The sequence below is a fragment of the Pinus tabuliformis genome, chromosome 3_2 (assembly GCF_031772625.1).
Source record: "Pinus tabuliformis cultivar Carrire ecotype Pingquan chromosome 3_2, CPIR1, whole genome shotgun sequence".
Taxonomy (NCBI): Eukaryota; Viridiplantae; Streptophyta; class Pinopsida; order Pinales; family Pinaceae; genus Pinus; species Pinus tabuliformis.
Window position 1 is genome coordinate 660,519,311 of NC_142302.1, and position 72,089 is coordinate 660,591,399.

Sequence of the window (72,089 nt, forward strand, 5' to 3'; positions counted from 1 at the left end):
GCTTTCCTCTCTTTCTTCCTCAACCTCCCTAGGTGGAGGTAGAGGTTGGTTGTCTGGGAGTACTCTCCCAGATCTCAGGTTGATTTCCTAAATTTCCACAACATAAGCTAGATAGGATGTCTCTCCACTGTATACTGGTTGTGCCTATCTATTGTTCGGGTTTGGATTTGGTTGGGTAGGCATCTGGGGTTGTTTAGGTGGAGCAGAGTGTAAAATTTGTGGTTGAGCAGGTGGTGAAGGCAATAAATCTGGAGCATTGTTGTATTGGGAACTCCACCCTTGGGGCAGTATATTCCATTGAGGTTGTGGTAGAGCATATGGTTTAAATGATTGGCTGGTTGGCTAGGAATGATACTGAGGTGCAAAGGACCAAGGATGAGGTGTAGACTAGGAAGGATGAGCAGGGGGGCCAAGAGGGAATGGATGTGGTATAGTTGGGGTTGTAATATGCATGGGATGACCTTTGCATGCCCTGCTGGTATGGCCTAGGCCCATGGGGTCTCCTTTGATTTATGTATCAGAGTTGTTCAGTCACCCCTTCATCTCCTTGATATACATCTTTTAGTCTAGGTATAGAAGGGAACTTGTCTATGGAGTGGTTTTCTTCATAGATTGAGTAGATTTTAATTGAATTCAATGGAAATTCATTCATAGGGTGCATCTTGTTGCATCTAGGGCAGAAAATGGCTAAGGCTCTCTCTGCTTCCTCCTGTTTTCTCTTAATGTGCATAGTCTCCATCTGTAGGGCAAGGGTTTGTAGCATCTCACTCTTGAAATCCTCCAACATGTTTCTTTCACCCTTGATGGATCCATTGGAAGAGGATGGACTGACCATCGGTTGACTACCCCTACCCTTTTTCCTAGCTGCCCTAGAATGGTTTCTAAAGACAGTCTTGATATCCTCATAGGGTAACTAGCAGATTTCCCCTCCTGCTAACAAGTTTATGGTATCCAGAACATCTTCCCTTAATCCTATAAGTAGGACTAGCTTCAGTGACTCAGGGTCAAGTGTGCACTTGGCCCTTTTGTAGCTAAGATGGAATATTTCTTCATAATCTTCTAGGGATTCATCATGCCCTAAGGTCATCCTAAAAATTTCCTCTTTAATGTCTTTAGACCTATAGTAGTCCCGATAGTTGTTGTTGAAGGCTTGTTGCAGCTGAGCCCAAGTTGTGATGCTATCCCTAGGTAAACCCATGAACCAATGCAAAGTTTCATCCTTGGAGTGGATGGGAATAGTTTCAACTTATGCTCATCATTGGTGTAGTCATAGGTTTGGCATATGGAAACAAATTCAAATAAGAAAGTGTCTGGATCTTCTGAGGTCAGGCCATGGAAACGAGGAAGGGAAGAGGGGCTTATATTCTTCAAATTAGTATCCCCATTGGTTTCCCTGATGGGGAAGGTACCCTCAATTCTTTCTATATTCCCTCTGTCATTTCTATTTTCAGCCATTGGATCAGTAGGAATGGGTTCTTCTTCTTCTTCTTCTTCTTCCCCTGTAGGTTCTTCAAATATTTCTGGTTGCTCACCTAAGGGTTCTTCCAATTCATGGCCACCGAAGAAGAGGGAAGGTTGGATATTTGAAGCAGTGGGGGTATTTTGAAAAAAATTCCCTAAGTTATCTCTATTCCTACAAGGCATGAAAAAAATGTTTTTGTTTTGTTTTGAGTTTTTTCTTTTTTTCAACATTTGAAAGTGATTGCAGAATTGAAATTGCAGACTGAATGAAAACTAACTGCTTGAATGAAATCTTACTTGTAGAATGGAAAGGAAAGCAAAGAATGTCGAATGGAAAAGAAAGCAACTAAATTACTCTTGCAGAAATGAAACTAATAGCAGAATTCCAGAAACAAGAAATGGAAGAAAGAAAGAAGTGATCACATATTACTTAGACACCTCCCCAGCAACGATGCCAAAAAGTGATGAGAAGCAGTATACAACAAGAATGTTGCAACTCCTGGGGCTACCAGCTTTACTTTATCAACCCGGGGTTCATACAAACTTGGAGGTGACAATGATGTATACACAAGTAAAAGTGATGGTTCTTCCCTTTGTCACTATTCAGCTGGTGAGAGACCACTAAGGTTTTTCAAGCCATACTTCTATGGATTTAGAAGAAGCTTGATTTCTGATTAGGGAAAGAGAAATCTACTCTAAGAGAAAGCTTGTCTACTACAATAAGGAAAAAAACTGAAATCCAATGCTAAAATCACACCATTTTCTAACTATCTGCTAAGAGATTATGCTTCAGAAATAATTCTAGGTTAACATGTATGAAATTCTACTATCATAAGCATGTAAATTCAAAACATCAAACATGCTACTGATGTGCATGTAAATGACTTAAAATAAATCTGTTTTTCATTTTGTCTTTTTTTATGGAAAAGTGTGAAAACTAATCTCTTTTGGTGATGTGGCAGGTGGCTTAGGAAAGCTGGTGGATGGTTGGAAGGTTTGGGAGACCCTTAGGTGACCTTTTCTGGCTTCCTATGGGCTTTTCCATCAATTCAGCTTCAAAACAGGCCACTACAAGAAAACCTACAGGATATCCTAAAAACCTATAAGATTCCCTGTATTTCTACAGGATACAGCCGAGAGAAAAACGATGGGTGTTGAAGGTGATGGAAGGCTTAGGGAAGGTGGTTGGTAGATGGAATGAAGCAATAAAATGCCTAGGATCACTCATAACTCAAAACCAAGGTTGGGAGATGGTTGGATTTTCTCAACATGCTTGGAGAAGTTTCCTTGTAAAATGATGAAATTAGTGAGGGTCTTAGTGAAAGAAAGGAATGATCATGGATGGATGAAGTTTGAAGGAGATTGCTAGATATGAGATCTCTCTTTACTTCTAAAAAACCTTCACTACATCAAACATTGATATTTGCCCAAAAATCATGTAAACAAGGAGAATTTCAATAAGCTAGGAAAAAAAAGTTTAATGAGCTATTTGTCTACTTCATGCATGAGGAAAACTTGCAAAATAAGATGGAATCGTTGATGATATCTAATGTAGGACTAAAGATGGAAGAAATGATAACTAGATCCTACTTTTGCAAACTGATCAAACACTAGCTTAAGTACAAAAAACTCTAAATTCTATGAGAAAGTAGAATTCTATCTTTTTGGGGCTGCATAGCAGTCCTTTCCTCAAATCGTGATCCCTGAAGGAAGAAGTGTGGCCAAAACACCTATTTACAGCTTTTTGATGTTCCTTTATCTCTTCTAAACTACCACTAAATTAAAGCACAAATGGAAGCAAAATAATAAACAAACTAATCAAATCTACACCACTTGCAATGAAATAATTCTAAGGACAATTTAACCATGAATCTATGAAATCAATCTAAGCATACAAATATAAGAAGACGAATGTTTGATGCTAGGGTTGGGCCCTAACCCAAGAGCTTCAGCCCTCTGAGTTAACTCGGTGCTGGATCAAGAAAAATCTCATTCTCATTATCAAAATAGAAACTTACATAGCAATGTCTTCCACAAGTCTTGAGCTCGAAAATAACTAGTGTTTTTACAGCAAAAATTCGAATCCTAATGAGGCTATAGGCCTCTTTATTTATGCAACTGAAGTCTCCAACAAATTCCTTAAATCTAGGGAGGCTCGGATCCCAAAATCAAGATAAAATAACTCTTTGACTGTCTCTTGCTCGGCTGCCTTTTGATCTTCATGACTTGGCCGCTTGTACTCCAAGATAGTGTGATTAATGGAGGAATATTCAAATGAGGGAGGAGTAAATGGGGAGGATTTACCTCCTACAATCTCTCTTCCTTGTCCCATTCAATTTTTAGCCTTTAATCTTGCCAAAATCCATGATTTTCTCTCACAAACCTGCATTCAATGCACATTAGTCCACTAGGCATAATATCTCACTTTGACTCATCTCATTAAACAAAATATAATCAAAACATGTAATAAATTGTGAGAAGAGTTGATTTGAATAAGCTAGGAGGTGAATTAAGGTCAATATAGTTACCTAATGAGTAGGCTCATCACAGAGCATCATGGAGATCATGATGCCACACGATGCATCGTGGGATGATCATCACCATCGTTCCTCCCTAGCACATTTCATTGATTGGGCCTTCGACATGGATGAGGTCATTAATCTTAAGAAACACAGGATGACATTTGAGAGGAAAGAACTCTGAGTAATTGTTCCCTTAGATCCAACTGAAGGCACGCGATACACGGAACGAGTCCACGATTATGAATAATAGGATGATCTAGATCAGATATATAAAATCATTGTGCGTGATGAGGACTGGATCAATCCTACCACAGATGGACAAATTACATCGGATAGAGATAGCTCTTACACCTTAGATTTCGATGAAGAGCTTGAGCATTGGTAGAAAAGTTTACATGAAGTCTCCTTGCTATGGTACAATATGTTGACTAAATCACGTCATCGCATATCCACGAAGGTACAAAATCTACCTCACTATGATGGTTTAGATAATGTTAATGTGTTTTCATATAATTTCAAAAGGGAGGTTTCAGAAGAGCATTAGTTCCAGGCACTAGATCTGGTGCTACATGATACGCCTGCATGCTGGTGAAGTACGCATAAGGATAGATTCGTTGATTGGAAAGAATATAGGTCAATGATGAAGCTAAGGTTCAGTTACACCAATACCTGTATGATGGAAAAATACATTTGAAAAGACGACCTGCGCAGGCATATGGAACAATGGACTAAAGCATGGGGAGAAAATCCTCACCCTGAATGGGTGCACATCTTTTTTCATACTTTGTATACCATTCCGATGAATTGGTACTTGGAAACGAAGCTATGCCATGGAACAACCGAGTGGGATATCCTCAAGGAAATTTTCCTGTTAACCTTTAGCTTTGAGGATGGATTTGAATGTATTGATGAAGTGCTTCAAGAAATTAAGGTTGTGATCTTTAGAATTCCTGAGGACCTGGTAGAATGGGTTCAACCAGACTGGAATACGCAGTTGTGCCACGCGCTGGAATGTTATAAAGTGACCGTAGAAGAAGAAGAAGATGATCCTAGAAATATCAACATTCTGAAGTCTAAGGGACATTGCGAAGTTGAAGGAACCAAAGCAGTAATCTCTAACATCACATAATCCTTAAAGACTAGACAAGTAAACATTGGATCAGATGCACAACTGAATTTTACGAAAATATTTCACTATTGGGATGAGGATACAGTTAATAAGGTTGTAGAACTGCTATGCGAATACCAGAACTTGTTTCCCACCAAGTTCTCAGATCTAGGGGGTATAGTAGGGGACCTGGGCATGATGAAGATTACTTTGAAGTGAGAGGCAAAGCCTCTAAAATAGCGACCCTACCATTTGAGTTCCAAATATAAGGAAAAGGTGCATAAGGAGTTGGACAAAATGCTAGAGGCTGGGATCATTGAGCCAGTGGAGGAATCAGACTAGGTAAGTCCTATGATAATCTAGGAGAAGAAGCAACATGATGAAATCTGGATACGCATGGATCTGAGGAAGCTTAATGATGCGTGTTTCCATGAACCATTTACAAAGCCATTTACAGATGAATTCCTAGAGAATGCTGGAGGGAAGGAAGCCTATTCATTCACTAATTGGTTCTCGGGGTACCATCAGATCAAGATTGCATCGGAGGATCATAGCAAGGCCACCTTCATGATGGAATGGGGATGTTTTCAATATATTGTAATGCCATTTGGATTGAAAATACACTTGCGATCTTCTCATGGCTAGTAATTGCAGATTTTAAGGAATTCATCCATAAGTTCTTAGAAGTTTATTTTGATGATTGGACTATATTTGGGTTGGTAAAGTGCCACGTTGCAATTCTATGCCTTATGCTGGATACCTATCGCAAGCATCAGATCGTCTTGAATTTGAAAAAATGTATCTTCTATGTTCCTTATGAAATATTGCTAGGTCATGTGGTTTGAAAGCAGGGATTGATGGTAGACCCTACAAACATAATTGTTATTTTAAATTTGGAGGTCCTGAAAAAGCATAAAACAATTGCTCGCGACATTGGGCTATACGGGGTATTATATAAATCTTATCAATGCATATGCGCAAATCATTGCACCAATGGAGAAATTATTGAATAAAGACGCGACATTCTATTGGGATGAAGAGTGTTAGAATAATTTAGATATTTTGAAGAACAAAATGGTCACTGCACCCATTCTCATATTCTTGGATTGGAAAAAGGAGTTTCATGTTCATGTGAACACCTCTTGTATTGTGCTAGGTGCAGTGCTGATCCAAATAGGTGAAGGCGATATTGATCATCCTATAGAATTTGTGAGTAGGAAGTTATCTAAGGTGGAGAAGAACTACTCGACTATAGAGCACAAAGGACTATATATGGTGTACACAGTATAGAAATTCTGTCATTATCTGTTAGGTACACACTTCAAGATGTATACAGACCATTCTACTCTAAAATACCTAGTAAATAAGCGTGTGTTGGGGGGGGGAGATCTGCAAATGGTTTTTGCTCTTTCATGAGTACGATTTTGAGGTAATTGTTAAGACAATTGAATGTTGGTCATGATCATCTCTCCCAGATTAAGACTGGTGATGAGCTTACTAGTTTGGAAGAAGTGTTTTCTAAAGCATAGCTCTTTGTTGTTCGTGTCGCATACAATCACTTTGCTGATATAATCCAGTTTTCAACAACTGCACAACACTAGAGGGATATTATACGCAGCAAAATAAGGAGTTGGTGGTTCGCGCAACTGATTTTTTGGTGATCACTGGATGCCTATATAAAATGGGTTGCGATGAGATATTGCACTGATATGTCCCAAAGTTCAAACGATGAAGCATATTTGCAGAAGCACATGGAGGAATAGTAGGAGGCCACTATGCAGGAAGAGCGACCGTGGAGAAGATCTTACACGTAGGACTTTGGTGGTCAATGGTACATAAGGATGAAAAAGTGTGTTGTAGAGGATGCTATGTTTGCGAAAGGATGGGGAAACCATCGCAGAGGGACGAATTACCCTTAAATCCCCAGATACTTTGCAGGTGTTTGATAAATGGGTGATTGATTTTGTGGGTCCAATCCAGCCACCAGGGAAAAAGACTAGAGCGTGATATATTATTACAGCCACTGAATACTTGACATGATGGGTGGAAGCACAACCAGTAAAGGACTGTAGCACAACTAACGCTCCAAATTTTATCTTTGAGTATATCCTGTCCTGATTCATCTATCCTAAGATATTAATGAGCGATAGGGGCACGCACTTCTTAAATAGAAAGATTGTCGCAATGCTTGAATAAGTTTAGGTTTATCATCAGAAAAGCATGCCCTATCATCCTCAAGCTAATGGTATGGTTGAAGCCTTCAACAAAATTCTAGAGAGCACTCTAACGAAGTTTTGCAAGGCGAAGTGAAATGATTGGGATGTGGGCATACCAACAATCCTGTGGCATATAGAACTACTTGTAAAAAGTTGACATGCCAAGCCCCTTTCAGGTTGGTCTATGGGCAGGAGACTGTGATGCCCATGGAATGTATTTTGCCAAGACTGTGGATTGTAGCATTGACTGATATGGCTGATCGTGAGACTATGGCAGAGTGCCTCACGCAACTGATGGAATTGGAGGACGGTCAGTTTTTAGTAGGATTTCACCAATAGGTGCAAAAGGAGTGCGAGAAGGCATGGCACGATTGACATATAAAGTAGCGCACCTTCTAGGTTAATGATTTGGTATTATTATATGACAAAAAATTTACAAAATTTTCTGGAAAATTTCAAATGCATTGGCTTGGGCCCTATGTGGTAAAGGAAATTACAAATGGTGGCACAGTTTAGCTCGCGAAGCGAATTGGAGAATTATTTCTAGCTAAAGTTAATGGCAGTCAATTGAAGTTGTACAAGGGTGATCCCACCCCTACGTAATGACTATATGATGGCAGGATAGTCTTAGTACTCTAGGCAGCTGCAAGGAAGTACAGGGCTATAAACTACACTGCCCAAAAATTGGAAAGACGAACTAAGAGGGTTGTGTAATGGAAGAAAGTAGGCCGCTGAGGGGAACTACACCAAGGTAGTTGTGCCATAGAGGTTGGTACCATGCAACATAGCTAAAAAGTAGTCATTGGGTGCACTGTAGATGATTGGATGGAAAACATTTTGTTTGAAGGAGCAGGGAGGGTGCATTTATGGAGAAAACCTTTGGAAATATACAGCCAAATATGCATTAACAATAGAAATTTTTAAGGAATGTTTGGATTAGAATTAAAATTCACCTATAAATATGGCATGTCACCCCACATTAGAACAATTTGCATTCTGAGAATTGATTCTAAGTTTTTTTCCTTGTGTTGCGTCAAGAGCTGAATTGTATGTCCGAACGAGATTGGGAATAACTCTTCCCAAGACCAGGATTTACTAACGTCCCTGAATATTTCCATAAGTAATTTATAGAAAACATGACTGCAACTCCCCTTGCAACAGAAGTCGTGCCCTTTGAAGTCGCACCCTCCACTCAAGCACTGCCCTCTGTTCCTATGAGAGTTCTGACTACATTTCCTAGGCCTCCTAGACCTAAAACCTCTGCAGCTGATAAAAAGAAGAAAAAGCCACAATAAGTTCCGGTGAGGCAAACACCGCAAAAAGTTCCCACATAAATCTGCCAGAAGGGAAAAATGGACAAATTGAAGTAGCCACATGAGGCCCTTGATTTAGATGAAGAATAACTTCGCGAAGGCATCGAGGAGATGGATGCCGAAGAGGGTGAGCCTATGACTCGACTCCCGAACTACATCCGACCACACAAGGGCACAACCAAGGTGCCTAAAGACCTAAACAATACCAAATCCATGATCTCTACACCATTGTGGCCAGAGAAGGTGGTGTTTGAGGGCGCGATGTTGGGCTACATTCTGTCACTCAAGCTGTAGGATTGTGACTTGGGAGATCACGAGAAGTTCCCTCAACTTGTGCCGAATTTTTTTTGGCAAAAAATATCTTATGAGGAAACCGAGGTTACGTGCTTAGAACCTATGAAGTGGGTCACGAGAGTTGAGAAAACGAGCCTTCTGAACATGCTTTGGGTGCTGCAGTTCAGCCGTACAAACATTAACACTGTATGTGTTAGAAAATTACTCACCCTGGTACATGATGGGTGTCTCTGGCTGGGATAACCCATCCCTATTACTGATATGTTGATCCGCCAGATCAAATTACTACCCTATCAAGGTGTGGATCCAACAAAAGCATTTGGAGGTAAAAAAAAAGGAGAAGCAACATGCATATCAAATGAAGTGTGAGTTCGGGCTGGTTAAGAAGTCGGGTGAATATTCCATCCGCACCATTTCAGATCCCGTGGTGCAGTTCTTCGCATAGATTTTGGCATGAAATATCATGCGGAAGTGTCATGCATATGAGGTTCTAACACCAGTTATCTCCTTGGTTGCTCAATTTGCCAAAGGAGTCCAGTACAACTGGGCTCAGTACCTGTGCAAGGAGTTATTGGAAAATTGTCGCGAGGCCCAGGATGAGGGCACAAAATTTCATTATGCATGGTTATTACTGTTGATCGTATTAGTAGCATGGAGGATACCGGAGGATAGTCAGTTTCCTCCTCAAGACCCAAACCTTCCAGAGGCAGTGAAGTTCACTTCACTCTGGGCAACAAAAGACACAACGTGAGTCAAAGAGACCAAGATGTTTTGGGCACTAGTGGAAATGGATCTACAAATAGTGATCAGCTAAAGGCCGAGGTTGTCACATACCTTATAAGATCAACTTGCACCCTACACATATTTGAAGGTAGACTTCCATAATGTATCCATTTGCACACGTGGGGATCAAAAGAAGATATGACATAAGTTGCCTTATCTTGTTGTCAAGGTGGATGTCCAAGAAATTATCGGTAAATGTCCAGGGGAGTGGCTTTACCCATCAAATACAGGCATGGGAACAAGCAAGGTAGTGGAAGGTACCACCACGCAGACCTCAATAGCAAAAAAACAAAAGGATGCCCAACAGGCTGTAGCTCAACAGGCTGTAGCTCAAGAAAATGCTACGTAGCAGAAGGAAGCTTTTGACAAGGAAGTTGTTTCTAAGGCAGTTGCTGGCAAAGAGTGGGCGGCCTAGGAAATTGTGATACAGGTTGAGGAGTTTGAATCTCATCACACTTAAGACTAGGAAGAGTCAAATGTCGATGGAAGCAGGGGCGCGAAGTAGGGAACCCCCTTTGTGGTCAAGAAAATATCGAAGCAAACAACCAAAGGGCCGCGAAAGAATCAAAACTTGATGATAGTCTCCCAGGTGGATCGATTAGTCCTCACTGAGGGTGACTTAGACAGAATTGGAAACAAGGTCTGAGAAAATATGATTGAGTTATGGACCCAGTTTGAGTAGCAGTACCAGTAGGCGCTAGGAAATGTGTAGAAGTATTTGCGTGATCTGCATATCCAGACAAGTTGATTGCAAACGAGCGTAGGTCAAGCCTGTGGGATTCAAGCGAGCCTGCATCAAGCGAGTGTGACTGTACTAGACACAGATCAAAATTTTGATCTCTGAGTGATTCAGTTGCTGGATGGGGCCCTGCGCACCCACTTAGAAGAAACCAATGCTCAGCTTTCATAGATCAAGGATATAGACACTAACCTTAATGAAAAACAACAATAATTTGATGAGATCAAGTCGACTATGCACACATTCATGCAAGTACAATGGTCATGCAATTGTAGGAAGGGAAGTAGATATAGACTTAAATTGAAGAGCTGCGTCGAAAATAGGCCATTCTCAGGGCCCAAACATAGCCTTGGACAGAGAAGCCATCCAGCTCACTATGTTAGTGCAAAACAAGCTAAAGGGCATACAACAAATGCAAAGGACAATGGGCCTCACGGTGGAAGGCCCCACTATAGAAGTTAGTCGAGGAAGTGCAGTAGGAAGCCATGTAGGGAACAACAGATCTGTAGGTTCTGAATTTGGAGTTTTGTGAACTCCCAACAAAGATTAAAGCACCAGCTGAGTGACTCGAGGACGAGTCACCAAATTGTGTTAGGGGCCTGTTGGGATGGACTCCCTGGAGTTAAATTTTTTCAATTTTGCAATTCCTCTTTGTAAATATATAAAGTCTTTGTGATTTGTGGAAGTGGAGTGCGAAGAGAGTAAGAGTCAAAGGGGCTTTAGTCCCTTAGGTGGTTAGGTGATAGGAAGGTTTTGAACCCCGCCCATGGTTTGGAGACCATGGTATTGTAAAAGAAAAGGATATAAATAGAAGAGTCATAGCAATTCTAGAAGGTAACTAATGGATAGAATTCATTGTATGGGACAGTAAGCTAAGATAAGAAAGGTTCGTTTCTTGTACTTAGGCAAAGGGGAAGGCTCCTGCGGTTGAGTGCATGGAGACCTTGGTAAGTCTGCAAGCTGAGTGCGCGGGCCCCTGCAGCTGAATGTGCAGGGAAAAAGAGTCTGTACTTGAATGATTACATTTAATAAAGACTGTTTTGATCCAGTACTTGTGCATCTGTGTATTTATTCTTACTTCTGTAGTTTTCTATATTTTCACTTTGTATTGCAATTTCAATGAATGAATTCTTATCGTGTACGCAAAAGTGGTAGATCAAAAAAATTTATACATGTTATGAATGTTGCATTACCTTCGCAAATTTATAGATGTTGTTTAAGTGAATTACCGTAATTATCTGTTTTGGAAGGGTTAGGATTCAGGAAGACATAACTAAACCCTAGGAACCACAGGAACCTATCACACAGGCCTTTGGATGCAGAAACCTAGTTATGTTGTCCCCCAATACTGCTTCGGGTGAGACTAGAGCCTACACTACATGGGTTGTTGCTGAAAGGGCCAGCAGTTTAGGGTTTTTTTGGTTGGCGCAGTTAACTTTGAACTCGGGTCAAGTGCCATCAAGACAACACCCTGAGTCATCCAATGTAGACCTTGGTCTACCATGTTTTCAACTTTGTACTTATCCTCTTTTAAAGAATCTGAATAATATTCTATGAGACTACCTAACCCATGGAAAGTGTCATTTGAGAGCACAACGATGTCCCCATCCCCCCCCATAATAGATGGAATCTTCTTTATATTTTATGTGTTATCAACCAATTCTGCTAACTCTTTGAGGGTAGTGAAATTCAAATATTCCACTGTAGAAACCACTATCCCGGTAGGATTTGTTTACTTCTTCTTAATAAAATAAGGAATAATGTGCTCCATGAATTAATCCAATAACCTTTGCAAAATGACGGATTATAGGCTAAATTTCTTAGATGTGCTCGTAAGAAACTTCACAACGTTTTTTAGGTTTGGGCTGAGAAGATCCACCTACTTTAGGAATATGAATACTGGAGATGGGGAGGTTACTACCTTGTCCAGAGGAAGTATGATGTGGGTGAGTGGAGTTATCACCCATAGAAATTTGGTGGCCCTCCTTCTAGCACCAGAAATGTTGACAACAATGGACCTGCCAACATTTAAGGGGGTCTCCCCAATATGTGATCCCAATTAGACCTCACACAATTTGGGATAGGATCCTCATCTATAATATGACCCAGATGCCATATACTTAAATATCTTCCTTGGATTTAGCTATTAGCAAGAGAGAGAGAATTGCATATGTGCCTTCGAAAAGAAAGCAAGTGTTCCTAGTGAATTTTCAGTTGCAAGTGCATCAAGGGTCTTCTACTGCAGAGGGGAGAAAATTGATCCTCTAAGAGAGAGGTAATAGTACCACCCTAATAAATACAAACTTAAACCATAATATCTTGTCTAAAATTTATCAAAATAGTCCACAACAACGCGATGATCATTATAATCATTACAACACATTCTCAATAAGATAAACACTAAAATAACCAAAATAGTTCAACTACCTTAGTACTTGTGAAAGAAAACATGAATCATAAGCATTCACAAAATATTCTTACAAACATTCAGAATCCATGTATGAAATGTGCTGTCCATTAGGCTTCAAATATTAATTAAAAGTCCCAAGATGCATGAATACAATGAACATCACTTTCTCCAATAGTGGAGCATTGGAGCCACTACTTGATCTCAAAAATTACTAATTTATCTCTCTTATACCTTATGGGAGAATCCAAGGCTAAAATTCCTTTACATGAGAAATGAGGATCTATTTATAACTTGAGGAGTGACCTTTCATATCCCCATGACTCTTGAATTTCCAACTTCTATTGACCTTTACACTTCTATAACCTTTGAAGTTCCAAATGACTTTTGGAATTACATATGACTTTTGGTATTACATGTCCTTTGGACTTCCATGACTCTTGGACTTTTAATTGATTTTCCTTTACAATGATTACAATATTACATCTTGACTTCTACATCATCATATGATGAAACTACACATGTCACTATCTTGAGTGACCAGGATTAACAGCAACTGATGACATGGATCTACTACAGTGGTGACATAGCTTCCATTGTGTTTGTTCTTTGTTCATCTTCTTGATAATAGTGCTTTCACACATCAAAGGGTCTTGAATCTTGGAGTCTTTAGGGTGCTTCAACCATCACGTTTTAGTGGTTTTATTGGTTATTTTAGTGCTTCCTTTGTTTATCCTCTTTACATGATCTTCCTTTTGTATGCTTTCGATGAGGTCCCTAGAATACTTGTTTCTGCAATAAATTATGATGAGCAACTAACAATTTGAAAATATCCTACTCTAGCATGTTTTATGTATATTTTCTTGTTTTTGCCTTGTTTGTGCACTTAAATCAGTCAAAGAATCTTTAGGGTGCAAGGGTGCACTTTGAAAGGCTGAAGGACTGATGAGAAGGAGCTTTGAGGCTTTGACATACACTCATGCACCCTAGGGAAAAATAAAGTCAAGGCAAGGCACATGTTTCTTGTTTGAAGGATGAAGGGGAATAATTCAAGCTTCCTAAGTGCACTATGTGCTCAAGGGAGACAGGACGGTTCAGGGTGCACTCTTGAAGGCTAAAGGTTGAGGCTTTGTGCCTTCGAGGTGTTCTCATGTGCTCTAGAGGCCTCAGGAAGGGCACAAGACGCACTCCTAAAGGATAAAGGTTGGGGCTTCATGCCTTCAGGGTGCGTGAGTGCACCTAAGAAATTCAGGAGGGTGCATGGCGGATAGGGGAAGGTTGTAGAATTGAGCTTTAGGTCTTCGGGGTGGGCCGGTGAGCTCAAGGAGGGAGCAATTCTTCGAGTTGAAGGAGTGTGCTCAAGGAAGACTTAGTTATTTTCAAGGGTGCAGTTTAGAACAAGGAAGGGGCTTCATGCTTTTGGAGTGTGTCCAACTCTCAAGGATGGTGCAGGGTGTACTTTTAAATAACGAAGGGTCTCCCATCAAGGATTCAAAGTGTGCTCATGCACTCTTGGCCTTTATGGGCTCATTTTGCAACCAAAATTTGTCTAAATCTAGATGATTGGTCAAGGGGTGAGCAAGAAGATTTATGGACATAAAACCAAGCGTGACACATACTAACTCATTGAGAAAACTTAGACAAGTTTAATCAACAATGAATATACATCAAAACACCACTTTATGAATGTTCCCCAAGTATAAATAGTGAAGTGTGTGCGACTGCAACCCCGAAAGTGTCATTTTACAACAACAAAGTTGTTATGATCATTAAATGCATATAGACGTTGGAAATACTTAGGGGGCGTGAGTTAGTATTTATTTTCAATTGTTATTTTTACCAATTAAGATCACTTATAATTATAACGCAGAATGAACATTGATAGAATAATAATTTTATTAATCAATGACAAGGACTCCAATATTGTTTACAATCAATCAAGTACAATAATAATTAGGGCTCCTACCCTAGATGAAGACACCAATCTCCAATCCACCAGGCTCCAACCTGTATTTTTCCAAGCACCAACTTGGACTTCATGAGGCTCCAATATCTAAGGCTCCAACCTTGCCACTTTGAGGCACCAACCTCTAGGGATCCAACCCTCTCACTGGTATAAGCTCCAACGTAGTCTTCCTGAGGAATCTTATCCTCTAGGGCTCCAACCCACAACTTCAATTCATCAAGATAAGTTTCATGATTCTTCACATCTCCTAATATCCTCTACAATGATTCCTGACAATATCTTCACCTACAACACTACTCTCAACCGATCTCCAAGGCACTTAGCTCATCAATGAAAACTTTGTCTTCTCATGAAGCTTTCACTAAAACACTTCATTTCACCCAAACAAAATCTTCAAGGTTACCTCATGATGGCATCAACAATGCATCATGGTCTCCACTAATGTCTCCAATGCCTAGTCCAAGATCAATCTTCAAATTGCACTTTAAGGAGATCTTCAAGATTACTACTGAGAAAGCAAGGGATAGGCTCCAAAGCTCTCCATTGTTCAAGCCACAAGCGTGTGTATCCTTTAAAATTTCCACAATCCAACACTCCAAATAATTCAAGGTTCAATTTCAAATCAACGAGTCTATCCAATTAATAGTATTAGATTGAAAGGTCAAGTCTGTCAGGCCAGGAGTAACTCCATTTTGGCAGAAAACTGATTCATCTTATTCCATCAGGCATGTTATTGTTATATACAAAAGGATGTGACAGTTTAGTTCATCTTCTAATGACTGTCCACATTCCTGATTTAATTATTCACATGAATTCACCCAATCGTGAGGATTAGGTGTCAACATTCCCCCCCTTAATCTGAAGGGATGTTGGTGAGTCCAAGCATCATTCTGAATCTTTCAAGCTTTTCCCTTCCAAGAGCTTTGGTGAAAATGTCTGCAATTTTCTCATTTGTGGAACAATGAAGGAGATGGATTGTTTCGGCCTCAACATGATGTCGGATCAGATGATATTTAGTATTAATGTGCTTTGCTCGATCATGGAATTTTGGGTTCTTGGCCAACTTTATTGCAGAGGTGTTGTCAATCATGAGTGGAGTTGATTGTACTTATTTTACCTGCAAATATTCAAGAATTTTCCTGAGCCACACGATTTCTTTTGTTACTTCAGCTACTGCCACGTATTCTACTTCTGTTGTGGAATCTGCTGGAACTGATTATTTGCGTGATCCCCAAGAGACAACTCCTGATCCAAGACTCATAGCATATCCTGAAGTAGATACCCCAGTTTCTTTGTCTCCATCGAAGTCTGAATCAGAGTATCCGATCAAACTGAAGTCATCCACCTGTGTGTACTTGATTCCAAAGTCTTGAGTTCCCTTCAAGTACTTTAGAACTCTTTTTGCAGCAGACCAATGTCCCTCACAAGGCTTTTGCATAAACCTGGAGAGGATTTCAACAACAAATGAAATGTCTGGTCTGGTGGTAGTTAGGTAGTTGAGACTTCCTACAAGTTGTCTATACTTTGTTGCATCCTAAAATTCCTTTCCTTCAATAGATGTGAGCTTCAAGTTTTGTTCCATTGGAGTAGTAAGAGGATTACATTCTGTCATGCCAAACCTGTTCAACAAATCTCCAATGTATTTCTTTTGAGAAAGAAATATGGACTTTGGATGTTGGGTTACTTCAATGCCAAGATAGTAATGAACATAGCCCAAATCAGTCATTTCAAAACTTTTTCCCAATTCCTTCTTTATGGATGCAATGTAGCTTTCATTGTTCCCTGTCATTAAAAGATCATCTACATATACCACAAGATATACAACTATTTTTCCAACTTTCTTGACAAATAAAGTTGCATCATCAAGATCAAAATGATTGAAATTGAGTTTCAGAAGATGCTCAGTTAGTTTTTCATACCAGGCTCGCCGTGCTTGTTTGAGGCCATACGAGGACTTCACAAGTTTGCATACTTTATGTTCATGTCCTTTCATAGCAAATCCTTCAGGCTGGGACATAAAAACATTCTCTTTTAGATCTCCATTTAAGAAGGGATTTTTTACATCCATTTGATGGACTTTCCAACCGTTCTGAGCTGCTAGTGCAAAGAGTGTCCGGATGGTGGCCCATTTTGCTGTGGGGGAAAAAGTTTCCTCATAATCGGCCACTTCTTTTTGTTAAAAACCTTTTGCCACAAGCCTATCTTTGTGCTTGTCAAGTGAGCCATCAGCTTTGTACTTGTTCTTGTAGACCCACTTGCAGCCAATTGGTTTGGTTCCAAATGGAGGGTCAACCAGCTTCGAAGTGTCGTTCTTTATGAGGGCATCATACTCCTTTTGCATCACTTCTTTCCATTCATCATGAGAAGCAGCTTCTTTGAAGGAAGTTGGTTCAAAATCTGTAGACAAGTTCAATTCACAATCATAAGAAACATCCATATCAACAGGTGAATTAGAGTCATCTACATCACCTCCATTTTGTCGGTTTGAATTTCTGGTTCCTTTTTTCCAATTTCATCAGGATGAACACTTTCAAGTGTCTTTGTCAGCCACTTTGGGGGACCTTTCTGAGATGCTCCAGGCTGCTCTGTTGATTGAGTTGGGACTGAATCAAGATTGAGTCTCGCAATTCTATCAATTAAATCACTTAAAGCATCATCCGTTGTTGGAGTTTCATTCGGGGGAGAGTGTTCTTCAGAAGAAGATTCCACATGTTGATCTAGAATAGGAATCCCCCCTTCAAGATGTGGAATCTGATTATCAAATTCTTGAAATGATTTTGTTTTAGCAAATCTATCCAAGCGATCAAGTTGTCGCTCAACAACATTGTCAGATTTGGATGATTCAAGAAAAATTACATCTCTCGATACAACAAACTTTTTATTTACTTCATCATAGAGGCGGTATGCTTTGGAGGTGTTTTGATACCCCAGGAAGATACACTTACGACTTCTAGCACCAAGTTTGTTTCTATGTACCTTTGGTATCAAAGCATAATAGGTGGAACCAAAGACCCTGAGATGTTTTACTGAAGGAACATGTCCATACCACAATTCATAAGGAGTCTTGTTTCTTATAGCATTAGATGGACATCTATTCTTTATATATGCAGCACATAGAACAGCATCAGCCCAAAACATTATCTTTACATTTTTGAAGAAAAGCATGGATCGTACTATATTCAAGATTGTTCTATTCATTCTTTCATCTACACCATTTTGTTGGGGATTATAAGGCACAGTTGTTTAATGTTTGATCCCATGTTGGCGAAGATAGTTTGCAAATTCATTTGATGTATATTATTTTCCATTATCAGTGCGAATAGACCTAATAGGAGATTGTGCATCATTTTCAATCCATTTATGAAAATTCTTGAATGTTTGAAAAGCATCAGATTTGTTCTTCAATAAATAAACCCCAACACATTCTGGTGTAGTCATCAATAAATGTCATGATATATTTATTTCCATTTGCAGAAGGAACAGGCATTGGACCACATAAATCTAAATGAATTAGTTCAAGCTTCCTATGTGCTCTTGAATGTGAATCATGAAAAGACTGTTTGTTATGCTTTCCTAGAATGCAAGCATCACATTGCTTAAGTTTCCTAGGAATTGTAGGCAAACCAGCAACACCATTTTTCTTCAATAAGCGGAGACTGTCATAGTTTAAATGTCCAAATCTAGCATGCCATAATAAACTTGATGGAAGTGTACCTTCTTCATGATGAGAAATATATAGAAATGTTGTGCATGAGCAGAGGTTCCTTGCAGTTTGAGAAGCCTTTCTTCTTCTATTCGCCTCATGAGAAGTGAGTGGTCAAATTCTTTTCTTACCTCAAGCTTTCCATCAAACATATGAATGGAGTAACCTTGCTGGTGGATATGGATCAAGGACAGCAAGTTTCTCTTGAGTTGTGGGAGATATAGAACATGATCCAGAAGAAAGTCTGGAAGACCAGGCAGTTTAAGCCTCATTGTGCCAAGCCCTGATGGCTTGATTTTTGATTGATCTGCAAAGTATACTGCTCCATCAACATTATCAATGAAATCTTCAAAAAAATATTTTCTATGAGTCATGTGACAGGTTGCTCCTGAATCAAGCAACCAATCATTTTTCCATGAAGCAAGTGAAGCATTAAACAAATCTTCATTTACTCCAATGTTACATTGTGCCTCAATATAGTGAGTGGATTCAGGTGCTTTACCTTTGTCTGTATCATTAGTTTTACCTTTCTGTTGGTTTCTTTTCTGCTCAATTTTGTCCCATGGGAGCTTGCATGTAGAAGCATCATGTGATCCATTTCTTTTGCAGCGAATGTAGTGTAAATCTGCCTTTTATCCTTGAGAATGTCTGCCCCCCGCCTCTGAAAGATCTTCCTCTTCCTCTTCGTCCACCTCTTCCTCTTGTAGAATCTTGAGCAGGATGCTTTTCTTTATGAGCAAGGCACACAGTCTCTTCAGAAGATTCAGGGGTTGCCTTCTTTCCAAAATCTTTCTCTCTTTCAGCAAACTTTTTCACAAGAGAGTCAAAGGTTATATCTTTGAGATTTCCATTTGCTTGCAAAAACTCAAGATAATTGGAGTAAGTAGGATAGAGTGCCTTGAGAAAAGCAATAAGAGGGATATCCAGCTCAACCTTAGTGGAATTGATATCATGCATTATAGACTTTACTTCAGATGCAAGAGCAAGAGGATCATTATTTTTCAGTTCAAGAGTGAAGAGTTTAATCATGAGTTGAACAACTTCAAGTGTAGAATGTGAGTCATAGAGTTCTTTCAGCTTTTGTAAGACTTCAAAGGTAGTTGAATATGACGAAATATGGCGACTCACCTCTTCATTTATAGATGCTGCGATTAATGCATAAGCTTTGTTGTTCTTGTTTTCCCAAATGACGAGCTCTTTGTCTGAGGTAGGCTGTACTGGGTCTTTGTCTCCTTCTCCGACACACACCCCTTTCCACAACTCATTGAAGATGAGGGTGTGTTTTATCATCTGAGACCATTCAGGATAGTTCTCCTTGCCAGTGAGAACTATTCCTACCATGGATATGATTGAATGCATTCTGTAAAAGATCCGAGAGCTGTAAAAATACTTTTGCTGGAAAAAATGTGCTTTTGTGGAGAAAAAAAAAACTTTTGCTGCTAAAAGAAAATTGATTCTGATATCAAAATGTATTTTGGCCTCAACTATGTTAGTCACTTTTGAGGACAGCTTTATAAAAAAAACACCACTATGGTAGCCTAACAACGTGGTATATATATATCCTAGCAACCACAACAAACACTATATACAAAGTGTATCCAAACACTATTGATATACTATTGATCATTGGAAGGCATGAACAGAATTCCGTTGCGCTAAAGATCTTCACCAGACATTATATACAAAGTGCATTAAGACCATCCAAACGCTATTCATATACTGTGAATAGAATTTCGTTGCGCCAAAGATCTTCACCAAACATTATATACAAATAAATGTTATCGAAATTTCAATACTGTCCACAAGCATATACTGTGGCAATTTAAATTTTCAATACTTGTCAAGCCAAACCATCGTATTTTAGGCCAGACCATCGTATGTCAGGCCAGACCATCGTATTTCAGGCCAGACCATTCGAACTCGCGGCGTAGCTGAGGCTGTCACCAGTACTAACCACCGGGCTAGCGAATATGGACCCATAGACCGCAACTCCCTGCCGTCGCTTGGATCCAAAAACTCGATCCACACTCGCGTTCCTTGGAATTAGTTTGGAATCAGTAACATCAAACATAAAGAGCAAGCCGAGCAGACATTATCTCTGATGTGCGTCCAGGCAGGGTGAAAATTGAAGTTTGCAGGGCGCTCAATGAAACGAAATGTTTGAGGAAGCAGTAAATACGCTGGGCATTTCACTGAATCAGCGTCCAGTCTGGCATTTCAAAGACACACTCAAACCCTAGTCGACCTTCGTCGCTCGTATTTTTTTTTTTGCACAAAGAGAGAGCCTATGCAGGATGAATACGAAGAGGGCACGGCTGTCTACAAGCAGAGGGAAAACCATTCATTCCATTGAAGAAGAAGAATCAGTGAATGTACCCCAACCAAACGTCGCCCTCATTTCAAAAAAATGCAAAACAGGAAATGTGGCTACTGGTAAGATTAGTTTCCATGCAAGAAAGATCTCAAAGACAGGCGGGGGCGTAAGGAATGAACAACGTTCAATCACAGTGTTTCATCCAATACCATCAGGTCATTCACAAAGACAGCGCAAATACCATGTCAGGCTATTCACAAAGACAGCGCAAATACCATGTCAGGCTATTCACAAAGACAACACAAATGTTTCAAACCAGGCAGGATGACAGAACTATTCACAGAAAATTTTAACGTACAGTGCTTCTGTCTGGACAGTATGGACAATGCTGGAAAAGAATATGGCAGAGGCAGGTTATGTCAGGACAGTGGAGAATATGGCAGAGGTAGAGCAGTGCTGGAAGGTAACTCAGGACAGGACAGAGGAGTTACAGGAGCATAATAGCTAAAACAAGGAGTTGGCTCTGATACCATGTCAGGCCAGGAGTAACTCCATTTTGGCAGAAAACTGATTCATCTTATTCCATCAGGCATGTTATTGTTATATACAAAAGGATGTGACAGTTCATTTCATCTTCTGATGACTGTCCACATTCCTGATTTAATTATTCACATGAATTCACCTAATCGTGAGGATTAGGTGTCAACAAAGTCCATAGAATTAATAGTTTGAGCTTCACAATGTAACTACTTAGAGGCAACTGTCCAAGTCAAAGACTAAGCTATGGTGACGAGCCTCTTCACTGTGACTGTCCCACAGATTTAAGAGTATGATTGTACCAAAATGATGCTTCTAATTTTTGTTATCTGATCTGAGTCCAAACTCCAAATCTGCAACACAAGTCAAGATATGTCACAGTCCCAAGGTTAAGTTCAAGTTGTCATAAGTTTATCTTGTGTGACTACTCCATGATTTTGCTTCTTGTTAAGCTACAAGTCATCAGTCTGAAGCTTCCATTCAGTTCCTTGTAATTCCTGAAAAATTATGTTTCAGTTGCCTTCACAAGCTACAGGTCTGAGGTTGAGGCTAGCTCTCCACTACCCACAGAGTCCGAGCTATAGTGATTGAAGTGTTTTTTCTCCACAGTTTATTGTATCATATATAATATGAGCCTTCTTCATTGTTTACTTCCTACAAGACCAAGTTTAGGACATAGGGAAGGGTTCAAACTTTAGGTTTTTCCTTGATTTGAGGTCTTTCATAGGAGATTCGAGCTCTTCAAACAAATCACAGGAATTATTCCAAAACAGCCAAACTGTGATATCCTATATTCCTCGACCTCTTTTCTGTCTCTCTACCTTATCTTTGAATTGATTACTGAATTGATGTCTAGATAGATGAGATTGAACTTATATTTATACTAGATTTGAGTTAAAACAAAGAGACATGTCACTTGGATGAGAAGCCGACTTGCATAAGTTGGCTAATGTCAGCCAGTATTAAAAAAAAAAATCCAACTTGAAAAATCATTTTCTCTCGATCTATGAGGAGTTAGAGAACAAGTAATAGCTCATTGGAAAGATAAAAAATGCCTCTACAAGATGGTGCCAATTCCACCATTAAATGAGGTCAATTTTCAATCATTAAAATTATATTTTTATGGACTGTCATCATTAATTTATCATTAAATTCTCCTTTAAGGCTTGAAATCATTGGAATAGACCTATAAGGACTAGGTCTTCTGTCATCATGAGCATTCGTCATTACACAAGGATAAATACTAGGGATTCATCAATGTGTATTATTATTCCTAGAAGGGTTTCATGGTAAGGGTGTCTTCATTCACCATTAGATCATGTATCAACAATCTAGGGATTGTCATCATATAGATAGGGATATAAATTTAGTTTGTCATCATGATTCAATCTTCATGCCTAGGGGTCCCTTTTAGGTTTTCCATAATGAGGCTAGGGAAACATCTCAAAGGGTAATGCATTACAAGAACATTTTCCATCTCCAATAATTCCACATTGACATCAATGACAACTTTCAACAACAATAGAGATGTTCTAATCAATGTGATGCACTTGAGAAAATTAAACAACACTTGAGAGATTTCAAACAACACAAAATGATGACACTTGACAACCAAGGTGACTTTTGATATGACAATAAGGTAGGCTCCAAAGTGCGAATGTAGTGAAATTTTGGAGGGTGTTGTAGAAATGAAAACAAGACCCTAATGCCTTCATGTTTGAATTGTATATAGGTACAAGGCATATAATTATACATCAGATGAAAAAAACTCAAATTGTTTCCTTCTACCCTCAAGGATTCAGCCTTGCACTAGTTCATGAGCATAAAAGGAGGCAACATCACTAGATGGGGACATATGTAGCAAGAATTTAACACTAAATACATGGATTATTTCGTATCACAATATACAATGGACGAAATATTTAAAATGACCCAAGGGCTAGAGGAATCACTAGAAGACTATGTGGAAATATTTCAGCTAAGCTACAGGAGGGAAAATAATTGCACTCTTCATTGATATTCATTAAAACTAGTCTTACTTTGGGGGGGTCAAATAAGAATTTATGGAGACCCTGAATATTCTTTCCAATGATGATATTTATTAGATCAATTATTAATACATCAAAAAATTGTTCAAAAACCATTCTATAACTGCGAGAAAAATATGTATATCCAGCTAGGGTTTGGTAAGATCTTCAACCTCTACTTCGATCATTAATAATGAAATAGGAAGCATGTTGGAAGATTTTAAAAGTGAAATCTTAAATTCTTTATCCTTGTAGATGGACAAATTATAGATTAAGAAAAAACAAGTGGAAGCAGAAAGGGCATTAGCCATATTTTTCCCTAGATGCACTAAGAGGCATCCTAGAAATGAGTGCCCCTTAAATTTTATATAAATATACTTTGTGTGTGAGGAGAATCATTTAACTGATAAATTTCCATCTTTTCCAAGTTTTAAACAAACGTACCAAGGAGTAAAGGAGGCATGGAGCATCTCTTCTTTGTCAAATAGAAGAGTCCATAATGGCCCAGACCATATCATCAGAGTATGAACTATCCCTCCTCTTTTAATACAAGTTATAATGTACCATTTAAATATTGGTATCCACCTAACACCTAGCCTTGGTCTATGTCTAGTCCATGGTCCTATCCTCCCCAACTTGTGGTTTCCCCTTTTTAGCCATAGAAACACACATGTCCTCAATGGGGTAATCCATCATTAGGAAGGATGCCTTAGGGAGCCCAACCACCTTTCTTAATGCCTCCTCCTCCTCATTACAAATACCTTAAAAAATCCATCAAAACAACCACCAATTCCTACTCAAGAAAATTTGAAACCCAACCATAATCAGACCAAACAAGTCTACATTGGAGAGACATCATATCTTATGTTGTAGAAATCCACGAAATCAAACTCAGGTATAGGAAGGTACTTCCTCAGTATCAGCCACCTTCTCCAATGGAAAATATTGAAGAAGAGAAGGAAGGAAGCACTCCTTAAGCCAAAAAAACTCGCTATCCTGAAAGGTTGATCCATCCTAAAACACATATCCCAAAAGATGTTGAACTTTTGGGAGAACTGAAAAAACTATGTGTCAAAATTCCCCTTTGTTATAGGCCATTTTTTCGCATATGGTCAATAGCCCTACAAATTGGGTCAATGAACATCCTTTACCATTTATCATCATCCATGCACAAAGCCATAAGCATGACTCTTTCTAGTCCTTGAGCTTCTTCCTGAAACTTATTCATTTCACTCATTTTAAGGACCAACACGCTCTTCTTCCTTGGGGACCTGCGTTCACCTACAGGTTGTCCCTTACCGGGGTGGGATGATCAAATATATTTTTCCCTATGTCGGTGGTGTGTTGATTCGAGAAATTTAGGAAAAATACAAAGAATCCTGAAGCTTCCTCTTCCAGAAGCTTCTAGGAGTTGTTATAAATATTTACCTTGGATGAAAGTTTCCAATCCTATCCTATCCTATCCTACCTTGGATTTTTCATCCCTTATCACTTGAGCTCATCCTCCCATCAAGAGTGGATCTGAAGCCTAGATTGGTAAATGGATAAGAACTCCCAACTTACCATCCTCTTCTATATATTTGTGGCTATTCACAAATTAGGGGTTGGATTTTAGAGATAAATTCCACCCTCATGTCATTGTTGTGAGAGCCATTGTTGCATGCATTAAGGTGACATATAGGTACCCATTATGGAAAAGAAGGAAAAGTCAAATTGGAGGAGCTCTTCTACAAGATCAACTCCTATATTTGGTTGTAACTCACTCCATTTCCATTAATGCAAATATTTATTTGTTTTTCTATATGTGATGTTATGATTTCATGTATTTTGATGCCATGTCGATCTATTGAATGAAGTGATTAGATGATGCTACGCAAATGGTGTAGATCATTGCCTTGTGTTGTTTGATTGTGCAAGTTGTAATTATAGTGATCAGTGCTAGGATTGGAGCATACAATCCAAGAGAGGAGTGAAGCATACGATAGATTAAAGGTAGTCTTCATCCCATTATCTATTTATTTTAAGGAAAACATTAGCTTCTTTGTCTTTCTGTTATTTTGGGCTAGGCCACTCAATCTAGGGAATATACTTTTGTCCACATTCGTAGATTCTGTATAACAAATTGGTGACCATACTAGGGAATGGTGTATGTCATTGATGGTTCCTTTGTCCTCGGTACCTTTTCTACCTCTTCTTTGGACCTTCATTTTCATACTTAGTTAAGAACATACCTAGGAATACCTTTCATTAAGATTCGATTGCAATTTTTATGTCAGAACTTTCTATTTATTGACCAACACTCCCTTTGGTCTAGGCATAGATCATTGCAACCCTGCAGAGCCTTCTTTGTGCCTGCTTTACATAGCACTGGTGCCTCTTCTGCACTTGTGTTGGCCCCTATTCACGCACAATTTTTTTTTGTTTTGATTTTCTCTTTGTCCATATTTGTTCCAGCTACTCTTCCTTGGGCCTTTGAGTATCTCATGGTCCCTCTAAAGCCTCCATTTTGTTTTCTTTTGTTTTTGAGTGCCTTTGATAAGGATTTATTGATATTTTCCTTTGTTCTTATCATCAAGTCATTAAAAAACCAATTTTATTTGATCATTGAGTGCTTGAATGAATTGGTGTTTTAGTCATCATTCTAAAATTTTTGTTTTAATAAGTCATTAGACATGCATCTTATTTTCATTATATTTGAATATTAAGACGAATTTAAAAGAAAATATTTGAATTGGAATATAGGGTTTTGGGTTTGCATCAATAATAGGAACAATTGCATTAAAAGGGAATTGGACTTTGCATATTGTTTTTGCATTTTTTATGCTCCATACTCTTTGTCTCTTCCCTCCTTTATATATATTTTCATTGAAAAAGAGAGATTTTGTTTCTTCATGATAGCTTTCATTTTAGGGAATTCGGGCGGAACTCGTGGTGAGCCATAAAACTAGAACTTATTTGAAGATAAACATTAAAAGTTACTAAATCAACCTAAGGATCATTTGTAACATTAGCACAAACATTTAGAGGTCTAGGATAGAGACGTGTTCCAGTGTCGTTAAATGTAGGAGTTTTCATTATTTTCCATCGTTGTATCTCGGGGGTGATACCTCGTTCCACGTACGTAAGTGTATCAGATTGTACTCTACATATCTTTGGGTATATTGGATGGCACTCCACGCATGAAAAGTATATGGGAACACTCTCATCAAACGATTATGCATTAGATAGCACTGCTACATACTACACTTCCATGTACTGTGGAGTATATTTTGGAAGTCCCCTATAGGTTGTTATCTTCACCATAGGTAACCGGGTTATTCGTCCTGTATACCATAACACACCAAACACAACATTCAGAGAGATTTCCTACACGTACGTTAAGTCCTTGGTTCACCAAGGTGTATATTGCAATTCATGGTTGCTTGGTAGAACTTTATGCCTAGTCTTTACCCTTTTTTATTTATTTTTGTGATAATTTTTTTAAATTTATTAATCCAACATGGAAGAACAAGCACCCACACTTCATTGTTCACGTAGAATGCAAAATAAGCCTCCTCATCCACCAGAGGCAACTCCTAGACGCCATCAAAAGCATGAGAATATGCAAACTACCAAATCAAGAACTTCAGGAACTACTTCTAGTCTTCCTCCTGAAATTGATCCACCAAAATCATCACTCCCTTTGACTTGAAAGCCTGAGATTACATCTACTCTTGCTGGTGAATTTGACACAAACAAAATAGAAGTACGTGAACCTTCGTTTCCTGAAGTCATTGAACCTCACTTCATTGAATTTGGTGTCTTATCACCTAAGGTTATTCAACCTGAGCTACCTTATTCATCTTCACATGTTACTTCAAGACGTTCCTCTTCCCTTCCTTTTCCTCAGGCAAAAATGTAGACAATATATCTTGGACCCGACACTGAATCCCTTCCATACGGTCCTGTGAGTATTGGAGAGATCCCATAAGAATTACCTCATCCCTCCTTTCATGTTCATTTTAGAGGGTTACATATTTATCGAGATCATCTTTTTCCTCCTCTTAAAACTCCATACGAAGCTCCTTTATCTAATTCTCTTCATTTCAATTCACTCGTGTGCTTCACACAACAATAATATTTGGATTCATTAGCCATGATTGAATCTGTTGTGGTTTCCTAGCCTGTATGCACTATGGATGAGACATCAAATGTCACTTCCTCATCCATGTTTGCGACATCACTAGGGACTCATATTATGGTGGCCCATCTATCCCACCTGGTTATCAGTCACTATCTGGTACCTTCTCTAGTTCGCCATCTAGTCCTTGTACTTCTCCTGTGACATCTATTTATGGAATTCCATCTGGCACTTATTTAATGAGAATTATGCAGTCTTCTCCTTCTCCTCCACCTACACCTACAATCGAACCATAGGCTAGTCCTTATATTAGTGGACACATTCAACAACCCAATTATCCTTATATTGGGTACTCTCCATCTGGTGGGAAGTTGCCTCCATTATCTCCTCCTCCTTTGGCAGGGGAAATTTTGACGTTGGTATACCTCAAGTTAGTGCTCAACCTTCATTATAGGTTACTTATCCTAGTTTGACTGCTAATGTTTGTAAATCTACCTCACCCATCCAACCTAGTTCAGTTGTGGATACATTTGCACATTCTCATCAACCTATACCATCTGCATCCCAAATTAATACTCATCAATTTATACCTTTACAAACTCAAATAAATGTAAGACAACCTTTAAAAGGTGCTACTATGGCTCAATCTATTCCAATGGTGTTTGGTATCTCCCAGATCCCGCTCACTCAACCTTTACAAGGTAAATTACAGTCATAACAACTTGGACAAGGTATCCCTCCAATTCTGGTAGGACAAACTGTGTAAGATATGGCACATGCGCTACCGACCTCACCTTATGTGGGCATGATGAATAATCCAAAAAGGCAATAATATCGACCTTTACAAGGTATCCCTCAGAAACATTATTTAGGCTATAAAATCCAAACTCGGCCATTCTAGCATTTGTAAGGTTATCCTAGATCTAGACAACAAGGATATTCATATACTGGTTATTGGAATCCTCCCTATTCTATTACCCATGCTCCTCTTTATCAAGTCCCTCCTTATTATGGAACACAAATACTTGTTGCTTAGGCTATCCCATCTTAGCTAGGTTATCCTCCTCCAAATTTTAACAGGAAGTTTTCATTTGTGCCTACTCTTGAACTATCGTATTTGACTTGGCTCATGAATGACCCCATCACTCATTCTCCTTGGTGGCTGATTATTCCTACCAAGTTGCCTTTTGATATCCCCAAATTCAATCGGAATCCTAAAGAAGACCCTTCCATGCATGTAATGAAGTATCATCTATATTGTTCTTCGAACTCCCTTAATGATGATTCCGATTACATCCTTTCCAATATATGCTTATAGAAACCGCAACTAAATGGTGTATTGAATTACGTAGATATCCGTTCCACAATTTCAGTTCCTTAGCCACTACATTCCTTATGCATTTCCTGTTACCCACCCAATATGAGACTGGAACGAAAATTTTGACCAATTTCAAACAATCAGATTCCACTCATATCTCAGATCATATTCATTAGTGGCAGCATCATTGCCAATTGGTTAAAAAATATGTTCCCGATCAATTGTTAGCGGAATGGTTCATTAAGTATCTGTTTGCACCTACAAAAGAAGATGTGGCTAAAGGTGGAGTCATGACTGAAGAGCAAGTGATTTCTCGTGCATATTATTTGGATCATGTTTATACCCAACAAGGCACACTTTATGATAATATAATGAATGCTCTAAGACCTTCAAACATTGTTCCTCAACCTCCTGGTAAACAATCTCATGTTTTTGATGACATGATTGGTTCTTCTAGTTCACAGTTGATGAGTAAACCATTTGGTGCTTCTCTCACCATATCTCCCAAAACCCTCCATCCAATCCTCCTACGGCTTCCACTTTTGAGATAAATTTCACTCATTCTGATAAAGGTAAATCTCAACAACAACCAAGAAGTAAGAAGAAAGGTAAAGGCAAAAAGAAGAAAGATTCTTCACCATATGATAAACAAAAAAGTCAGTCCTCTAAACAGAAATGAAAGCTTCATTTTCCATGTTTGATTTGTAAATAGGAGAACTTTACTGACTATCCTCACCACACAAAAGTTTGACACCATTTCCATTGGATCCCATTTTTCCTTGTATTACTACGAAATTAACCATTAAGCCTGTGAAGGGCGTTATTCACAAATCTTCTTTCAGCCCTTGTGCAAGAGCTGCTCTAAATTATAACGTATTTGAAGACCTGGCTCAGTATCCATAAGCTATGTCAACTCTTGAGGTGTTGAAAAACTGTCTTGCCCAGAAGAATGCTTTGCTTTCTACTATCGGATGTGTTGATCCTTTGGATTCTAACCTTTTCATTTTCAATCATGATAACTATTCCCCTCGACTCCCATGCTCAATTGTATTTTATGATCCAGGTTGTGATTCTCGGTAAGAACATTCATTGTTCTATTGTGGACGAGGGAGCGTCCACTCATATCATGCCTTTGTCTTGCTGGAAGGTGATTGGTTTGCCTTAATGGAATCAATCACCAACCACATTAAAAGATTTTGATGAATGAACGTATAAACCTTGTGTTATTTTGAACTCCTTGCACGTAGAATTAGGGGGAAAAATGTATCCATAGAAGTTGAAGTTATTGATGGACCCCTTGATTATAATCTTGTATTAGGTCGCACATGGGTTTACACCATGGACGTTGTCGTTTCGACTTATTTTCATATGATTTCCTTTCCCCATAAAGGCAAGATTTTGGCCATCAACAAACTCACCTTCTTTGCCTTTGATTCTCATGTTACGGGAAGTTTCCCTCTTGTAAGGGAAACTCTACACCCTTATCACCATGTCGGGGTTGGACTGCTTAATGATTCCCCACTTATGGGAACCTTTTCACTTCCACCTCCTTTGTTTCCTAGAATCTCACCTTCGGTTGCTTATATCAGTATGATATCATCTTCTTCTATTCCAGTTGATCCATAGATTGTACTAGATGAAAATAACATCAATATTTTTTGCGACTGAATATCGCTTATCCCATTGAGCTTGATTACGAAGCCATCTATTTGGCTTGTGCGACTTGTTTAGATTCCTTTTCTTCAATAAATTAGGTTGATCGTTTACTGGATTATGGAACATCTTCTGATATTTTCTCTCGCACATTTCCTATTGATCAGAGCATCATGGAGATCATGATGCCACACGATGCATCGTGGGATGATCATCATCATCGTTCCTCCCTAGCAGATTTCATTGAGGGAAATATCAAGGACCTGTATCTACCCAAAATCATCGAGTCTTCTACGAGTTCTGTTTCTATTCACGAAATCAATTCTAAAAAGAGCCTTTCCAATATCGAAGAGATGATATCTCTTGATATCTTTGTTAAACCAGGTATTTTTGAAAATCTACACATTGGTGCTTCTTGTTCTCCAAATGAGATTAAGACCTATAAAGCCCTATTTCAGGAATTTCAAGATGTCTTTTCCTAAACTTATGAAGAAATGCTAGGTATCAACCAAAATATAGTGGTGCATGAAATTAAAATGTATCCTCATTCTAAACTATTCCAACAGTGCCTTCGTCTGGTCCATCCTAAGAAGGTTGTCACGATCAAAGTTGAGGTCGAAAAAATTCTTCGAGATGGCTTCATCTACCCCATTCCTTTGACTGATTGGGTGTCAAATGTCATTCCAGTCATGAAGGAATAGGGGATATCCTATGTATGTGTCGATTATCGAGATGTAAATCGTGCTTGTCCAAAGGACAATTACCTGACATCGTTCATCGATCAGATTTTTGATGGATGTGTTGGCTATGAGATATATTCATTCATGGATAGTTTCTGCAACTATAATCAAATCAACATTATCGCAGTGGATCAACCTAAAACTGCATTTATTTGTTCTTGAGGTAGTTTTTCTTACTACAAGCTCCCTTTTGGTTTAAATAATGTTGGGTCTATGTTTCAACAAGCCATGGATTATGCTTTCCACGATATTAAACATATCATGCAGTCTTATTTGGACGATCTCCTTGCTCATTCTAAATATCAGTATGATCACCCGATGCATCTTAGGGCTATTTTCCTATGGTGTAGAAATTATAATATTTGACTTAATCCTCACAAATGTATGTTTTGTGTTAGTTCCAGTTAACTTCTTGGTTTTGTGATTTGAAAACATGGAATGCGTATCGATCCTTTGAAATTTCAAGCAACCATTGATCTGCCTACACCTTCTTCCCTCATTTAGCTTCAATGACTGCAAGGGAAGGCTAACTTTCTGCGGAGGTTTGTCCCTAATTATGTTGAGTTGACCAAAGGATTCACTCGCCTACTTAAGAAAGTTGTTCACTTCTATTGGGATAACGCTTCTTAAAAGGTGTTTGATGCCATGAAAGATATAATGGTCCGAGTGTCTCTATTATACCCCTGATTACCAGCATGACTATTTCCTGTGTCTTGCTACTACCATTACTACTATAGCAATAGTATTGGTCCAGGAAGATGGTCTAGGTTCTGAACATCCCATCTATTATTTGAGTCAAAATCTCAATGATACCGAAATCAAGTATACCCATGTAGAAAAGTTTGCTTAGCGGTCGTTCAAGCTGTCCAAAGGTTTTGTCATTATATATTGCCCCAGAAATTTACGGCATTTCATATTGCAACCATATGACACATATTTTGTCACATCAATTGTTGGCGGAAAATAATCTAAATGGATTGTTATCCTGCAAGATTTTGATTTGGAATTCATCAAATCCAAATCAAATAAATCCTTAGTTTTTGTTGAGCTAATATGTGACCTTCCCTCTGTTGATTTTGAATCGATGTCTGAGGATTTCATCCCAAACGAGTCGTTGTTTCTGATATTGTCATCTAATCCATGGTATGGAGACATTCTTATATATATCCAGACCCAAGAAATAAATCATTGTTGGCAACACCCTTTATCGTCGTGGTATTGATATAGTTTTCTAATGGTGTCTGACACATGACGAGACCGAGAAAGTTCTTAATGAATGCCACTTGGGGGCATGTGGTGGTTATTTATCTGGTTATGCTACCACCCAAAAATCCTATGTGTTGGTTACTTTTGGCCCACCATATTTCGCGATTGTATTCTCGCCATCCAAAAGTGTCATGCATGTCATATTTATGATTATAAGACCTATGCTCCAACCGCTCCAATCCCTTTATTACCGTCGTTGGTCATTTTTTGAAATGGGGTATCGACTTCATGACATGCAACCCTCACTTGACCAGGAGGCATGGCTATATCATAGCAGCAGTAGATTATTTTACTAAATGGGTCGGTGCAATGCCTAAATTTAACAATACTGGAGAAAAGATTGCATATTTTTTCTTCAATCATGTCATTGACAATTTGGTGTTCTACAAGCCATAGTGAAAGATCATGGGAATCACTTTCGCAAGCACATGATGATCGAACTCAATGCTAAGTTGGGACTCTCTCATGAAATTTCCACTCCTTAACACCCTCAGGCTAATAGGAAAGTTGAGGCCATTAACAAAGTTCTAAAAATGATGCTTCAACGTATGATAGGGGTCCATCAATTGAATTTTCATTTGATTCTTTATGCTACCTTGTGGGTGTATCAAACCTCTGTTAGGACTACTACTGGATTCATGCCTTTTTAATTGGTTTATGGTCAGAAGAAATCCTTCCAATTGAATGTGATATTCCATCACTTAAACTAGTTGTATAACTTCTTCCTGCCACCTTGGTAGAAGAGGAACGTCTCTTACATCTAACCCGTTTAGATGAGACTCAGTGAGATTATTCCATGGCTGATGAAGCCTATAAGAAATGTGTCAAGGTGCAATATGAAAAAGTGTCAAGCTTCATGTCTTCTTGGAAGGAGACCCTGTCCTTCTATACGATCAAGAGTCTGACAAATTAGGATCAAGGAAGTTCTAACCTATGTGGCTAGGTCCATATATTGTTAAGCGTGTTCTTGCTAAAGGGGCCTATGAGCTGGTCAATTTTGATGGAGTTCTATTGGCACATCCTAGGAATGGGATGTACCTTAAGAAATACTATGCTTGATCTTATGTGTAATACATTGTGTACATACTATATACAGGTGTGTTGAGTGTGTTTGTAGTGTGTCTCTTTAGAGTTTCATATGGTTTCTATTGATACCGTTTATATTTGGTTTGCAGATGTTGGCATACATTAAAACATATGTCGGTTAAGATGATGGTACTAGTTCTAGTACCCATAATCTATCTGTATCGTGGGCTATATTTTCTGAAAATGGTTAGTCAGTGTTTCTATGAGATATTTGTATCAGTCTCTCTACCAACAACTTCCCTAAGTATAGTGCATTGGTCAAGATATTGTCTGATGTTATTTCATATAGTATATACCATATAGTCATCAAACTTGACTCATAGCCTATGGTACTACAAGTGGCTAATGTTTATTCAGTTACATGTCCCACCATCATTCGCATGTTCTTAAGGGTTCTCCTTCTAGAAAGACACTTTGATTTCATCTAATATCAACATATTTCTAGAAATCTAAATACATTAGAAAATGCACTAGCTAACCATGTTATAGATAGACATTTGCAACAAATGTAAATAAGTTTTAGTACACATCACATCCATTGAAAATTATAATAAGAACACATAAACACTGAAGAGATACATACATATATATATATATATATATATATATATATATATATATATATATATATATATATAGATAGATATATATATATATATATATATATATATAAAGTTTGGTTTTAAAAAATTTATGCCTGAGACACATATGGCCACATGGCCCAAATAAAAAAATACATGCAAATATGACTATGATAACATGCCACTATGTATGCTATCTTGCGCAATAGCTGACTAATATGACTAGGCACTCCGATATTGTGTTGTCGAAGTCACATAGGAATCTGGTCAATCACAATCTCATCTAACCCATGTGTCAACCCCTCCATATGGCACTTCACCCCTACTAGGGTCTCAGCTACATTGAGATCTTGTAGTGCATCTCATCCTAATACAACAATTTGTACTGGTTCTACTTCCTATTGTGGGTCTCCTCTACGGCAGAGATGTGAAGCAATTATAGGTCAAATGGGCCCAATATCTACATGAACAAATCAATAGTTTAGTCTCGGAAATATCAAAAACACAAACAAACAAAAAATGTGAAACTCAAAAACTTAAATGGTTAAAATATATTACCTGTAGCACCCCATTACTCACCCTCAAGAAGAATGAGCTCAGGGTCGCTAAAAAAATCCATCCCTACCGTGTATGATAATCATATATCATATTGAATTGTGTATGCATCCATCTGAAAAAGGATGGTGGGAAGTTGATTGTCGATGAACCTGCATGTCAGGATATAAGATCTATCCATCTACTCATCCGTGGAACCCTCAAATCAATGGGCTCGAGCATGATATGTTGAGGCTTTAATAGTGGAATCATCTCTATGGAAAAATAGATAAATATTGAACCACAGCCAAAATTTCTCAATTTTCCCTCTCTTTCCTTAGACAATTGTTCTTTCATATTGACCAACACCCCCTCACTCCAGTTGAATATTGATAGCTTCAAACATTCTAAACCATATTGCATGTATGATCTACTAGCTACATGAAGTGTTGAGATGCCAACCAATCTAGCAAGGATGAATAGGATTGTTCTTAATGGCAAAGGAGGCACATCTTTTATGTTAATTTTTCCATCCCTGGTCATCTGGGCTCAAGGTTTGTAATGAGCAGAAATATAGTCTTTCATTGTTTCTCCAACCATTCTCCCACCTAGGAGAGAGATGGGGACATCTCTCATGAATAAACTTGTTAGAAAATATATGTCGTCTATATTTATCTCGAGTAGATTTTCCCCCAACCTAAATGTCTGTACTGGAACATCCCATGAATGAAGAAGGTACTCTAGTAATTCCATTTGTTGCCTCATACCAGGTAACTGGAAAATTTTCAAGAATTCGCAGTGTTTAAGTGTCTAGATTGTAGTAGGATCATTTGCAAAATTCATATCTTTTTCTTTATGTTCTCTTTCTCTCCATATAAAGGTCATTTTGTGCTAATGAATACCTGAAACATCAATAAGAGACTCATTAGGATCCTTTCCATGCAAAAATTTTAACAAATTTTGAAGGGAAATGCTAAATCAAACCTGGGACTTGCACCCAACGCTATCCTGTAAGGGGAGATAGTGCATTGCACCCCTCCCTTTAGTGCATCATCACATAGATGCAATGCTCCTTTTGACTTTAGGAGGTTGTGTTGGTCCAAGGCAAGATTTTCAAACCCACGGCCCCTTAGAAATCCAAAAAACTTGCATGAAATCACAAAATGAAAGAGAAAGGTTTTAGCTCCTACCTAAAAGTGACGATGTCTAAAATGGTCCACGGTATTGACTGCAATTAGCTGCAAAAGATCGAGGGAAAAAAAGTACTCAGAGATCTCGTTGTTGAAGCTAAATGTGAAATGGTAAAAAATGAATAGTCATTTGGATTAATTATGGTCGTTTTTCCATTATTTTGTCATATTTAATGCTTTTACCTAGTAATGGTTCATTTTTATCATGAAACAAGTATTTTTAATCCTTTTTTAATGTTTTGAATAGGTCAACATCTATTTTGGCGGACTTTGTCGTGTTTTGAACATATTATTTTAACCAAGGTGCATACTTTTATCACTTTTTCAGGATTTGTAAACTCATGGAAAAGGAATCCTATGGAGTCCTCTTTTAGATCTTTTCAGACCCAAAATAGGAAAATATTGTCGATCATTTGTCTTTTCGAACTCGTTAAAGTAAATGAAAATACGTCTACTCAGTGTAATTTTAACCCTTTTCCAGACTGAGATAGACTATTTGTGAAAAAGGAATACCTTAGTCGAACATGGATAAGAGGCTCTCTTGGGTATTATTTTATTCCTTTTCGAACTCAAGGGACTGATGAGCCCAACAGGTAACTTATTGGGCTCATTTTGCCTATTATTCTCGATTAATCCACCATTCTTCATAGTTTTGTGCATGCTTTTGAATATATTTATGTTAATTGAATGAATGAGAATAGTCACTTGACCACAAAGTCTAATACATGCTTATTGCAAATTTTTGGACATCTTTTGGACTAAGGTCAAGCATTTATGAGCAAGTTGACAGCCAAATTCGAAGGAACAAGGATAAGGATTTGTAGGAAGGGTGTCTCCAGCACTAAATGACCCCTTCCTTGAGTTCTCCACAGTCAGCTCGGAGTTCAACAACCCACCAAAGATGATTTCAAGGGGCAGCCGAGCAAACTTTGTGAAGTGGCTGATTAACTAAAGTTTTGAGCAGCCAAGATCCTAAAGTTGAGGAGGGTTGTTGGGAGTCCTCGTGGTTCATAAGTAGGAAGGCTTCAAGCCTTGGTAGTTTAGCCATTGAACAGTTGTTTTTCTCACTTTAGTGCAGCTCTGCATTTCAGCTCATCTTCGAGCTTTTGTTGTAAACAGTTTTGTGACATGATTATTTTTTGAGTAATGGAGATAAATTTCACTTTGTACCAGCTCTGAGCTTCCTTAGGAGGTTGTAGCTCTTGGGGTTGGGCCCAACCCAAGTGCCAGTACCTCCTTTGTGTACTTTTATGTGTCTTTGCTGCATTCATAGAATAATTTCTGTTATTTAGGTTAAGATCTTACTTTGCTACTTAGGTTGTTTTTGATGATTAAAATAGCTTTTCATAATTTAGGTTGATTTGACAATTTGGTAAAGGAAAAGATCTGCAAAAAGGCCATAAGGAAATCCTTGATCCCATCTCTCCCTCCTTGGGACCATGAGTTGAGACCAAGGCACTCTTGCTGCCATAAAAACACTGTTTTTGCCTTTCCATGCAATTGCTAGTGTTATTTTTAGTTGGAAAAGTTGATACCAATTGTACTTGCATGTTTAAGATCTTTTCTTTCTTAGTTTCCATAGTTATCTTGCATGATTTCCTGTCTATAAACTTCTTTTCATCATGTTTCTGGTTTTTAGGTCAGATTAGGTCAAAAGAGCTAGGTCTCTGGTTTTCCTAGTCTTTGTTTGATCAGTGTTGGAAAATAGTGTGTAGAACACCTATAATACATCCCTGCCTAGCCTTCCTCCATCATACAACCTGATTCAAACCCTAATCCAAGATTCCTTCCCTTCATTTGCCACACTTTTCCAATTTGCCCTACTTTCTACATTCTTGTGCAACATTGCTCCCTCCATCCTTGAACAAATCCAACCACCTTAATCACTCCTTGGCTTCATTCACCAGGTCCTAGACCACTTCACATCCTCATCCATCCTCCATTTCCACTTTCCCACCATTTTTCCACCATCAACCCTCCAAAATCCTCTTTCGGCTCTTCCTGTAGAACATCCTGTAGAACCCCTGCAGACTTCCTGTAGAAGTTCACGTGAGCAGTTTTTCGAGATCTGATTGCTGTGAAACTCTCTAGAAGGGTGTTAGGGACCCCTTAGGCCCTCTTCTCACCTTCCCAACCTCCTGCAAGTGCCTACTCCATTTCCTTTCACCAATCAACCTCTACACAGTCAAAAATCGTTAAAGCACATGCATAATAATTCTGCAAAATTACTCAAAAATACAAAAAGATGCTTTTTCCAGATTTTACTTCAGAAGTAGCTTAGTCACATGCATTTTACCTTTCCAAGAGTCAATGGCATCCATTTCCACCGCTTTCATCTCTTTTCTTGCATCGGTAGGGTTAGTCAGTAAAACTAGGGTTTGCTAGGATTTGCATTTCTTTTCAGCTTTCAACTTCTTTCTGCAAGTAGACTAGCCTCCTTTGAGTTAGCTTTCATCCATCACAGTTAAAAGCTTCTTCTAAGAGCTCATAGAAGTTAGCTTAAGCTCCTAGCAGACTTGTGCCAGCTAATCAAGTGATAGCCTACGGCAAGAGCTAATACTTGTGCATACAGCACTGTCGCTTCCAAGTTTGTTACAAAAAACCAGGTTGATAAAAGTAAATAAGGGAGTCCCAGGAGTTGCAGCATCATTGCTACAATACTGGAGAAATACTGGAGCTCACCATCTTTTTGGCGCCGTTTCTGGGGAAGCATCATAGTACTTGTGACTGCTACTTTTCTTCTATTTTCTACCACAACCTTCTGCTAAGTAGTTTATTTCAGCAAGAGTAGAGTAGTTGTTTCATTTCCATTCTGTAATTTCATTTCTGCAAAAGTAGATTAGACATTTCATGCTTTCCTAGACTATCATTTCAATTCTGCAAGCATATATTAGTATTTCAATTCTGTAATTTCAATTCTGCAAGCGTATCTTATCATTTCATTTCTGCAATTTCATTTCAGCAGCATAGATTAGTCATTTCCTGCTTTCATTTCAATTATGCAATTTTCATTCCAACAAAGTTTACTTTAGTTAGTTGCAGCTTGTTGTTCAATCAATTTCAGTTTTGCAGGTACAAGCAGAGAAAAACACAAAAATCAACCAAAAATATTTCATTTCATGCCTCATAGGAACAGAGACAATTCAGGAAAATTCTTACCCAACACCCCCACCACATCACTAAGTCACCCTTCTCTCTTCTTCGGTGGCAGTGAACCTCCAGAGATACATGAAGATCCTCTAACAGAAGAAGAGCAAGAAAACATTCCTCCTGAGATCATGGCCGAACATAGAAACGGTATGGGAGATGAGGAGAGAATAGAAGGTGCCTTTCCCATCCGAGAGACCAATGGGGACACAAAAATGAAAAACATAAGTCCCTTAGCCTTACCTCACTTCCATGGATTGACCACTGAACACCCTGATACCTTCTTGTTTGAGTTTTTTGTCCTTTGTCGAACCTATGACTATGTAGAGGATGAGAAAAAGTTGAAACTCTTTCCCTCGACCCTCAAGGATGCAGCACTATGCTGGTTCATGGGGTTACCTGGAAACAGTATCACAACTTGGGCTCAGATGCAGCAAGCCTTTAACAACAAATATCTGGATTACTGTAGGTCAAAGGAAACAAAGGGAGAAATCTTTCGGATAACCATGGGAAGCGATGAATCTTTAGAAGATTACAAAGAAAGATTCCAACTCAGTGATAAAAGGGCTAGGTGCACACTTGACCCCGAATCTCTGAAGCTGGTTTTGCTCTGAGGAATCCCTGAAGACCTTCTAGATACCCTCCATTTGCTAGCTGGAGGAGACATCTACCAACTACCTTATGATGACATAAAGAATGTGTTTAGAAACCATTCTAGGGCAGCTCGGAAAAGAGGTAGGGGGAATCAAATTTCAACCAGTGCCACCTTCTCCAAACATGAGTTTGTAAATCAGATGGAAGACCTTAAAAGTGAGATGAGATAGATCATTTCCATGCAACTGGATACTTTCCAAATCCAACAAAAGATAGAGGAAGTTGAGAGGGCTTTGGCCATCTTTTGTCCCAGATGTACAAGGAAACATCCTCGGAACGAGTGTCCATTGTACTCAGTAGAGGTATGTTTCATTCGTGAGGAAGGCCACCCTACAAACCAATGCCCAACCTTACCTGGACTTAAATCTATGTACCAAGGGGCTGAAGGAGCCACTGAACCGCTCTACTTCCTAAACCAAAGGAGGCCACATGGATCCAGACCTTATTAGCAGGGGATGCAAGGAACATCCCAGACTTATTACAACCCCAACCAATCCACTCACATACCTTCTTGGGGTCCCCTACTCATCCTTCTTGGTCTGCACCCCCTCCTTGGTCATATCCATCTCAATACCATACTCAACCTGCTGCTCATTCGTTTCATTCTCATGTTTAGTCCCAACCTCAGTGGAATGCACCTCAATAGGGGTGGAGGCCCCAATACAAATCTCCTCCCACCATTTTTCCTCCACCACCTGCTCAACCACAACCATTACCTCCTGCTCCTCCAAGACAACCCCAAATGCCTGCTCAACCGAACCCGAACCCCAATAACAGACAGGCCCAACAGGTATATACTGGAGAGACAACATGCCCTACCTATGCTGTGGAGATTCAAGAGATCAACCTACGATCTAGGAAGGTCCTGCTAGATAGCCAACCTCCTCCTAAGGAGGATGAGGAAGAGAAACAGGAAAGTGAACCCAAAGCCATTCCCCCCTTTTCTAAGAGACTAATTGGAACCACACAACCAAACCCAGAAGAGACTGAACTTTTGGGCAAGCTTAAATAGTTATGTGTGAGGATACCACTTCTCCAGGCCATAAAAGATGTACCAATCTACAACAAATTGATTAAAGAGAAGTGTTTCAAGCACCCAGGCAGGTGCAAGAGAGATTACCCAACTATCAATGTCATAGGACAACTGTCCGACCTAATGTTGGGACAAGTAATCTGTCCGAAATATTTGGACCCTGGGATTCCTATAGTTGATGTCCACGTCAATGGCACCATAATCCCCCACACCATGATTGATCTAGGGGCTGCCATTAATGTGATGACGAGGGACACTATGCTCAAACTCAACCTTCAGAGTTCCCTAAGAAAGACCTCGAGAGTACTGCAGTTAGCAGATCGCTCCACAGTGACCCCCGAAGGGATTGTGGAAGATGTCATGTTCTCCATTGATTCTTGGGAGTACCCTGCAGAATTCTTGGTCCTTTAGCCAAAGGCAAAACTCACTGGATACCCCCTCATTCTGGGAAGGCCTTGGTTAGCTACCGCAGATGCTTACATCAGTTGCCGAACTGGGAGCATGACCATCAAGAATGGGCCTATGTCCAAACAGCTCGCCCTATATCCTCTAGCCCAACCTCTGCTAGAACATGACTTACCTCTCTAGTTGGAGGAGGAAGATGAGGATGAAGTCTACTCTGCACCAGTGTGCACAGTGCAAGCCACCAGGGGAGGTCCTCAAACCGAGGATGACCTTATTGAGAATTTGATTCAGAATCCACCTCCCAACGTGCTACCATTAGAAGAGTTGGTAGAAGACACCCAAGCCAGTGATTTAGTGGATCTCTGTGTGGCTGATCCGACCTCCCCCTGAGTTAAGAATGTGGAATTTGGCCCTGAAAGAACCTTAAGGATCAAATCATCCCTATCCCCCTCTCAGGAGAAGGAGCTGTGTAGCTTATTGAACTGCCATTTGGATGCTTTTTCTTGGAGCTATAAGGAGATGAAAGGAGTCCACCCTTCAGTCTGTACCCATCACATTTACATTAAAGAGGATTGTAAACCAGTGAGGCAACCTCAAAGGAGAATGAATCCAACCCTTAAAGACATTGTCAAAGAAGAACTGCAAAAGTTGCTGGACGTAGGATTCATCTACCCCATCTCTGACAATGAGTGGGTTTCTCCTCTGGTGCTTGTGCCCAAGAAAAATGGGAAGTGGAGAATTTGTGTTGATTATCGAGAACTTAAAAAATCCACCAAGAAGGACCATTTCCCTTTGTCTTTCATAGATCAAGTGTTAGATGGGCTGGCAAGGAAGAAGTTCTTTTCCCTCCTAGATGGGTTCAATGGGTATAATCAGATCCAAATCAGTCCAGAAGACCAAGATAAGACCACTTTCACTTGTCCATGGGGTACCTTTACCTACCAAGTCCTTCCCTTTGGGTTATTCAATGCTCCCGCCACTTTCCAGAGAGCAGTACTGAGCATATTTACTGAACTGGTTCATGATTCGGTGGAAATCTATATGGATGACTTTACTCCTTATGGATCCGACTTCCAAGAAGCATTGACTAACCTGGGAAAAGTTTTAACCAAGTGTATTGAAATGAACCTATCCCTCAGTCCAGAAAAATGTGAATTTCTGATGACTGAAAGGACCGTGCTAGGTCATACAATTTCTCAGCAAGGATTACAGGTGGATCCCAACAATATTGCTATCATCCAAAGGGTTCCACCTCCTCAAAAGCTAAGAGATGTTTGAAGTTTTCTAGGCTTAGCAGGATATTATAGAAGATTCATTAAAGATTTCAGTAAGCTAACCTCTCCATTATTTGTTCTTCTGGGAAAGGATGTTGAGTTCATATGGACTGACAACTGTCAAGAGGCTCTAGATGCGTTGAAAGGTAAGTTGGTAACTGCCCCAATCTTGAGAGGTCCAAACTGGGCCCTACCTTTCCACATTCACACAGATGCCTCGAACAAAGCCATAGGAGCAACCTTAGGACAAGTTGAAGAGAAGCTACCATATGCCATATATTTCGTCAGTAAAAACCTGTCCAAGGCAGAGTTAAACTATACCGTAACCGAGAAAGAGCTCCTAGCTGTAGTCCATTCCCTAAACAAGTTCAGACACTACATCACTGGTTATCAAACATTCGTACACACTAATCATGTTGCAATTAGATATTTAATGAATAATCCTGATGTAAATGCTTGTATCATTAGATGGTTACTTTTATTGCAGCAATTTGATTTGACCATTGTTGATAAGCTAGGTAAGGAAAATGTTGTTGCTGATTTTATGTCTAGACTAGATTTGTCTGCAGGTGAAGAAGGGGTGGTGGATGATCAAATGCCAGATGAACACCTGTTTGCTATTTCAGTACTCTCTCCATGGTTTGCTGATATAGCAAATTACTTGGTTTCGACACAGTTCCCGCCACACCTATCCTCAAAAGAGAAGAGCAAGATCGTGAGGAAAAGCGCCCCATTCACATGGATTGGGGGTAACCTGTTTAAACTTGGCCCGAATCAGATTTTGAGGCGTTGTGTCAGGGAGGAGGAGTTTTTTGACATCCTCCTAACCTGTCATGATGGGCCCTGTGGAGGCCACTTTGTAGCAAAAAGAACCGCTTTCAAAATTCTACAGGCAGGCTATTATTGGCTCACTCTTCATCAAGATGTCAAGAGATACATCAGCCAATGTGACTGATGTCAAAGGATGGGGAAACCGACTCCAAGGGATGAAATGCCCCTCCAACCTCAAGTGACTTTCAAGCCATTTGAGAAGTGGGGCATGGACTTTGTGGGTCCTATCAACCCTCCTTCAAAACAAAAGTCTTACATCATTGTGTGCACAGACTACCTGACAAAGTGGGCAGAAACAAAGGCAATCAAGGCAGCAACAGAAGAAAAAGTGGCTGAGTTTTTGAGGGAGAATATCTTCTACAAGTTCGGCTACCCAAGAGAGTTAGTCACAGATCAAGGAAGTTAGTTTACTTCTAACCTGATTGAAGACCTACTTGCTCATCACCGGATTAAGCACAGAACTTCCACCCCTTATCATCCACAAGCAAATGGATAGGTGGAAGTCACTAATAGAGCTTTGGAAGAGATTTTGACTAAAGTGGTGAGCAGCAGTAGAAAAGATTGGGCAGATCGCTTGGTTGAGGCCACCTGGGCCTACAACACTACTTGGAAAACTATAACAGGTTTCACACCTTATGAGCTGGGCTATGGGAAGAAGGCTTTGTTGTCCATAGAATTTGAATATAACACATTGAGGTTAGCAGCTTAGCTGGACCTAGATCTCAGTCATGCACAACAAGAAAGATTACTTCAGTTGAATGGACTAGATAAACAGAGAATGTAGGCCCTTCTCCACTCAGAGGTGGTCCAACTTCAGAGGAAGATATGGCATGATCGGTACCTTAAAGAAAAGCAATTTTATCCAGGAGATTGGGTGCTGTTATATGATTCAAGATACAAGTATTTCAAAGGGAATCTGAGGACAAGATGGCTGGGACCATTTACAGTGGAGAAATGCAATGACAATGGTTCAGTCCTTATCAGGACCATTGATGAAGAAGCCATCCCCATGCTTGTCAATGGGCATCGATTGAAAATCTATAGGAAGCCCCTTTCTAAGCAGGAGTTCATTGAAACTCTGGATAAATCAGTATTGGTAGTGGAGCAGGCCCCTACCTCCACTCCACCCACACCTTGAACAAAAAAAAAAAAAAATTAAAAAAAATGAAAGATCCTTGGGTGAAAACCTCTTGGAGGCGCCCAGGGCAGACAGTGAGGATGAAAACCTCTTGGAGGCACCCTAGTTGTCTCAAAAAAAAAAAAAAATGGAGAAAAAAAAAAAAGAGAAAGAAGGAAAGCGAAAAAGAAAAAGAAACCTAATTTCTATTGAATAATTGCAGGTTGCAGGACGGACATTGTAGGTTAGGAGGATTGCACAAGACAAAGACAGAGGTTAGCACCAGGCTACAAGAATCCCTCACAATTCATTCCTCCATGACCACTACCCTTTCCTAAGATCTGGTCTCATTTGGGCTAAGATTTCACCTTCTACAGGAATTTATGTGTCTTCTACAGGAAGATCCCGTAGAGCCTACAGACAAGCCAAAATTGATCTTCGAAGAGGACCCAAAGGTTGGGAATCTGTATATGAGGCCTGTAGACATCCCTACTCCATCCATCACCATATGTCACCTTTTTCCATCTCCGTACACCTCCATTGCACTCATTTTTTTTATGTTCCTGCACAGTCACACACAGAAATCCTGTTTTCTTCATACTGCCAGCAAAAAATTCTTAATGACAAATCAAGTAGTAGTTTTTCACTCACCATACCTGTTACCCTCCATCTAGATTCCTCATCAACCGAGACCCTCATCAGTAGTATAGCCTTGCTCATTCTAGCTTGCATTCCAGGAGGAGAAGCAGCTACAAGACATCCTACAGGAATCCTGTAGCAGTTGATCCCTCTGAAAGACATACTCCAGAGACAGGGACAACAAAGTATGGCAGAAGAGACATGCATGGAGCTCTTCTTGAACGTAAGAACATCAGCAGCAATAGAGGCCAAGAATTCAATATGCATGTAGCAACAGCAAAATGAAGGAATGGGTTCGAGAACCTGAAATCTGCATAACACGGCCGCGACCATGCAGGTAAGTGCCTAAACTCATTCTTCAATTGCATAAATCATATTTTAAAAGCTGTAGGACTATGGGAATGGTTTGGATTGGGTGAAATTGGTGGCCATTCAACTGGCCACCCTTGGCCAGCTACATATCCTCGTGAAATCCAAACAAGCCCCGTTACATTCAAAATTTCCGATTAGATGTGCAACCAGCACGTGTGGAGTGTCCATTCAGAGAGAAATTGTTGGGACTGGTAGTGGTGGCAGTGGATAATGGGAGAGCGGAGGTGATGGTGGTTAGAAACACGTAGAAACATTATGGCTGTGACATCGGATCAACGGTCCAGTCCGGCCACCTCATCCCCTCACCACGAATCACGCCGCAGTTAAAAGATGCTCAGTCGAAACATGCACCACCCTCTATTCATTCTGCACTCACGACATTCTCAACTGGAGTACATATCCACTGCTTCCAAAAAGAATTAACCAATTTTCCTCCACTAGTTTTTCAGCCTGTTTTCAAAAATCTCCCACTTATCGGGCTCTATCGGAAGCACAATTCCATTCTACAGGAACCAGGAGCCTTCTACAGGAAGGGTTCTATAGGAAAGGCAGAGAACTGCTCGGTAGAAGGGAAACCCAGAATTTTCATTGAATTTCAAGCTCCAAACGAGGTAGGCCCGAGAGAACTTCTCTGTGCATGATTTGTTTGTACAAGGTGGTGAATTGAACGACATCAGTTTGAAAAAATAAAAGTCTACCTATGTATTGAACAAACCGTGAAAGAGTGCCTGCATATTTCATTGAATTTACCCAGTTCTTTCTCTGCATTCCGAAATCTCCTCATCATTTTTTAAAATTCTCTTGTAAGGAAGATACATGTTGTAGTAGAGGCCACCATGTGTGTGTGAAAAAACTGAATTTACATATCTATCTGTGTGTTGAGAAGAGAATCTGTGTCCTTATGCTTTGTTCTGTAAAAACAAAATTCTTCTTTCCATAAATAGACAGTCAAATTCCGGGTGACAACGGTCTTAAAACAAGGGAATTATTGCTATCTAGTATTGTAAGGAACACACGAGAAATTCCTTCTTGGGTTTAGAAGAAATCAAATTCAGCTATCCTCTGTTTCAGTGATTGACTGTTGTTTTCCTAAGCATTTTTTTTTCTGGTTAATACATAAGAAAAACACTCAACACCATGCCAGGGGGATTCATAAGGAAAGAGCCCTCAGACTCCAGAAAGTTGTACGAGCACCCTAAGGTGGTGGACCTTTTCACCCGAGCAAATTGGATATCCTTCTTTGATGAAATTCAGGGTCATGATGAGGAGATAACTGAAGAGTTTTTAATATCCCTGAGACCACACTCAAAGAAACATGCCACAGTTAGTTTTAGGGGTTTGACCCTAGAACTCACCCCTGAGCTCATTAGTAGAATTACTGGTCTACCATTGGGGCTCCCTTGGAGCAAGGAAGAGAGATCATTGGGCCAAATTGCTAAGAAAACATTTTTTCTGCCCGAGGAGCATCTTGTAGAAGACAAAAATGGAGTTAGAAGGACAAGCCTGCCCCCTCTCTGGAGTGAAGTTAGTTATCAAATTATGAAGTACATCACATGTGAAGGGAGGTTTAGCATCATCTATGGATACCATTTCAGGTTGTTATGTGAATTAAGGCATGGGATTGACTTGCCTCCAGCCAAGAAACTAAGCATCCCATATTTCCTTCTTCAGTCCTTAATTGAATGTGGTACAAAGCTAAATGAAGGGATCCCAGATCAGTTGGCCCACCATGGGCTCATCAAACTATTGGTGGAAGATGCTTTACACACCTACACTGTCCCCATATCTTGGGAAATCTTCAGAAACATGTCCAGAAATGATAACATTAGAACTTTGGCTAAAAACATAACTCCATCTAGCAGTGAGGAGGGGGAGAAAACTGAAGAAATGGAGAAAAACAATGATGAGGGAACATAGGACATCCAAGCAGAGGGCAGAATAGAGGAAGCACAGGAAGAACAGAAAGAAATTAGCAAGACTACTGAGCCTAAAATAAAGGAAGAAACAACAGCAAAAACATCAAGGGAAAAGAGAATACAGAGTAGAAAGGAAAAGGCCCAAATGAAGGCTGCCACAGCTAAAGCAGGCACCCATAAAGAAAAGGAAAAGGCACACCCTGAGATATCAGTCACACAGACAGAAATAGTGGACATAGAGATTTCTACAGGAGGCGAAGAAAAAGACCAGCAGGAAGAGAAATCCCCGGAAATGTTAGCAAGGGAGACAGAAGCTATGCTTGCTGCATTAAGCACACTTGAAAAACAAAAAGGAAAGAGAAAGAGGCAAACCTCCATGTACTTTAAAGCCAAGAGAAGCACACGGATCAAAGTGGGCAAACCCCAGCCACAATCAAAGGAACCAATTGTCATTGAGGACACAACCACTAAACCGAAAGAAGAGTCTCCTTCAAAGATATCTATCACCTATGAAAGAGGAAGCCCAAAAACCTCCACCTGGAGAGAAAGAATTAGGATGATGGACTCAAAAATAGCTCTACAGGAAGCTGAAACATCTCTACAGGAAACTCTAGCGAAGTTAAAAGAAACCGAGAAATTGGAGGAGAAGGCAGCCAAACAATCACAGGGAGAAGAAAAGATCGAAGAAATACTAGAGCCAAGCCCTCAGCCTAGCTTGGGCTCATATTACAACCTGTTAGAAGGTGGGAAGATCATCCCACAGAAGTTTGTTGTACCACTCTTCTTTGCATTGGAACAAGAGCAGGTTAGGACTCACACTTGGATGAGGATTGCCAAATCCAAGGGTGTTGCAGACATAGGCCACCTGGAGGAACAGCTAAAGGAATCAAGGAAAGAGTTGGCCATGGTGAGGCACATGGAAAGCAGTCAGAGAGCCAAATTACAAGAAGAGAATGAGCTACTGAGAAAGTAGTTGTAGCTACAGGAAGGTCATAAGGAAGATAGGCCGTCCATTGTGGGAGAGCAGCAGTAGCAAGAAGGACCTCCAGCAGACAAGGAAACAACTAAGGAACAACAGAGAGAAGAAAAGCTGCCAACTGATGTTGAGATGCTAACAAAACTGCTACAGGAAAAGGAGTCACAGGCAGCAGAAGAAATACATGCTTTGAAACAACAGGTACAAGAGAAAGAAGCCCAAATGGCCTGCATGGCCAGCTGGGTAGTAGAAGCCTTACAATGTAGGTAACTTGCTAAGTCATATGCCTTATATCTTAAGGATCAATGGTTGCAATTTCAAATTAACACACTGACCCAAAGGGGCACCATTCCATTCCATAACTACAATCAGTTCATGTATTTGTGTGACAGTAGCTCAGCTAAAGATAAGGCCAAGTTAGCATAATTCTATTTACACAACTTGGCACTTCCAGACATGAATCTATGGGACCCCAATGCAGCATTGGGAGATGTGCAACTAATGGCCATGGCCTCTTGGTTAAACCATGAGGAAAAGAGGGTAGCAGAAATTTGGGAAGTTATGGACAAGGAGCTGAGTGAGCCACTCATGATTAGAGCAGAACTAGAAGATCCCTCAGATTTAGTGTTTTCCCATCAGCACCTGGCCAACCACCCTCAGATTCTCCCAGACTACATTGAAAGACAAGCTCAAGCCATTGCTCACTTTGAGGACATAGAGAGACTGTTGGGTGATAACTACATCCATGCTTGCATAAGGAGATGGAACACATTGTCCCACAGTCTGAAAATAAGAGAGTACCACTCCCCAACAAGGATGTGGGAGGATTTGGCCAAAGTACCCCTCTACAAACAATCAATGCAAAATCTGAAGGCCAACTAGATTGGCCTAAATTTCAATCCTCCATTGCTTTTGGGACTGCTAGAATGGGTCAAAGAAGAAGAAGAACACATGCAATGGGAGGAGGTAGAGAGAAAATAAGGGTTTCATGACTGAGAAGAGGACATCACCTCGGAAGCTTGGGATGTCAGAGAGGCAATCAAAGCAATCAAAGATGATGAGCTGGATTAGTTTCTCAGAGGATGAGCAACGCATTCAGCAGGGGGGTGATGATGAGCCCCAAAAATGGGTAACTTATTGGGCTCATTTTTCCTATTATTCTCGATTAATCCACCATTCTTCATAGTTCTATGCATGCTTTTGAATATATTTATGTTAATTGAATGAATGAGAATAGTCACTTGACCACAAAGTCTAATATGTGCTTATTGTAGGTTTTTGGACATCTTTTGGACCAAGGTCAAGCATTTATGAGCAAGTTGATAGCCGAATATGAAGGAACAAGGCTAAGGATTTGTAGGAAGGGTGTCTCCAGCACTAAATGACCCCTTCCTCAAGTTCTCCACCATCAGCTCGGAGTTCAACAACCCACCAAAGATGATTTCAAGGGGCAGCCGAGTAGATTTTGTGAAGTGGCTGATTAACTGCAGTTTTGAGCAGCCAAGCTCCTAAAGTTGAGGAGGGTTGTTGGGAGTCCTCGTGGTGCATAAGTAGGAAGACTTCAAGCCTTGGTAGTTTATCCATTGAACAGTTGTTTTTCGCACTTTAGTGCAGCTCTACATTTCAGCTCATCTTCGAGCTTTTGTTGTAAACAGTTTCGTGACATGATTATTTTTTGAGTAATGGAGATAAATTTCACTTTGTACCAACTCTAAGCTTCCTTAGGAGGCTGTAGTTCTTAGGGTTGGGCCCAACCCAAGTGCCAGTAACTCCTTTTTGTACTTTTATGTGTCTTTGCTGCATTCATAGAATAATTTCTGTTATTTAGGTTAAGATCTTACTTTGCTACTTAGGTTGTTTTTGATGATTAAAATAGCTTTTCATAATTCAGGTTGATTTGATAGTTTGTTAAAGGAAAAGATCTGCAAAAAGGCCATCAAGCAATCCTTGATCCCATCTCTCCCTCCTTGGGACCATGAGTTGAGACCAAGGCATACTTGCTGCCACAAAAACATTATTTTTGCCTTTCCATGCAATTGCTAGTGTTAGGTTTTTAGTTGGAAAAGTTGATACCCGTTGTACTTGCATGTTTAAGATCTATTCTTGCTTAGTTTCCATAGTTATCTTGCATGATTTCATATCTATAAACATCTGTTCATCATGTTTCTGGTTTTTAGGTTAGATTAGGTCAAAGTAGCTAGATCTTTGGTTTTCCTAGTCTTTGTTCGATCAGTTTTGGAAAATAGTGTGCAAAACACCTGTAATACATCCCTGCCTAGCCTTCCTCCATCATACAACCTGCTCCAACCCCTAATCCAAGATTCCTTCCCTTCATTTGCCACACTTTTCCAATTTGCCCTAATTTCTACATTCTTGTGCAGCATTGCTCCCTCCATCCTTGAACAAATCCAACCACCTTAATCACTATTTGGCTTCATTCAACAGGTCCTAGACTCCTTCAAATCCTCATTTATCCTCAATTTCCACTTTCCCATCATTTTTCCACCATCAACCCTCCAAAATCCTCTTTCGGCTCTTCCTGTAGAACCCCTACAGACTTCCTGTAGAAGTTCACGAGAGAAATTTTTTGAGATATGATCGCTGTGAAACTCTCTGGAATGGTGTTAGGGACCCCTTAGGCCCTCTTCTCACCTTCCCAACCTCCTGCAAGCACCTACTCCATTTCCTTTTGCCAATCAACCTCTGCACAGTCAAAAATCGTTAAAGCACATGCATAATAATTCTGCAAAATTACTCAAAAATACAAAAAGATGCTTTTTCCATATTTTACTTCAGAAGTAGCTTATTCACATGCATTTTACCTTTCCAAGAGTCAATGGCATCCATTTCCACCGCTTTCATCTCTTTTCTTGCACCGGTAGGGTTAGTCGGTAAAACTAGGGTTTGCTAGGGTTTGCATTTCTTTTCAGCTTTCAGCTTCTTTCTACAAGTAGACTAGCCTCCTTTGAGTTAGCTCTCATCCATCATAGTTAAAATCTTCTTCTAAGAGATCATATAAGTTGGATTAAGCTCCTAGCAGACTTGTGCTAGCTGATCAAGTGACAGCCTACGGCAAGAGCTAGTACTTGTGCATATAGCACCGTCGCTTCCAAGTTTGTTACAAACAACCGGGTTGATAAAAGTAAAGAAGGGAGTCACAAGAGTTGCAGCATCATTGCTGCAATACTGGAGCTCACCAGGGACTATCGATGAAGAGGAACATTTGGATTTTTCTTTTTCTCCTTTTTTTCAAACTCTCTAAACATGAAAAATATTTTGATTTTTACCTTCGCTCGACTTGTTAAAACATCAAACATCGATAAAATTGTTAAACATGACAAGACTGAACCACTCCTTCTTAGGGTTTGTTAAACATACTCGAAGGGATTCATCCAAAGTATGAACTTACAAACCAAGCATATGTTATCCTCCTTAATCTTGTTAAAAAAGAAAGAGGTACTGACAAGTATGGTTGGGGAAATTGGGAAAAGACGGTACTCCACTTTTCAATGGTAGCGAGTCACTCTTGAACATGAAACTCTTCCACTTCATATTCATGGCCGTTGGGTTGGGAAATATTCTTGTCTTTTGGTTCAACATACCTTTTCAAAGCCTCCATTTTGGGTTTTGGGTCAATGCTGCAAACTCCATTTGGTGTCGCTATTGTGTTCAAGGGAAGCCATTCAGTCAATGTCTACTACAATACTCTTAAGCCTTCATTCCATGTTTGTCATTCTTGATCCAATTCCATATCAGCATCATTTTATCTCATCACATGATACCCATTTGGTGTCATTAATGGGGGATACATCAAAGCCCTACTATGATGGGTCACTTCCTGTCGACATCAAATCATTATCTGGGAAGTTGACTTAGAAACAACCCTTCAGTACCTTGCTTGCATACATCAATGGCAAGTTTCCTTGTTCTTAATGATAGGTTTAAATAAATGGACTTCGATCGAAATATTTTGTGTGGTGTTTAACTTAAACTCATTTATTCACACCATTGGATTGTACTGCAGTACCTTGAGAGCCATTAACATCATGTAGTGTTTGAATTCAAGTCATTTATTCAAACCATATGGATTGTACTGCAGTACCTTGAGAGCTATTAACATCATCAATGGTTTCTCTCGTGTATGTTAAAGACTTACATCATTGGTCACTAATCATATGGTGTCTACCATGTTCGACTCTAGCTCATTTATTCATAGGGTTAGACTCGCACATTGGACGACTATATGAACGAGCTAAATGACCCTAATCTAGTTTCACCCATCCAAGATGTGATTTTAGGATTAATACAAGATAGAAATGTATGATGGCTATGATCATTCAGACAGTCATCCAGTCATGGGTCCACCATTTGTCATTAGTGGATGTGTCTTCTGATCATTTTACATGTAATGTTAGCTTATGTTTTGAGTATGGGTATGCCTCCCTCAATGAATATGTCATGACGTAAATGTATTGTAACGGAAGTTGATCTCGCCGAATTTTCTTGATCCTGACTTATCACAAAGTAAAGCACTTTAGTTATTAGTTTCCATTTCTAACTTTGCGCTTTAGGGGGGAATCTGTTATAGGCCATTTTTTCACATCTGGTCAATAGGCCTACAAACTAGATCAATCAACATCCCTTTACCCCTTTTCATCATCCTTGCATAAATCCCTAAGCATGACTCTTTCTAGTCCATGAGTTTCTTCCTGAAACTGCTTCATTTCACTCATTTTAAGGACCAATTCACTTTTTTGGCTTGGGGACCTACGTTCACCTACAAGTTGTCCCTTACTGGGGTGGTATGATCACCTACAGGTTGCCCTATGTTGCGGGTGCATTGATTCTAGAAATCTGGGAAAAATAAAATTAATCCTGAAGCTTCCTCTTCCAAAAGCTTCCAGGAGTTATTATAACTATTTACCTTGGCTGAAAGTCTCGAATCCTATCCTATCCTAACTTGGATTTTTCATCCCTTATCCTTTGAGCTCATCCACGAGCTAGGGGTTGGATTTTGGAGATACATTCCACCATCATGTTGCTGATATGAGAGTCATTATTCCATGCATTAGGGTGATATAGAGGAACACTTTGTGGCAAAGAAGGACAAGTCAAATTGGGGGATATCATCTACAAGATCAAGTCCTATATTTGGTTGTAACTCACTCCATTTCAATTAATGCAAAGAGTTATTTTTTTTCTTATATGTGATGTTATGATTTCATGTATTTCGATGCCATGTTGATCCATTGAATTAAGTGATTAGATGATGTTACATAGATGTTGTAGATCATTGGCTTGTGTTGTTTGATTATGCAGGTTATAATTATAGTGATCAAAGTTAGGATTGGAGCATACAAGCCAAGAGAGGAGTGAAGCATATGACATATTATAGGTAGGATTCATCCCATTATCTATTTACTTTAAGGAAAACATTAGCTTCTTTTTCTTTCTATTGTTCTAGTCTAGGCCACCCAGTCTAGGGAAGATACTTCTATTCAGAGTCATAGATTCCATATAAAACCCTCATACAATCCATCAAGGATGTTCCTATACACAATAGATTCATCAAAGAGGAACATATTAAGAGGCCAGGAAGGAGAAGGAAATATGCCACTAATATCCATGTCATAGGGAGATTAGCTGATCTCATTCTTGGGAATATCATCATCCCAAAGTGTTTAGATCCTGGAAGCTCAACAGTGGATGTGTGCATTAATAAAATTGTAGTCCCCAACACCCTCATTGACTTGGGGGACGCAATCAATGTCATTATTGTTGGGTAATTTAATTGTTGGTTAAATTACGTCATTAAACTATCAAACCTGGTTTTCATTTCCTTGTGAAGTGTATGTGCACTACATATGCTAGGACGACTACTTTTGATTAAGGATTTAAATCAAAGTGAAAATTTCAATATTCAAGACTAGCTCTTATCAAGTTATGAACATGTTCTTTTTGTAAGAACAATCTTCAAAATCAACTAAACTAGAATGCAAGAAATCAATGCATATTAATCTAAGAATCGAAATGCCTATTCTATCAAACTAAATATGAAATTCTATTCTAATTGAGCATAATTGAAAGACTATACTAATGAGAAAAATTGAAAGTCTATGATATGTTGCAGAATTGAAAGTCTATACTATTGAACAGTTAAAGGAACTTTATTCTAAAAAACATAAAAGGGATCATATCTATTCTACCTCCACTCTAATCAAATTGAAGTAACCGCTGCTCTACAAGCGCATATAAAATTAAATCAAGACGAGTTCGACTTGGAAAGTACTAAAGGAAAATCCTTACAAATTACTGATGAACTTACAGTCTCAATGAGAGCCAATCTAGACTTGAACCACAAATGTGGGACTAAGAGAGAATTTCAAGTATGAAAACTAATAAAAAAAAATGTGTTTGATACTTTGTTCTTAATGTTGAGCACTCAAATTTTTGCAAGCAAAGACAATAATGAATAAAATGACGAAAATAGAGCATCAAATAAAGTATGAAAAATATAAAAATTAAATTAAAATGCCTTCTGAGCAAAGAAGTAAATGAAACAAACTATGCTATCTCAGAACTCTTCTAGGGACCCTCCTGTTGAGTGTAAGGCAAGAAAGCTTACATAAACAAGTTAAATCACTAACGCATACGTACAAGAATAGAGTATTGTTTTCAAGGGAAATTAAGTTTCAAGGAGTCACAATAATTACTAAGCTAAAAAACTCCTCTATTTTCTTTGGATCAAAGCATTTTTATATTGTCTCTAACCAACAACTTCATAAGAAAATACCTCTGATAGGAAAGTTCCTAAATCGACACTTAGGTTTCCTATTAAAACATAAATCTATCTTTTATGATTTAAAGATTCTATTCTTCATGATTTTCTATGAGAAGAGAAAATAATGATTTTTCGCGACCAACACATCATTGTACTCGTGTTTCGAATCTTTCTTTCTTGATTCAATGCTCGCCTGGTGATGAAATTATTTTCTTTGAAACCTTGCATGAGACTATACTAGAGTTGATTTTCACTTTGACCAACCATATTTTTTAGCTCTATAATATTTTAGGTAAGCATGATAGGTTGATATCCTTTTACTTAACATTTGTCATTTATCCATGTCTTTTTTTCATCTTCAAAGTCTCAGGAACCTACCTAACCATGGACTTGACTACATAAATTCTAATCAACTATGGAAAAAGTACAATTCAGTAGCCATAGCAATATTTTAACCAATTTGATTAAGAAATAACAAATTATGAGTTAAGAATGAATGATAACTTATATTATATTTGAGCATGACCTATATGACCTTATAGGTTGTAAATATAGAAAAAACACGTATGAAATAGGTAAAAAGAAATGGAAAAATAGTGTCAAAATGAAGACAATTCGAGGATTAAACAATTACCAAGGAGACTATGCTCAAGCTTAATCTCCAACGAGCCCTAAGGAATAACACCAGAATGACACAACTTGTTGATAGATCCATAGTAGCACCAAAGGGCATCATTGAGGATGTCATGGTTTCCATTGATTCTTAGAAGTACCCTATTGATTTCCTTGTTCTCAAGTCCAAAACCAACTTCAATAGTTATCCTTTTATCCTAGGAAGACCTTCGTTGGATACTATTGATGCCTACATCAGTTTTAGAGCTAGAAATATGAAAATAAAAAATGGGCAACTAAAAAAAAAGTAGCTTGTACTATATCCCCCTATTCAACCCTTTTTTTAGCATTATTTCCTATGTGAGTAGACAAAGAAGAAGAATAACTTTATCATTCATCACCCTACCCCATCCATACATTATAAAACACTATTGGTAGAAGGAAATTTGATGATGAAAATCTGGTTGAAAACTCTCTACAAAATAAGTATCTTGCTACCATGAATATTGTTATTCTAAAAGATAAATCTTTAAGACTTCTTGCCTGCTCTTAAGCAAACTCATGGGAAAAATTAATCACTGCTAGCTATGATCAAATTAATATAAAAATTATATAAATCAACCCATCTAAAACTCTAAAAATCAACCCTTTTTATTTCAACTAATTAAGAAGAAAAATTGCTTACTCTTTTGAGGAAGAGTCTTGATGCTTTTGCATGGGATTACGAGGAGATAAAGGGAGTTCACACCTATATATGTACTCATAAAATATACATTAAGGAATATCATAAACCTATTCTCCATCCTCAAAAATTAATTAATCTTGCACTAAAGGAAATTTTAGAAGAGGAGTTGTAGAAATTATTAGATGTGGGTTTTATCTATCTAATTTCAAATAGTGTGTGGGTGTCACCTTTAATAATTATGCCTAAGAAGAATGGGAAATGGAGATTTTGCATTGATTATAGACAACTTAATAAGGCCACCAATAAATATCACTTTCATTTTCTTTTTGTTGATTAAGTTTTGGATTTATTCCAGGAAATAAGTTCTTTTCATTTTTGGATGGGTTCAATGGGTACAATTAGATCCAAGTCAGTCCTAAAGACCATGATAAGCCTACTTTCACCTACCAATGGGAGACCTTTTCCTACAGGTTCCTTCCATTTGGATTGTGCAATGCCCCTGCCATCTTCTAGAGGGAAGTATTGAGTATTTTTTCTAACCTTGTACATGACTTAGTAGAGATGTACATGGATGACTTCACACCTTATGGAGATTATTTTCAAGAAGTCCTCTCCAACCTCTACAATATTTTGAAAAGGTGCAGAGAGAAGAATCTCTCCTTAAGCCATGAGAAGTTCTAATTCTTAATGAATGAAGGAATTTTTTTAGTGCACTTCTTCTCTAAATAAGGAATTTAGGTTGATAACAATAAATTAGCCATAATTAGTAATTTTCCTATCTTGTAATGGTAGAAAGATGTTAGGATATTCTTAAGACTCAGTGGGTACTATAGTAGATTTATTAGGGATTTCAAAAATCTTTCTTCACCTTTGTTTTTTCTACTAATAAAAGATTCATATTTTTGTTGGAAAAACCTATGTCAAAAGAAAATTGAAGAAATCAAGGACAAATTCACAATTACACCAGTCCTTAGGGGCCCAAATTGGGCCTTTCCCTTCAACATTCACACAAATGCATTAGACAAAGCAATGGGGGAAACATTGGGGAAACTTGAAGGAAAAATTCCTTATGCCATCTATTTCATTAGTAAAAACTTGTCCAAGGTTGAGCTCAATTACTTAGTTACAACAAAATAACTTTTGTTTGTTGTGCATTCTCTGAATAAATTCAGGAACTACATTACTAGATATCATGCTTTTGTGCATACTTATCATGCAACTATTAAGTACTTGATGAATAGAACCGATGTAAATGCTCAAATATTTATATGGTTTTTGTTACTACAACAATTTGATATAACCACTGTTGATAAAATTGGGAAAGAAAATGTTGTGGTATATTTCTTGTCTAGACTAACCTTGTTTGTAGAAAACGAAGAGATGGTGGATGCCCAACTTCCTAATGAGTACCTCTTTTCCATATCATTAGTATCTCCTTGTTTTGCTGATATAGGATAATTTTTGGTTACTTGCACTTCCACCAATGGCAGCATGCCTCAGTTATATATATATATATATATATATATATATATATATATATATATATATATATATATATATATATATATATATATATATATATATATATATGGAGGGTCAGTGGATGGCGAGGTTTGACAACCCACCATTCCATTACTTTTGTTTATTTTGAAATAACCAAGTCAAAAATCTTCGATAGATTTTTCGGGGTTACTTGACAAATTAAGTAGGTGACAATTTTTATAATTTCCAGTCATCGTGAAATGCAAAAATGTCACTTAGTTAATTACCAACAATTGTAGTAGATTCCGCCAAATTTAGTGAGCCCTCCAAATTTAATTGGTGACAAAAGTACAAATCCCTTTGACTTAAAATTTAACTCACATTAACTTTCACATATGAAGTTGGATTTGAGTGTCATATGTGCCATTGGAATCAGGATGACAAGCTCTACATTCTAGTCTTGGTTTCAACAAAATCTGAGGACTTTGATTTTTAAGCCTTTCCAAAGCCTCCTAGATCACAAGATGAGCACACTAGAACTAAAGGAGTTATAAATGTAGTTGGAATAAATCTTAAGGAAAGGATACGTGTACCCAAGTGTATCACTATAGGGTGCCTTAGTCTTATTTGTTAAAAATAAGGTTTGTGTACTGAAGTTGTGCATTGAATTTCATCAGTTGAACAAGGTCATAGTGAAGAATAAGTAACCATTGCCTAAAATAGATGATTTACTTGAAGAGATCAGGGGAGAAAAAATATTTTACAAAATTGATTTTAATATCATGGTGTTATAAAGTAAGGATTAAGGAAGAGGACATATATAAAAAACCATTATGTGCTCCATATGGGCATTATGAGTTTGTAGTAGTGCAATTCAGGTTATCTAATGTACCAGTTGCTTTTATGTGCCCCATGAATGGTATATTCCATAATTATTTGGATAAGTTTTTTATTTTGTTTTTGGATGATATCCTCATATAATCCAAATTTTACAAAGAGCAGGAACAAGATTTAAGAATAGTGGTATAGGTACTTGGAAACCATAATTTATATGCCAAGCTGAGTTAGTTCTCATTTTCTCAAATAAAGATTCATCATTTGGGTCATGTTATTTTAGAATAAGGGATAGTAGTAAAGAAAAAAGGATTAAAGAAATTTAAGGGTGGCCAACACCTAAAAATGTGATAGATGTAAGGTATTTTATGGGTTTAGTAGATAATTACAAAAGATTTATTGAAGTGTTCCTAAGGATATCTCATCCTATTATTTCCTTGCAAAAGAAAGGTACGCAATTTGCGTTGTATAATAAATGTGAATAAGACTTGCATCATTTGAAGAGGTTGATGAAAAGTCCGCCTATATTCAAGATCACTAACCTAGATGAAGACTTTATTGTATGCATAGATGCATGTAAAGAAGTAGTTGGAGGAGTTCTCATCCAAAAAAAAAGGGTTACCTTATGAATATAAGAAGCTCAAATAGCATGAAAAGAACTATGTTACTGATGATTTGGAACTAATAACCATTATTCATGCCTTGGAAATGTGGTGGCATTATGTCATGGGAAAGAAGTTTGAATTAAGAACTGACCATAATGGATTAAAGCATTTGTTTGGATAACCACATTTAAATGCCAGACAAATTAGATGGTAGTAATTTTTTGTTGATTGTGACTTTTAAATTTAGCACATAAAAGGGAAAGTAAATAGAAGGGTTGATGCACTCAATATGATGGTGCATGTAATGCATGCTACAACCATAAACACTTCTAAATATGATTTAAGAATCAAAATTTTAGAGGATGGGAATTCATATCAGTAATACTTGGAAATAAAAAGAAACCTACAATAAGCCAAAGTGTAGCCCAAATATAGGGATTATGAAATGAAAGAAGATGGGGTTATTTTATATAAAGGCAAGATTTATGTGTTGAATTCTAAGGGGCTAAAAAATATAGTGTTGATTGAGATGCATAGAGTGCCTTATACTAGGAACTGCAATATCAAAAGTCTATCTCAACAGTCAGAAAACAATACTTTTTTCTAGGTATGAAGAAATAAGTGACTAATTATAGGGCCTATGCATGGATTTGGGTTACACTTTTTGGCAAGCGAGGGCATGTTGTGGGTGAAAAAAAGTAGCTCAATTGAGCCTTTTTAAGTGCTCAATCGAGCAATATTTAAGGCATTAATCGAGCTATTTAAGGGCTTAAAGTTTGTTGGATCAAGCATTAAAACAAACATTCAATCGAACTCCTCGATAGCCCAAGGTTAGGGGCTCGATCGAGAAATGGGATCGATCAAGCCATTTTTTTGAAATTTCCTGCTAATGCATCTCGGGAATGAAAATAAAAAGGTGGCTCGCTCAAGCCTTAAAGATCGATTGAGCCATTTTTTAACCACGTTAAGTGTAACCCCTCCTCCCACATCTACACATTTTTATAGTCTCTCTAAGGTAAACATGAGCTAAGTGTTATTATGATATGACCCGAACTCAAAATTCCAGTTCATCTTAGTTATAATAATGCTAAACACTCAATACTTGAGTAAGCTCTTTACCGGAACATGCCTAATACATGTTATAAATTTCATCAAACATATGATAAACGTACAAGTTACCGGTCATGAATGCATATCTGATCAATAACTCCTAAATTTCATCAAAGAATCCTCAAGAAGATTCAATACCCTCTCAAGCTAGCTACAACAACAATTGTTAGCCCATGGATTCATCAACCATTCGATAACTTAATAATTCATGAACAAGAGCCATAGTAAGAGCACATGAGATAAGCATGCATATAAGCAACATATAAGAAAAATAGAAACAATGGCGAATCAACCATAAGATAAACATAATAATGGATACATGTGTTCATTAATCACAATAAGAAAATATATCATATTAAAATATGAAAAAAACCAACCAAGTCAGGGACTTCAACATACCACCCAACCTTTAGATTGGATTGAACCAAATATCTCTTTCCGCCAATCACCCCCATGCTATATCCCAAGCATGAATGTGGGATCTCATGGGATAAACCAAAACATAACCAAATGGGGACTCCATAGATTAAACCACATCCAACCCCAATCTACTGTGATCCAACCTAAACTAGCACTGATATCACAAAGCAAAAACAATCTTGGATGCCTCAGAATTCCTTCACCATACCCAAAGAAATTTTCCTGTCTCCACTCACTTGTCAAGGGCTTCCCAGAGAAAATCATCTCCAACCCTTGGGAATTTTCCTAGTGCCACCTCACCTCGATCTAAAATCTTCCAACAATCCAAAGCTCAACCAAGAATGAATCTCATTACACCATGGCTACTGTGGAAATGGAAAGGCAAGGATGAAACCACTATCAAACTAGGAAACACCCATGCTAATGACAACAATTTAACAAAATAATAAGATGCATGCAACACACATTCACACCTCAGCAAGGAAATTACACATGTAACCTATTACCTGCAAAATCCTCTTTCTGAAATGATTGATCCAACCTTCTCCTTGTGCTTCATTTCTGTCCTTTTCTTTTCCTTTCTCCAAATCCAAGAGAATTCTAGAGTGCTCCAAAATCCTCTAAACGTGTAAGAGTGTGAAAAGAGAGATCCAAAACTGAACTGACAAAAGTTGTACCATCAAAATTTGTCAATTCTCTAATGCCTTTTCATCGTTGATGTCTCCTTTTTCTTCATTTTCCTTCATTTTTCCTCTAATTTCCCTTGCATGCATATTTGTGTCTCTTCACCTTTATTTTCTCCTATTTTCCTTATTTCTCATAATTAAATGCTAATTATTACCTCTTTTCCTTTTCCAATGCCTTTTCCAATTTCCATAGCCATTAATAAACCACAAGTGATGCCCACTATAATGTTTGCCTAAAATTTAACTTGGAATACGTGTCTCGTGACCTTGGTCTTATTATTTTTCCTTTAATATCCTTTAATACATGAAACTTTAGCCTGAGACTGTTACATTAAGGGCTTGGTCAAGGGTTTATTAAAACCTTGATCGAGTTATTTGATTTTTTTCCTTAAAGAATCAATCAAGAATTTTAAGCACTCAATCGAGTTGTTGAGATCCTAAAAAAAGGAGTTTTAGCTCACCTTTTGTAGATTTCTCTGCAACACCATTTTGTAGCCTAGCAGACTTAGGGAAGAATTTGTTTGTAAGTGGCAGTGTTGATCATGTTATATTCTTGAAAGAATCCTCTATCCAATGGAATATGAGTTTGACACTTTTGAATCCATATGATATTTTTCATCTAATTTCTTTTAAACATAATGCTTGAAATTTTTTTGAACTATTTCAAAGGGTTGAATAAAAAATTAATAACATAAACAACGAACAAATGTCAAAAAATACCAGTATCTTTGTTTATGAGTCCTCTTCAAAAGGGTACTCTTGGTTTTTCACTTTATTTAAACAGTTGAAAAAAATATTATGTGAACACATGTTTTTGCAAAATGCAATTGAAATTTTACTTCACCAACTCACAAAAATAATAAAAAATATAGCTTTGCATAAAAAAAAAATTAATATGAAAAAATTAGTTTTCTCCATTTAGATCATACTTATATATATATATATATATATATATATAGATATATATACACACATTTTAGAGTAAGTTATGCTACACGAACACACACATACCTCTTAATATGTGTTAAAATTTGCAAAGAAAAGAATTTCATTTAATAAAAAAATGACAAATTATAAGAAACTAATTTTTTTGCAAAAAATATCATTAGGACAACAACATAATTTTCCACAAATTCTCTTTTTACTTTGAATCAAAATTCATAATTATTTTCCCCAATCAGGGTGAGAGCTGGTGAAGTGGTCTTGGTGGGATCTGAGCCAAGGGTGGTGCAACTATGAGGCGTATAGTAAGGTGGCCAAACGACGAACCTCATTTAATTCCCCGCATGTGTACGGTGGAAATGAACATTGCAAGGTGTAATGTGAGGTGTGGGCTCTAATTAGAAATCCTAGTTCATAAGTCTAGATCAGGAATTCCATTTCGACCGATTGCTGTGGTAGAATGACTTCTCTGAGTTCCGAGGGTGGTTGTGGAAGGGTGGTTCCTACGCATCTCTATCTCCCAATTTGCAAGCGTTTATTGTGGGTATGTCCTTTTTGTCAGTCCTAAATTCATACTCCCTTCTCTGGTTAACTGTCACTGCCTGAATGTTAAGATGGTTATTTCTAAGTTGAGTAGACTTGAAATTTTCTAGGGTCCCAGGGTGTTATGTGAAACAAGAATTGTCAATTTTGATTTCTGAACCACGCACCTTGATAGTATTTTTGCATACTATGGTATTTTGTTTTCTCTGATGGCTCCGCACTCTACAAATAATGTTGGGTATTTATCCAGTGTTTCGAGTTGATGGGGTTTTTTCCAAATCGTTTCCTTAATCATGAATCAATTAGTTGAAGTCATATGGGGAATTCATAAGCATAATTACCATTTCTGGAAGTAACCTCGATCTCAAAATGTTACTGGGCATCGAAGGCAAATAAAGGTGGCCCGATGTGTCTAGGATGGGTCAAATCCGCGAAGTATACTTGGTTTTGTGAGTCTTTATCTTATTATTATTTTGTATTATATCTCTTTATATTTTCAGGGATACACCACTCCTGGTCTTGTAAATATTTCATTTCAAGTCGTCTCTCTGTAAGTTGGTTGTCAGTTTAGACGGGCTCCTAGATGATAGGTGCAGGGGCTCTCAGGTTTTGGTTTAGTGTGCTCTCGTGCAGTCTATAAGTCAGCCCTATGGCATGACCCTCCTCTCATTGAGGGAATGCAGGAAGGGGGGCCAGGCTTAGATTCGAAGCAAAGGTAGTAGGCGAGGTGTTGGGCCTTCTTAGCCTTCACAACCCAAGGCTCGAGGGTGATGCAATAATTTTGGGAAGATTTTAGAAGTCACTCAAGTTTACCATCTTAATACACCTCCCCCTATCGTCAACTAATCTAAGGTTAGGAAAAAAAATTATAATAGCAAGCAGAGAACATTGACCTGGATTTAGAGGATTAGAAGTCTTTGGTCTAGGATCCAGGTCATCGTAAGTCATCATCAAGGCAGATATTCTCAGTTTCAAAAAAAGATTTATTTATAATAGATTATCAAGAATATTGTGGCAAAATAAAGGGTGTCCATATCTGTTGGTTCCTCCAAACTAGATACAAAATTTCAAGAAATTCAGAGGGAATTTCAACTAATCCAACATAAAATTTAACTCCAAAATGTTCATCTCAATTGGATTGAGAAGCACATCCCCTCCCTCCCTCAAACAAAGTTGTTGGTCCTAGTGCAAAATATCTGGTGCCCATCGACTCCTCCGGCGACTAATTGGAAGATTATCATAGCCATTTTTTGTTAAAATTTTGAGAAAGTTTACATGATGGCCTTAGAGTCTTTTAGTTTCTATTCTAGTTACATATATATTAGGAAAATTAAGTATATTCATACTTATATTGCACTACTAGACAGTCTAAGACTCTTTACATTTTGGATGGCTTACAATTCAGTTAGATGGTCAAAAAACCTGTTTTCATGGTGGGTGGGTTGAGGCCATCTAACCTTGTTGGATGTGTATGTATACCTTGCCTACTTTTTGAAATGGAATAGAAAGGAGATGCCAAGCTTACAAAAAGAAAATTGTAATGCTCTTATGAATTTTGAGGGCTTCAATTCAATAAAAGAGAAAAAAATTAAAATTTCATTGCTACATTTTTGCCAAAAGTGTAACCCATCTTCATGCATTCACCCTATATAGCTAGGTGCAAGGTGTCAACCTCCTGTTGCAACAGGTGTTCATGTTTCATGATTGACATTTTTACATGCCAAATATGTCATCTTTCATGCTGCAAAGTTCCATATTTCCTTAAAGAGGCCAAAGAAGAAGTCATAAAAGTGGCTAGTCCAAATGCCACTGCTGTAATCCAATTTTGATGAGTTGTTCCAGTTTTGAAGAGTTTTCATTCAAGGGAGGTCCAAACAGTCTAACATTGGTCTCCCTAGGTTTCAATTTCCTATTTTAGAATATAGAGAATGATATCTGTCCAAACAGCTTAATCTTGGCAGATTTGTAGATAGGTAGAAAATCAAAGGAGCCCAATCACTTAATCTAGGCCCTTGGCAGAAATAAGTGTAGACTTAGATAGGAAAACAGAAAAAAGGAAAATTGTAAAGCTGGGTCTGCAAGTCTAAGTGCACCCAATCCAAAAGAAGAAAAAATGTTAGGTCAGTAGGCTGGGTAGGTAGTCTTGATGGTTGCAGAATGATGATTCATGATCAATTTTGTGTTACAAAGTGTTTTATCTTTTTAGATCACAGTCATGATGCAGTTTTTCATCTAGAGGAACTCAAGTTGGACATAACTAACTCCCCTCTCTTCTTATTCCCCAAATCACTCACTGATTTTCCAAAATAGGTCAAGATCTGCTTGAGCCTCTTAGTCCCATCATGTTCCATAACATTGGCCTTGGTGAAGATCTGCCTCACTCAAGGATTTCCATTCTTCTGTTACAAAGTTCTATTTCCCAAAATAGCCTAAGGTCCCTTACCTTAGCGCTTTCTGGTCACCTCCATATTAATTACTAACTATATTATCTAACTCCCTAATCCGTTTCCATTTCCCCTACTAGAACTATGTATAAATTCCCAAAAATATTAAATATCCCCTCCCTGGCACTATAGCCATATTTCCCTAAAAGTCTGGGAAAAAACAGACCATCTGGGGCTGTTTCTAGCCCATCCGAGTCTAAACAGGAGTTAGTTTAACACCTGGTCATACTAACAACCTCTTTCCCCTAGTCCTAACCCTCAAAAACCCATTGTTTCGCCCTTATGCCTAAGTCCCAAGTGTAAAAATATTAACCCGCTCGTTTATACATAACCCAAAAACCATTTTTTTAGTTTTTAACCCCCCCCCGCACCACGCCGTATGAAGATTCGCATATTCCCACGCCCCGTCCCTTAACCCTCCGCCGTATCGTCCTTGCCACCAGCCGTCAGATCTAGCTTGCCCGAGATCTACGGTGGGCGGGCCTTCCCATCTCCCAACGTGCCGAAGGTTAGCGTCCGGGAGATGGACGGTATTGTCGCTGTACTCCCGCCACGCGTCACCTTCCCAGGCATGGCGGAGCCCCCCTCCTCGAAACCACCTTTGCTCCAAGGCGGTGTGCCCAGAAAACCACAAACCCCTCTCCTCTGGGTGACGTAAGCCCCACGTCATATTGCTGCGTCATCTGCTTACGTGGCCTCCTGCCACCGTACCGCCGAGTCACCCTGCCACATCACTGCCACTGTGTCCCTTTACCATACTGCCATGTCACCTCCGTACATGCTGATGTCATCACGCTGACATCATCCCGCCACGTCATCCGCCGTACCATGGCCCCACATGCTGACGTCATCATCAATTTTTGAGGCGAAAGGCGAAAATCGTGCTTAGGAAGCCCGGATTCAAATTCTGAGGCAGTTTTTCATGCGCGATTAGCGCCTAGCGCTAATCGCGCATGGCTATGGGAAAAGGGCCGAAATGGAAAATCCCTAGTTGCGCAGCCCCCAACAAGCCCAAAAGGCGCCGAATGACCCGTTTTTCTTCACGAGGCATGCAGAAAGGATCAAAAGACAGTTCTAAAGAAAACAGAGGGCCGAACAACGGCCATTAAGTTTTGATTTGACCCACAGCGAAGGAGAGAACCGGCCCGATTCATTTGTCAAAGAGTATCAGAGGAAAGACGAAGCGGCAAAGAGTATCAGTTAAATTTTTAATGGAAGTCTTCAGTTCCCAAAGCAGGTCTACATTAAATGACCTCCAGCAAAGTCAAATCAGGAGGTGTAAGCCCATCCCAGCTCTCAAATCACAATTAAATCATTTAAAGCCACCGAACCACAATGGAGCAGAAGTCCATGCGTAGTTATTGCAGAAGCAATGCACCAAGCCACCGAGGACAACACATTAATTCAGTTTTGATACGACTACCCTCAGCGCAGCCCATAGATATTTTCTTGCATTTATTGCTGATAGGGTTAGTTTAAAAGTAATCATTTACTTTCAGACCTATTTAGGTCACAGATGTAATAAACAATTTTGGAGAATTTTCCGTATATATACCACCCTCTGTATTGTTTCAAGGGTTGGTCGATTGATGACTTTTTCATTAGAGACTCGCACTATATGTCTGATATTTTTCTTTAATCAAAGATTGCTGAAGATATTGGAGGAATGACTGTCTGATGTGTTTTTAATGGTCTCCGGAGATTGAATGATGGAATCCTTGTGTTGCAACATGGCTCAATAAGTGCTTCTTACCTCTGTTTTCATCGTTTCGCCATCTAAATAGCAGAAATAAAGATTAGCTTAGAACTTGTTTAAATGTACTCTAAGATCAATGTCTGTTGTTTCTTTATGTTTTTTCATCTGAACTGAACTGGACATGAATATGAATTCCCTGTGGCTCATATTTACTCTAATTCACATGTTTTGACAGTTATCTAGGTATTTTTTACTGCCCCTAAATAAAGGTCGTTCACCCTTCTCTGTTAAGATGATTGAGAGATTCTTGATTGCCTCTGCTTCCTTAGCATTCTTTTCATCCTTTAAAATTGAAAAATTGTTCCATGTGCAGCTACCTTGCTCCTTATTTCTCCTGTGACCAAGAAAATGCACCAGCAGTCTTACTCCTTGACTCCATGCCCAATGGTTTGAAACTTTCACACTATACCCACCTCTTTACCTGAGAACATCAATCTTCCCACCAAAACGCAAACAAAACCCTTGAACTCAATAACTAGCCTAAAATCATCATCAACAAAGCTAAATCAGAAAGAGAGAGCCCTCTCTGATTGCAAGTGGGCTAGAACCTGTAATCCAAAGTTGGTTTGTGGTTACCTCGGCCATATCCCTTACTCCAACCTGAGGGACAACCTGAGTGATAACATAATGGCGACTCCGCTAGGGACCTCCTCAGTTAAATTCACGAAACAGGTTGGAAGAATCCACTGATAAATCAATTTTATAATTGTTGTATATTCCTTAAAACTACAGATGAAGCCTGAATGTCAGCCAGGTAGCCTTTGAAACTATCTTTGCTTTGCATTGACAGAAGTAAATAAAAGTTGCTTCAGTCAATCTTCATGCTAGTTTTAAACTATAGATAGTGGTTCCAAAATTTGATCAGTTCCTTGCTAAGTTCTAAAAACATTCCCAGAAAAATACCAAAAAATAGTTCGGAAGTTGGCTCCCAAGAAGAATCTACGATACACAAGGTCAAATCCAGACCCAAATCCCCCAGCTGCTTTTGAAAATCCGAACCTAATCCCAAAGATCCTTAGGAAGCAAGGGCAAAGAGAAGATTTTGCTAATTTGAGTCCTAAAACAACTTACCCAAGCTGTGTTCCAACTCCTGTCAAAGTTTTATTCCGTTCAACTCCTACTTCCCCTTGTTCATCATCCACATCTCAGAGCGCTCCATCCACACCTCCATTCACTGCACGTACTACAAATACCACTACTGTTGTTCCAGTTACTTCTGTTATCCCTGTTGTTCCATTTATCCCCGTTGTCCCACTTATCCCTGCCAATATGGCTAATAGATATGCACCCCTGCAATTGCCTGCTAATCCTGGGGCTTTACCTCAGGAGTACCAATCTAAAATTACCTATTTTGATAGTACCGTTCCTTTCATAGCCCTTCAGCATACCAAAAAGATGTAAGACTATTTTGAAAACTACGAGATAGACGATGATAGCGTGAGAATGAGAATCTTTGTTCAAAGTTTAACCGGTGATGTAATAACTTGGTTCATATCACTTGCTGAAAATTCCATAACTACTCTGGATGAGCTTTACCAGTCCTTTACCAACAGATGGGAGAAAAAGAAAGACCCCTTGCACATACTAGCTGAATATGATACAATTAAAAGAGGTCCCCAGGAGATTGTTTTGGAGTACTGTGCAAGATTCAATAATGTCTATAATGCAATACCACAGAACTTAAGACTGCCCCCTGACCTTGCCTTGTACAAATTTCCTGATGGTTTCGACCCGAATATGGCATACCAGTTAAAAGAAAGAGCTCCTCAGACCCTTGCAGACATGCAAAATGTTGCTGTTAGCGTAGAGGCCAATCTAATTGCCAAAAGAAACAGAGCTAGAATGGAAAGAAGAACCACCTTTAAGGAAGAACCCTCAGCCTTTGATCAAAAGCTTGATGCTATTATCAGTGGCCTGCAAAGGTTGGGAGAAAGAGTAGAAAGTGTTGATAGGAGATCATCATGGGAAGGACAACAATCCAATACCATAAGGAACCCAAATTTCAGAAAAACACAGAACACAAATACTGGTAGGTCTAACCAAGATCATGACATAAGACCCCCTTTTCAAGATAACTATGTTGAAGGATCTACTTCTAGTGAACCCTTAGAAGACACTCATATGAACCTGATGGATCTAAAGGGTGAACAACAAACTTTTCTGAGCCAAGAAGACCAAGATGAGCATAACTTTAGTCAATTTCAGACTAAGTCTGGTGAGTCTTTTGATTTTAAACAAGGTTATGATACTGCTGTGTATGAAGTCCACAAACAATATAAGCTGAGAACTAGGACCATTGATATTTCTGAACCTAGCAAAACAAAGGATGGCAAACAACCCAACAAGATTAAGAGCAAGGCTGTCATAACAGAACCAGCTGATACAACTGTCCCAAACCCGCATCAAGTGACCATAGAAGACATTACAGAAGCGCAGTCTTCTGTAAATCAGCTTTTGCCACCTTCTTCCTCTGGGCAAAACTCGAACAGCGTTCCAAAAATCCCTCCTGAAATTGAAAAACCGCAAGCAATCAATTCCCATAACGCTGGTAAACAAGAGAAAATAGCAGATAATTCAAATGAAACAGAAAAAACTGCCATTATCAACACCAAGACTCCATTGGAAAAGCCATTTAATTTAGAGGCAGAAATAGCTAAGTTGAAGATATCCATTCCCCTCTCAGAACTTGCCAAACACGATGTATATAGGCAACAAATTCAAAGGTCACTTCAAATTCCAGAAAACAAAGATGATGTAAATGTTTTGGATGATACTCCTGAACTGTTGTTTGGTCCAGAAGTTAATGGAAAATCAACATATGGACCTATTCCACCCTTTTATGTCAGTTTGCATATACATGACAAAGTTTTGCACAATGCTATGTTTGACTCAGGTGCATCGCACAATCTTATGCCCAAAGCAGTTATGGAAAAGCTGAACCTTGATATTACAAGACCCTACAAAGATTTGTACTCATTTGACTCAAGTCAAGTCAAGTGTTTAGGCCTCATCAAAGACTTGTGTGTCTCCCTAGTCCAATATTCCAATAAGACCATCCTCATGGATGTAGTGGTGGCTGACATCCCACCAAAGTATGGTATGCTCCTATCAAGATCATGGGGAGAAAATCTCCAAGGATCCCTTCAACTAGACCTCTCCTATGCTACTATTTCAGTCTTTGGGCAACCAAAGAGACTGTACAAAGAAACCCTCATGAAATATGTGGTAAGTAGTGAGAGCAAGCCTAAAAATTTTCCCATTTACTCAATCCATTCTGATATGGATTCTTTTATTTTGTTTAATGATAATACAAATTCTCTAACTGATGATGAGCCTTTGGCTCTAGAACAACGAGCACAAATCAATGAAGAATCGGTTGCACATACCCATGAGATTGTCACAACAATTAATGCAACCAGCATGATAGAAGAAACTCCCCAAACAGAAATTTCAAAACTGCCCAATCCTAACATAGCTGAAACTCTTAGCACAAACCACAAGCAAGAAATCACATGGTATTTAGAGTTTGATGGCTCTGTCAACAAGTTAGGAGCAGGGGTAGGTGTTTGGATTCACAATACACATGATAACCATGTGGAGGGTCATGCCTACAGACTGAACTTTAAATGCACAAACAACATGGCAGAGTATGAGGCTCTGCTGTTAGGCCTTAAACTTCTCAAAGCTCTAGGAGCTGCAAAGGTGTCTATTTTAAGAGACTCTGACTTAGTCATACAGCAGATGAAAGGTAAATTTGTAACCAATGACAGTAGAATGAGGGCCTATAGGACTGCTGCCACTAATATACTCAATGCATTCACTGAATTCAAGCTTGATAAGATTTCAAGAAATCACAACATTCACGCTCACAGCCTAGCCACCTTTGCTAGTACATGCAAGTTTCCTTTTGACCCAAACCATCACTTCACAACTGAAATTAAACATAGGCCCGCTATCCCAAACAACATTAAAGATTAGCAAGTGTTTGAAAATGACGCCCAGATCAACAATTTCCTCACCCTTGAGCATGAGTTTTCAAATATTAATATTGACATGGACGCTATGACAGATGACCAACAACAAACAACTGAAAATCAGCGGAATAACCAGCAAGCTATAACAGCTGCAACAGCCAAACAAATTCTAAACCCGACTGTTTTTGACAAAACAAATATAGAATAGCTGAAACAAACGCACTTGGAAGAAATTTCCAAGACAGAGGCTGAGATTATTGACTTAAAAGATAATTTTCTGCCTGCTAGTCTAACCCCATTAGTGTTATCGGGAAAAGTGTCCATTCGGAATGACCCTATCCCACTAAGGTGTGATAGTGACCTTAGAAACAAACAGAGAAAACTACTTGTATATTCTTCTTTATGAACTGTAAACGAAGAAGAAAAGGATGAACTAACCGGTGTCTTGCGCTAGTCCCTTTGGTCCAATTTCTCTCCTCTTTGATAGCTTCCAACCACTTGCTCCTTCACTTGCCCAGCTTCACAATACCTGCAAGATCACAGAAGAAAGAAACTATACAAAGACATGGGTTTATGTTCATAAAAAGCTTAGGATCAGATTTAAGCTAAACATACAAATGTAACAAACATCAATGATACACAAGCATGTAGGAGAAACTCAAATAGTTTTATTGCTAAAACAAGAAGATCCAAGAGGAGTTACAACCAATGATTCTTGATCCAGCATCAACCTCCCAGCATAGAAGCCCCTCTTCACCTCCAACAAAGCATAAATCACCCAATAGTCTGATTATCTCTCTCAAAACCAACAACAATTCTTTGCAATATCAAAATTCCAGCCTCTTGGATCTCTGGGATGAGGGATCCATATATAGATGTATGCAAGGAAGATGAGTCAGCTTATGATTTGATTTGTGGCTTCTGTCTGTCAGTTCTTGCTTCCACTTGGAGACTGAGAGCCTCTTACTCATCC